The following is a 72089-nucleotide window of genomic DNA, read 5'->3' as shown; positions in this document are numbered from 1 at the left end:
CAAAAAAGGTTTAAATGTTGATTTCATGTTAACCCGTGACGGGAAGGTTGTTCATTTCACTTAGAAAACAGCAAAATGTTGATTTCACGCAGCGTATAAGCTCAAAAATGTTGATTTCAGGTCTAAATAGGTAAAAATGTTGATTTCACGTTAACGCGTGACGGCAAGGATGTTGATTTCACTTAGAAAACAGCAAAATGTTAATTTCACGCAGCGTATAAGCTCAAAAATGTTGATTTCAGGTCTAAATAGGTCAAAATGCTGATTTCACGTTAGCGCTTGACGGCAAGGATGTTGATTTCACTTAGAAAACAGAAAAATGTTGATTTCACGCAGCGTATAAGCTCAAAAATGTTGATTTCAGGTCTAAATAGGTAAAAATGTTGATTTCACGTAACGCGTGACGGCAAGGATGTTGATTTCACTTAGAAAACAGCAAAATGTTAATTTCACGCAACGTATAAGCTCAAAAATGTTGATTTCAGGTTTAAATAGGTAAAATATGGCGGCCGGAAAATAGTGTTAACATCTGGAACTTACTTTGGTTATCTGGGACAATGACTATCTGCACTGAACAAATAAACATCAAATAAGCACTTTTCCAAATACAGCAACGTCTTAAATGGCTAAAAATCACGAGATAAATACATATTTTTCGACCAACGCGATCGTAGCTTTATGTCACGCACCGCCTAACAGTTTAACAAATTAACCCTTCTGCGCAACGTACGGGTCTCCATACATCTGCATGTCCGCTGATCCCAGAAGTTCAAAACACTACAAATCATGCCGATATGAAATAAAATCAAAGCAACCTGGATCACAGATCTATGTTACAATCGATCGCTACTTGTTGGCCATTATTATCTTTAAATGAAAAAAGCCGAAACAATCTAGTTACCAGTTCGAGAAACGCGAGCAGAACGTGATCGCAATGCATGCCGGGAAGGGTCTTTACACCTCGTGCGCGGGAAAACATGGCGGTCGATACAAGACAAATTTTATAAGTCAAAAACCAGTTCTCGCTTTCCAAACTTTGACACTAGCAACGCTTGGCAAATGGGCCACAACTCACGAGAGGGTATTTTTCTTGGGCAAGAACTGCTCTTGGACTTTGCTGCCTGGCTCGATCTGACTTCGAACGCCGATAACACGATTACGGTATATCAGCTACCTTCGAAGTTTCAGAACACATTTTGATTCTTTAAAACGTGCTGATGACTTACGGGTTTATCGAGGCTTAATGATGCCTCTCAACCACCAGGCAGGCACACAAGGTACTTTAACACAATGCTTAAGATATTAGTTGACAGAGCTCTAATGCGGCACATCTCTTTTTAGTTCGATGGTATTTCGTTTGCCGCTCGATCGATTCACGTGTTGTGCTCACGTCACAATAGCCGATGTAAACAATCTGTTCCCAGATTTCCGCTCTATATATGCTGTGAGATTTGATTTTGACTTCATACACTATAAACAGTCTGCCTGTTTGCTGTTCAACAAATAAACTCCTAAAGACATGGCTAGGAAAAGCCAAGTATTTTTGCATACGTTATAACTCGAAAACGAAGCAAAAACCAGCGACAAAAATACAGGGCCGCCTTTTTCTATTACATTGAAGACCACATGCAAAAATTCAAGCCCTTTCGCGAAAATTTTTTTTTTCACCCAAATCGTCACTTAGCATGGTTTTGCACTCACCCCTTCAATAAAGCTCTCTGCACGCATTGCAGGCCTATGATGAGGGAGCATTGAAGGGGTGAGTGCAAAACCATGCTAAGTGACGATTTGGGTGAAAAAAAAATTTTCGCGAAAGGGCTTGAATTTTTGCATGCGGTCTTCAATGTAATAGAAAAACGTGGTCCTGTATTTTTGTCGCTGGTTTTTGCTTCGTTCATAAAGACGCCGCTAGGAAAACCGAGTGGTTTTTCTGCATACGCAATATCTCGAAAACGAAGCGAAGCTTAGCGGAAAAACTACGGGACATTGTTAAACATACCTAAACAAAACTGTATGGGAAATTTGGAGCGTTTTCGACAAAGTTCACTTTTGATTAAAATACCTAGCGCCCTTTTCCCGCCGAGGTCTTCAAATAAACGAAGCCGGGCCTTTGTTATGATAAACAGAGCCGACCCTTTGTTATAATAGCCAAGCCAAGCCTTTGTTATAAGTCGAAGTCTCGCCTCGGTTTATTATAACAAAGGATCGGCCCGCCGCGACCGCAAGGACTTTGATTTTACTTAGAAACCAGCAAAATGTCAATTTCACGCAACTTATATAAGCTCAAATTTATTGATTTCAGGTCAAAAGTGGTTAAAACGTTGACTCATGTTAACGCGCGACGGCAAGGATGTTGATTTCTCTTAGAGAGCAGCAAAATGTCAATTTCACGCAACGTAAAAGCTCAAAAATGTTGATTTCAGGTCAAAAAAGGTTTAAATGTTGATTTCATGTTAACCCGTGACGGGAAGGTTGTTCATTTCACTTAGAAAACAGCAAAATGTTGATTTCACGCAGCGTATAAGCTCAAAAATGTTGATTTCAGGTCTAAATAGGTAAAAATGTTGATTTCACGTTAACGCGTGACGGCAAGGATGTTGATTTCACTTAGAAAACAGCAAAATGTTAATTTCACGCAGCGTATAAGCTCAAAAATGTTGATTTCAGGTCTAAATAGGTCAAAATGCTGATTTCACGTTAGCGCTTGACGGCAAGGATGTTGATTTCACTTAGAAAACAGAAAAATGTTGATTTCACGCAGCGTATAAGCTCAAAAATGTTGATTTCAGGTCTAAATAGGTAAAAATGTTGATTTCACGTAACGCGTGACGGCAAGGATGTTGATTTCACTTAGAAAACAGCAAAATGTTAATTTCACGCAACGTATAAGCTCAAAAATGTTGATTTCAGGTTTAAATAGGTAAAATATGGCGGCCGGAAAATAGTGTTAACATCTGGAACTTACTTTGGTTATCTGGGACAATGACTATCTGCACTGAACAAATAAACATCAAATAAGCACTTTTCCAAATACAGCAACGTCTTAAATGGCTAAAAATCACGAGATAAATACATATTTTTCGACCAACGCGATCGTAGCTTTATGTCACGCACCGCCTAACAGTTTAACAAATTAACCCTTCTGCGCAACGTACGGGTCTCCATACATCTGCATGTCCGCTGATCCCAGAAGTTCAAAACACTACAAATCATGCCGATATGAAATAAAATCAAAGCAACCTGGATCACAGATCTATGTTACAATCGATCGCTACTTGTTGGCCATTATTATCTTTAAATGAAAAAAGCCGAAACAATCTAGTTACCAGTTCGAGAAACGCGAGCAGAACGTGATCGCAATGCATGCCGGGAAGGGTCTTTACACCTCGTGCGCGGGAAAACATGGCGGTCGATACAAGACAAATTTTATAAGTCAAAAACCAGTTCTCGCTTTCCAAACTTTGACACTAGCAACGCTTGGCAAATGGGCCACAACTCACGAGAGGGTATTTTTCTTGGGCAAGAACTGCTCTTGGACTTTGCTGCCTGGCTCGATCTGACTTCGAACGCCGATAACACGATTACGGTATATCAGCTACCTTCGAAGTTTCAGAACACATTTTGATTCTTTAAAACGTGCTGATGACTTACGGGTTTATCGAGGCTTAATGATGCCTCTCAACCACCAGGCAGGCACACAAGGTACTTTAACACAATGCTTAAGATATTAGTTGACAGAGCTCTAATGCGGCACATCTCTTTTTAGTTCGATGGTATTTCGTTTGCCGCTCGATCGATTCACGTGTTGTGCTCACGTCACAATAGCCGATGTAAACAATCTGTTCCCAGATTTCCGCTCTATATATGCTGTGAGATTTGATTTTGACTTCATACACTATAAACAGTCTGCCTGTTTGCTGTTCAACAAATAAACTCCTAAAGACATGGCTAGGAAAAGCCAAGTATTTTTGCATACGTTATAACTCGAAAACGAAGCAAAAACCAGCGACAAAAATACAGGGCCGCCTTTTTCTATTACATTGAAGACCACATGCAAAAATTCAAGCCCTTTCGCGAAAATTTTTTTTTTCACCCAAATCGTCACTTAGCATGGTTTTGCACTCACCCCTTCAATAAAGCTCTCTGCACGCATTGCAGGCCTATGATGAGGGAGCATTGAAGGGGTGAGTGCAAAACCATGCTAAGTGACGATTTGGGTGAAAAAAAAATTTTCGCGAAAGGGCTTGAATTTTTGCATGCGGTCTTCAATGTAATAGAAAAACGTGGTCCTGTATTTTTGTCGCTGGTTTTTGCTTCGTTCATAAAGACGCCGCTAGGAAAACCGAGTGGTTTTTCTGCATACGCAATATCTCGAAAACGAAGCGAAGCTTAGCGGAAAAACTACGGGACATTGTTAAACATACCTAAACAAAACTGTATGGGAAATTTGGAGCGTTTTCGACAAAGTTCACTTTTGATTAAAATACCTAGCGCCCTTTTCCCGCCGAGGTCTTCAAATAAACGAAGCCGGGCCTTTGTTATGATAAACAGAGCCGACCCTTTGTTATAATAGCCAAGCCAAGCCTTTGTTATAAGTCGAAGTCTCGCCTCGGTTTATTATAACAAAGGATCGGCCCGCCGCGACCGCAAGGACTTTGATTTTACTTAGAAACCAGCAAAATGTCAATTTCACGCAACTTATATAAGCTCAAATTTATTGATTTCAGGTCAAAAGTGGTTAAAACGTTGACTCATGTTAACGCGCGACGGCAAGGATGTTGATTTCTCTTAGAGAGCAGCAAAATGTCAATTTCACGCAACGTAAAAGCTCAAAAATGTTGATTTCAGGTCAAAAAAGGTTTAAATGTTGATTTCATGTTAACCCGTGACGGGAAGGTTGTTCATTTCACTTAGAAAACAGCAAAATGTTGATTTCACGCAGCGTATAAGCTCAAAAATGTTGATTTCAGGTCTAAATAGGTAAAAATGTTGATTTCACGTTAACGCGTGACGGCAAGGATGTTGATTTCACTTAGAAAACAGCAAAATGTTAATTTCACGCAGCGTATAAGCTCAAAAATGTTGATTTCAGGTCTAAATAGGTCAAAATGCTGATTTCACGTTAGCGCTTGACGGCAAGGATGTTGATTTCACTTAGAAAACAGAAAAATGTTGATTTCACGCAGCGTATAAGCTCAAAAATGTTGATTTCAGGTCTAAATAGGTAAAAATGTTGATTTCACGTAACGCGTGACGGCAAGGATGTTGATTTCACTTAGAAAACAGCAAAATGTTAATTTCACGCAACGTATAAGCTCAAAAATGTTGATTTCAGGTTTAAATAGGTAAAATATGGCGGCCGGAAAATAGTGTTAACATCTGGAACTTACTTTGGTTATCTGGGACAATGACTATCTGCACTGAACAAATAAACATCAAATAAGCACTTTTCCAAATACAGCAACGTCTTAAATGGCTAAAAATCACGAGATAAATACATATTTTTCGACCAACGCGATCGTAGCTTTATGTCACGCACCGCCTAACAGTTTAACAAATTAACCCTTCTGCGCAACGTACGGGTCTCCATACATCTGCATGTCCGCTGATCCCAGAAGTTCAAAACACTACAAATCATGCCGATATGAAATAAAATCAAAGCAACCTGGATCACAGATCTATGTTACAATCGATCGCTACTTGTTGGCCATTATTATCTTTAAATGAAAAAAGCCGAAACAATCTAGTTACCAGTTCGAGAAACGCGAGCAGAACGTGATCGCAATGCATGCCGGGAAGGGTCTTTACACCTCGTGCGCGGGAAAACATGGCGGTCGATACAAGACAAATTTTATAAGTCAAAAACCAGTTCTCGCTTTCCAAACTTTGACACTAGCAACGCTTGGCAAATGGGCCACAACTCACGAGAGGGTATTTTTCTTGGGCAAGAACTGCTCTTGGACTTTGCTGCCTGGCTCGATCTGACTTCGAACGCCGATAACACGATTACGGTATATCAGCTACCTTCGAAGTTTCAGAACACATTTTGATTCTTTAAAACGTGCTGATGACTTACGGGTTTATCGAGGCTTAATGATGCCTCTCAACCACCAGGCAGGCACACAAGGTACTTTAACACAATGCTTAAGATATTAGTTGACAGAGCTCTAATGCGGCACATCTCTTTTTAGTTCGATGGTATTTCGTTTGCCGCTCGATCGATTCACGTGTTGTGCTCACGTCACAATAGCCGATGTAAACAATCTGTTCCCAGATTTCCGCTCTATATATGCTGTGAGATTTGATTTTGACTTCATACACTATAAACAGTCTGCCTGTTTGCTGTTCAACAAATAAACTCCTAAAGACATGGCTAGGAAAAGCCAAGTATTTTTGCATACGTTATAACTCGAAAACGAAGCAAAAACCAGCGACAAAAATACAGGGCCGCCTTTTTCTATTACATTGAAGACCACATGCAAAAATTCAAGCCCTTTCGCGAAAATTTTTTTTTTCACCCAAATCGTCACTTAGCATGGTTTTGCACTCACCCCTTCAATAAAGCTCTCTGCACGCATTGCAGGCCTATGATGAGGGAGCATTGAAGGGGTGAGTGCAAAACCATGCTAAGTGACGATTTGGGTGAAAAAAAAATTTTCGCGAAAGGGCTTGAATTTTTGCATGCGGTCTTCAATGTAATAGAAAAACGTGGTCCTGTATTTTTGTCGCTGGTTTTTGCTTCGTTCATAAAGACGCCGCTAGGAAAACCGAGTGGTTTTTCTGCATACGCAATATCTCGAAAACGAAGCGAAGCTTAGCGGAAAAACTACGGGACATTGTTAAACATACCTAAACAAAACTGTATGGGAAATTTGGAGCGTTTTCGACAAAGTTCACTTTTGATTAAAATACCTAGCGCCCTTTTCCCGCCGAGGTCTTCAAATAAACGAAGCCGGGCCTTTGTTATGATAAACAGAGCCGACCCTTTGTTATAATAGCCAAGCCAAGCCTTTGTTATAAGTCGAAGTCTCGCCTCGGTTTATTATAACAAAGGATCGGCCCGCCGCGACCGCAAGGACTTTGATTTTACTTAGAAACCAGCAAAATGTCAATTTCACGCAACTTATATAAGCTCAAATTTATTGATTTCAGGTCAAAAGTGGTTAAAACGTTGACTCATGTTAACGCGCGACGGCAAGGATGTTGATTTCTCTTAGAGAGCAGCAAAATGTCAATTTCACGCAACGTAAAAGCTCAAAAATGTTGATTTCAGGTCAAAAAAGGTTTAAATGTTGATTTCATGTTAACCCGTGACGGGAAGGTTGTTCATTTCACTTAGAAAACAGCAAAATGTTGATTTCACGCAGCGTATAAGCTCAAAAATGTTGATTTCAGGTCTAAATAGGTAAAAATGTTGATTTCACGTTAACGCGTGACGGCAAGGATGTTGATTTCACTTAGAAAACAGCAAAATGTTAATTTCACGCAGCGTATAAGCTCAAAAATGTTGATTTCAGGTCTAAATAGGTCAAAATGCTGATTTCACGTTAGCGCTTGACGGCAAGGATGTTGATTTCACTTAGAAAACAGAAAAATGTTGATTTCACGCAGCGTATAAGCTCAAAAATGTTGATTTCAGGTCTAAATAGGTAAAAATGTTGATTTCACGTAACGCGTGACGGCAAGGATGTTGATTTCACTTAGAAAACAGCAAAATGTTAATTTCACGCAACGTATAAGCTCAAAAATGTTGATTTCAGGTTTAAATAGGTAAAATATGGCGGCCGGAAAATAGTGTTAACATCTGGAACTTACTTTGGTTATCTGGGACAATGACTATCTGCACTGAACAAATAAACATCAAATAAGCACTTTTCCAAATACAGCAACGTCTTAAATGGCTAAAAATCACGAGATAAATACATATTTTTCGACCAACGCGATCGTAGCTTTATGTCACGCACCGCCTAACAGTTTAACAAATTAACCCTTCTGCGCAACGTACGGGTCTCCATACATCTGCATGTCCGCTGATCCCAGAAGTTCAAAACACTACAAATCATGCCGATATGAAATAAAATCAAAGCAACCTGGATCACAGATCTATGTTACAATCGATCGCTACTTGTTGGCCATTATTATCTTTAAATGAAAAAAGCCGAAACAATCTAGTTACCAGTTCGAGAAACGCGAGCAGAACGTGATCGCAATGCATGCCGGGAAGGGTCTTTACACCTCGTGCGCGGGAAAACATGGCGGTCGATACAAGACAAATTTTATAAGTCAAAAACCAGTTCTCGCTTTCCAAACTTTGACACTAGCAACGCTTGGCAAATGGGCCACAACTCACGAGAGGGTATTTTTCTTGGGCAAGAACTGCTCTTGGACTTTGCTGCCTGGCTCGATCTGACTTCGAACGCCGATAACACGATTACGGTATATCAGCTACCTTCGAAGTTTCAGAACACATTTTGATTCTTTAAAACGTGCTGATGACTTACGGGTTTATCGAGGCTTAATGATGCCTCTCAACCACCAGGCAGGCACACAAGGTACTTTAACACAATGCTTAAGATATTAGTTGACAGAGCTCTAATGCGGCACATCTCTTTTTAGTTCGATGGTATTTCGTTTGCCGCTCGATCGATTCACGTGTTGTGCTCACGTCACAATAGCCGATGTAAACAATCTGTTCCCAGATTTCCGCTCTATATATGCTGTGAGATTTGATTTTGACTTCATACACTATAAACAGTCTGCCTGTTTGCTGTTCAACAAATAAACTCCTAAAGACATGGCTAGGAAAAGCCAAGTATTTTTGCATACGTTATAACTCGAAAACGAAGCAAAAACCAGCGACAAAAATACAGGGCCGCCTTTTTCTATTACATTGAAGACCACATGCAAAAATTCAAGCCCTTTCGCGAAAATTTTTTTTTTCACCCAAATCGTCACTTAGCATGGTTTTGCACTCACCCCTTCAATAAAGCTCTCTGCACGCATTGCAGGCCTATGATGAGGGAGCATTGAAGGGGTGAGTGCAAAACCATGCTAAGTGACGATTTGGGTGAAAAAAAAATTTTCGCGAAAGGGCTTGAATTTTTGCATGCGGTCTTCAATGTAATAGAAAAACGTGGTCCTGTATTTTTGTCGCTGGTTTTTGCTTCGTTCATAAAGACGCCGCTAGGAAAACCGAGTGGTTTTTCTGCATACGCAATATCTCGAAAACGAAGCGAAGCTTAGCGGAAAAACTACGGGACATTGTTAAACATACCTAAACAAAACTGTATGGGAAATTTGGAGCGTTTTCGACAAAGTTCACTTTTGATTAAAATACCTAGCGCCCTTTTCCCGCCGAGGTCTTCAAATAAACGAAGCCGGGCCTTTGTTATGATAAACAGAGCCGACCCTTTGTTATAATAGCCAAGCCAAGCCTTTGTTATAAGTCGAAGTCTCGCCTCGGTTTATTATAACAAAGGATCGGCCCGCCGCGACCGCAAGGACTTTGATTTTACTTAGAAACCAGCAAAATGTCAATTTCACGCAACTTATATAAGCTCAAATTTATTGATTTCAGGTCAAAAGTGGTTAAAACGTTGACTCATGTTAACGCGCGACGGCAAGGATGTTGATTTCTCTTAGAGAGCAGCAAAATGTCAATTTCACGCAACGTAAAAGCTCAAAAATGTTGATTTCAGGTCAAAAAAGGTTTAAATGTTGATTTCATGTTAACCCGTGACGGGAAGGTTGTTCATTTCACTTAGAAAACAGCAAAATGTTGATTTCACGCAGCGTATAAGCTCAAAAATGTTGATTTCAGGTCTAAATAGGTAAAAATGTTGATTTCACGTTAACGCGTGACGGCAAGGATGTTGATTTCACTTAGAAAACAGCAAAATGTTAATTTCACGCAGCGTATAAGCTCAAAAATGTTGATTTCAGGTCTAAATAGGTCAAAATGCTGATTTCACGTTAGCGCTTGACGGCAAGGATGTTGATTTCACTTAGAAAACAGAAAAATGTTGATTTCACGCAGCGTATAAGCTCAAAAATGTTGATTTCAGGTCTAAATAGGTAAAAATGTTGATTTCACGTAACGCGTGACGGCAAGGATGTTGATTTCACTTAGAAAACAGCAAAATGTTAATTTCACGCAACGTATAAGCTCAAAAATGTTGATTTCAGGTTTAAATAGGTAAAATATGGCGGCCGGAAAATAGTGTTAACATCTGGAACTTACTTTGGTTATCTGGGACAATGACTATCTGCACTGAACAAATAAACATCAAATAAGCACTTTTCCAAATACAGCAACGTCTTAAATGGCTAAAAATCACGAGATAAATACATATTTTTCGACCAACGCGATCGTAGCTTTATGTCACGCACCGCCTAACAGTTTAACAAATTAACCCTTCTGCGCAACGTACGGGTCTCCATACATCTGCATGTCCGCTGATCCCAGAAGTTCAAAACACTACAAATCATGCCGATATGAAATAAAATCAAAGCAACCTGGATCACAGATCTATGTTACAATCGATCGCTACTTGTTGGCCATTATTATCTTTAAATGAAAAAAGCCGAAACAATCTAGTTACCAGTTCGAGAAACGCGAGCAGAACGTGATCGCAATGCATGCCGGGAAGGGTCTTTACACCTCGTGCGCGGGAAAACATGGCGGTCGATACAAGACAAATTTTATAAGTCAAAAACCAGTTCTCGCTTTCCAAACTTTGACACTAGCAACGCTTGGCAAATGGGCCACAACTCACGAGAGGGTATTTTTCTTGGGCAAGAACTGCTCTTGGACTTTGCTGCCTGGCTCGATCTGACTTCGAACGCCGATAACACGATTACGGTATATCAGCTACCTTCGAAGTTTCAGAACACATTTTGATTCTTTAAAACGTGCTGATGACTTACGGGTTTATCGAGGCTTAATGATGCCTCTCAACCACCAGGCAGGCACACAAGGTACTTTAACACAATGCTTAAGATATTAGTTGACAGAGCTCTAATGCGGCACATCTCTTTTTAGTTCGATGGTATTTCGTTTGCCGCTCGATCGATTCACGTGTTGTGCTCACGTCACAATAGCCGATGTAAACAATCTGTTCCCAGATTTCCGCTCTATATATGCTGTGAGATTTGATTTTGACTTCATACACTATAAACAGTCTGCCTGTTTGCTGTTCAACAAATAAACTCCTAAAGACATGGCTAGGAAAAGCCAAGTATTTTTGCATACGTTATAACTCGAAAACGAAGCAAAAACCAGCGACAAAAATACAGGGCCGCCTTTTTCTATTACATTGAAGACCACATGCAAAAATTCAAGCCCTTTCGCGAAAATTTTTTTTTTCACCCAAATCGTCACTTAGCATGGTTTTGCACTCACCCCTTCAATATGTTAAAATAAACCAACCGAGCCACAACTATGCAGGACTTTTTAATCTAAACTGAACACACTACTTGTGTACATCGTCATGTAGGATCAAAAACCTAGTCAAACAACAACAACATGGCGGGAACTTGAAGCGTGCATTAAAGAGAATCAACCAATCAGCTTCTATTGTAACGCATACATTATCATAAATATTTCAACACTCCCACTTGATAATATGCTGTTACAATAACAAAATAAAAATAAAAAACTTGATGCTAGATAATCACATTCACAAGTCACGCACGCCTAACAAGTTTCTGAGTTTTTCAAAGGTACATTTCGGGAGTCCCTTCGTCATGATGTCCGCAGTCATGTCCTCCGAAGGACAATAAATCACTCTGATCTCATTAGAAAGAACTCTTTCACGAACAAAATGATGACAAATGTCAATGTGCTTTGTTCTGTTATGGAATTTGGCATTCTTTGCCAGTTCAATGGCACCCTGATTGTCTTCATAGATGGTAGTTGGGGCATCCATCTGTCTCCCAAGATCTTTCATTAGACGGCGTAGCCATACAGCTTCTTGTGTAGCTGAACTTAAAGCAACATATTCAGCTTCAGTTGAGGACTTGGCAACTGTCTGTTGTTTCCTGCTTGACCAGCTGACAGTTCCACTTCCTATCTGAAACACATAGCCTGATGCTGACCTGCGAGTGTCAACATCTCCTGCCCAATCTGCATCACTGTAACCAAATAATTCTGGTTTCTCTTCTTGAGCAGTAAATTTTAGACCATACTTCAAAGTTCCTTTGAGGTATCTTAGAACACGTTTCACGCCCATCCAGTGATCCTTACTTGGCTTTGACATATACTGGGATAGGACACTAACTGCAGCAGCAATATCTGGTCTTGTCGCTGTTGATATGTAAGTCAGACATCCAATTGCTTGTTGGTAGGTCTGAACATCAAAAGGCTCATCACTTGGTGATAACTGCTGAAACTTTCTACCAGGCTCAAGTGGAGTAGAAACAGGTTTGCAGTTTTCCATTCCAAATTTCTTGAGGACTTTGTCCAGGTAGTTGGGTTGACTTACTGTCAATGTTCTGGTCTCTCTATCACGGTTGATTGACATACCAAGGAGATAGTGGATCTCACCAAGATCAGTCATCTCAAACCTTTCACACAGTGCAGCTTTCTCCGCTTTCAGCAATGCAGGGTTATTTGAGATTGGAATGATGTCATCAACATACACACCCATGATCACAAAACTGATGTGACCATCAGCCTCTTTCACTGATTTCACATAAATGCATCCATCAGCATTGCTCTTGCGATAGCCAACAGATTTCATATACTCATCAAGAGTAGTGTTCCAACAACGAGCTGACTGTTTAAGTCCATAAATGCTCTTTTTCAGCTTGCAAACATGGTTTGGTCTGTCAGGATCAACAAATCCTTCCGGTTGAGACATGTAAATGTCACAGTCCAATGAGCCATTCAGAAAGGCAGTTTTTACATCCATTTGATGTATTTCCAAATCATGTGCATTAGCTAACGCAAGCAACGATCTCACTGAAGTGTATCTGGCCACTGGTGAGAACACTTCGTCATAGTCAACGCCTTTCACTTGAGAATATCCTTGTGCAACAAGTCTAGCTTTGAAACGGTCTACACCACCATCTTCGTCACGCTTGACTTTCAGGATCCAGCGAGATCCCACAATGTTCTTTCCTTCAGGTGGAGGTACTAGATCCCATGTATCATTCTTTAATAAAGAAGAGTACTCTGATTCCATAGCTTCTCTCCATTGGACACATTGTTCACCATTCAATGCTTCTTGAACTGTCTTCGGCTCATCAATCTCTGAATCAACTAGTAGGCAATCTTCATCACAGAATTTGCTTGGCATTCTTCGCTCTCTTACTGGTGGGAGGTTTCGAACTTCTTCCATGAAAACATCTTCATATGTTCTTCGCACTGGTGCTTCTTCATTTGGTACTCCCACTGGTTTAACTATCTGTGGAACTGCAGGCTCAACATTTTCTGGAACTGCAGGTTCTTCAGGTACGGAATGCTGGGTAACTCTTTCACTTTCTTGGTCTGCGTCCGGGAATATGCTTCTCATGTCTGCTTGGACTGCATCCTTCGGTTTGATCTCATCAAAATGATCAAAGTTCTGTTCAAAGAATTGAACATCTCGGCTCACAACAAACTTCTTCTTCTCTAAATCATAAAGTTTGTACCCTTTGACACCAGGAGGATATCCAACGAAAATTGATTTACGAGCTTTAGCATCTAGCTTTCTCCGCTGACCATCTGGAACATGCACGTAACTCACACAGCCAAAGACTCTCAGATGAGAAATGTCTGGTCTCCTACCAAACAAACGCTCAAATGGGGTTTCATTCTTCAATGCTGTTGTGGGGCTTCGGTTGTGAAGGTAAACTGCTGTACTGCAGGCTTCAGCCCAGAAGTCCAATGGTAACTTAGCTTGGTAGAGCATCGATCTTGCTCTCTCCATAATTGTGCGATTCATACGCTCAGCAACTCCATTTTGCTGCGGACAGTATGGAACAGTGAACTCGCGTGAAATTCCTTTCTTACCACAGAATTTCGCAAAATTGTTCGAGGTGTACTCTCCTCCATTGTCACTTCTCAGGACCTTAACATCATCCTCTGCCAAAATGTTCAGTTTCATAATCTGCTGACCAGTATGTTTCTCAACGGAATTGACATATTCCTTGAACTTTGAAAGTACTTCACTCTTGGATTTGATGAAGTAAGCAGTCGTGTACCGTGAATAATCATCTGTGAATGTTAGCATGTACCTACTGCCACCCTTTGATTCCACTTGCATTGGGCCACATACATCACTATGTACAATCTCATATGGTCTGGTTGCCCTGTGTTGGCTCTGTTTAGGAAAGGGCTTCTTCTGCATTTTGCCAAGTACACATGCTTCACATTCTTTCTGGGGCTGGGTTTCTATCTCACATTTCAGGCCATCAACCATTTCTTTCTTCACTAACTGATTCACATAGGTGTAGTTTAGATGACCCAATCTACAGTGCCAAACTTCAAGTGATTGTGCACTGTCAGTTTTTGAAACTTGAGCGTACTCGATGGTATTGACTGTGTACAGCTTGTCAGACAATAAATGACCAATGACAAATTCCTTACTGTCTTTCAATATCAAACATTTGTCCTTATCAAAGCGAATTTCTGCTCCCATCAATGCCATTGCGGGTACTGAAAGTAGGTTCTTGGTCAATTTTGGTACAAACAACACTTTGTGCAAGTCTAGAACAACATCATGAGAACTGTTTACTGTTGGAAGTCTTACCTTCCCTTCACCGAGAGCATGAATCATTGTGCTGTCTCCAAGATAAATATTCTTTGGTTGTTGGTACTCAACAAAGTTCTCCAAAATGCTTCTGTCGTTTGTCATATGCTTTGTCGCTGCCGAGTCAATGAACCATTCATCTGACCGATTCATCGTACTTGAAATCAGTGCAACTCCTTCGAGTTCGGCCATATTTGAACTTTCTCTTCTGCTGTCATACTGTTTGTTATCGTACGGACAGTTCTTCACAATATGTCCATCCTGGTTACATTTAAAGCATGTGATTCCTTTGTGTTTTTCTCGTTCATCGCGGTGAGGCTGAGAACCTTTAATGGGATTGGAAATCGGAAAACGTGCACCACGACCGCCACTGGCACCACGGCTTCCACCACGTGCTTGATGTCTTCCTCGGTTGAAATTTCTTCCTCTATTGACAAAAAGCGCATTGTCGGCCGCTTCTTTGTTCTCATTCTTTTCCGCCCTCTTCATATATTCTTCGATCAGTAATCCTTTGACGTTCTCCCAGTCGAGATCATCTGCATTTCTTGCGTTTAAACTCGTCAGGAAATTATCGTACGACTCGGGTAAACTTCCTAACACCACGGTGGCGAATTTCTTCGAAGAGATTTCCTCATTCATTTCGCGCAACTGCTCAGCGAGGGAAGTCATGTGGGTTAAATGTTGCATCAAATCTGCATCTTCTTTCATGCTAGCCGCGTAAAATTTACGATTTATACGGACAATCTGTGTGACCGATACAAACTCGAACTGCTTCTGCAATATTTTCCATGCTTCGAGTGGGTTAGTCACCGAAGAAATGTGAATTTGCAGACCTTTTTCCACGTTTAATGCAATCAGAGAATAGGCTTTGTCGGATCGTAACCGAAAGGCATTCTTCACAGCCGCTGTTGCAGTTTCTGCTGGGGGAGTTTCTTGACCTTCTTGTGTAAATCCCCATAGACCACGCTCCATTAAAACGAGCTTTATGTTGTACTTCCATGATTGGTAATTCTTCCCGTTCAGCTTTTCAATCTTTATAGTTTCCGACATCGATGTCATGTTCTACGGCAAGACAGCGTTAAATAACAACAACTCCACGTCCTGGGCCCATAACCTGTTAAAATAAACCAACCGAGCCACAACTATCCAGGACTTTTTAATCTAAACTGAACACACTACTTGTGTACATCGTCATGTAGGATCAAAAACCTAGTCAAACAACAACAACATGGCGGGAACTTGAAGCGTGCATTAAAGAGAATCAACCAATCAGCTTCTATTGTAACGCATACATTATCATAAATATTTCAACACAATAAAGCTCTCTGCACGCATTGCAGGCCTATGATGAGGGAGCATTGAAGGGGTGAGTGCAAAACCATGCTAAGTGACGATTTGGGTGAAAAAAAAATTTTCGCGAAAGGGCTTGAATTTTTGCATGCGGTCTTCAATGTAATAGAAAAACGTGGTCCTGTATTTTTGTCGCTGGTTTTTGCTTCGTTCATAAAGACGCCGCTAGGAAAACCGAGTGGTTTTTCTGCATACGCAATATCTCGAAAACGAAGCGAAGCTTAGCGGAAAAACTACGGGACATTGTTAAACATACCTAAACAAAACTGTATGGGAAATTTGGAGCGTTTTCGACAAAGTTCACTTTTGATTAAAATACCTAGCGCCCTTTTCCCGCCGAGGTCTTCAAATAAACGAAGCCGGGCCTTTGTTATGATAAACAGAGCCGACCCTTTGTTATAATAGCCAAGCCAAGCCTTTGTTATAAGTCGAAGTCTCGCCTCGGTTTATTATAACAAAGGATCGGCCCGCCGCGACCGCAAGGACTTTGATTTTACTTAGAAACCAGCAAAATGTCAATTTCACGCAACTTATATAAGCTCAAATTTATTGATTTCAGGTCAAAAGTGGTTAAAACGTTGACTCATGTTAACGCGCGACGGCAAGGATGTTGATTTCTCTTAGAGAGCAGCAAAATGTCAATTTCACGCAACGTAAAAGCTCAAAAATGTTGATTTCAGGTCAAAAAAGGTTTAAATGTTGATTTCATGTTAACCCGTGACGGGAAGGTTGTTCATTTCACTTAGAAAACAGCAAAATGTTGATTTCACGCAGCGTATAAGCTCAAAAATGTTGATTTCAGGTCTAAATAGGTAAAAATGTTGATTTCACGTTAACGCGTGACGGCAAGGATGTTGATTTCACTTAGAAAACAGCAAAATGTTAATTTCACGCAGCGTATAAGCTCAAAAATGTTGATTTCAGGTCTAAATAGGTCAAAATGCTGATTTCACGTTAGCGCTTGACGGCAAGGATGTTGATTTCACTTAGAAAACAGAAAAATGTTGATTTCACGCAGCGTATAAGCTCAAAAATGTTGATTTCAGGTCTAAATAGGTAAAAATGTTGATTTCACGTAACGCGTGACGGCAAGGATGTTGATTTCACTTAGAAAACAGCAAAATGTTAATTTCACGCAACGTATAAGCTCAAAAATGTTGATTTCAGGTTTAAATAGGTAAAATATGGCGGCCGGAAAATAGTGTTAACATCTGGAACTTACTTTGGTTATCTGGGACAATGACTATCTGCACTGAACAAATAAACATCAAATAAGCACTTTTCCAAATACAGCAACGTCTTAAATGGCTAAAAATCACGAGATAAATACATATTTTTCGACCAACGCGATCGTAGCTTTATGTCACGCACCGCCTAACAGTTTAACAAATTAACCCTTCTGCGCAACGTACGGGTCTCCATACATCTGCATGTCCGCTGATCCCAGAAGTTCAAAACACTACAAATCATGCCGATATGAAATAAAATCAAAGCAACCTGGATCACAGATCTATGTTACAATCGATCGCTACTTGTTGGCCATTATTATCTTTAAATGAAAAAAGCCGAAACAATCTAGTTACCAGTTCGAGAAACGCGAGCAGAACGTGATCGCAATGCATGCCGGGAAGGGTCTTTACACCTCGTGCGCGGGAAAACATGGCGGTCGATACAAGACAAATTTTATAAGTCAAAAACCAGTTCTCGCTTTCCAAACTTTGACACTAGCAACGCTTGGCAAATGGGCCACAACTCACGAGAGGGTATTTTTCTTGGGCAAGAACTGCTCTTGGACTTTGCTGCCTGGCTCGATCTGACTTCGAACGCCGATAACACGATTACGGTATATCAGCTACCTTCGAAGTTTCAGAACACATTTTGATTCTTTAAAACGTGCTGATGACTTACGGGTTTATCGAGGCTTAATGATGCCTCTCAACCACCAGGCAGGCACACAAGGTACTTTAACACAATGCTTAAGATATTAGTTGACAGAGCTCTAATGCGGCACATCTCTTTTTAGTTCGATGGTATTTCGTTTGCCGCTCGATCGATTCACGTGTTGTGCTCACGTCACAATAGCCGATGTAAACAATCTGTTCCCAGATTTCCGCTCTATATATGCTGTGAGATTTGATTTTGACTTCATACACTATAAACAGTCTGCCTGTTTGCTGTTCAACAAATAAACTCCTAAAGACATGGCTAGGAAAAGCCAAGTATTTTTGCATACGTTATAACTCGAAAACGAAGCAAAAACCAGCGACAAAAATACAGGGCCGCCTTTTTCTATTACATTGAAGACCACATGCAAAAATTCAAGCCCTTTCGCGAAAATTTTTTTTTTCACCCAAATCGTCACTTAGCATGGTTTTGCACTCACCCCTTCAATAAAGCTCTCTGCACGCATTGCAGGCCTATGATGAGGGAGCATTGAAGGGGTGAGTGCAAAACCATGCTAAGTGACGATTTGGGTGAAAAAAAAATTTTCGCGAAAGGGCTTGAATTTTTGCATGCGGTCTTCAATGTAATAGAAAAACGTGGTCCTGTATTTTTGTCGCTGGTTTTTGCTTCGTTCATAAAGACGCCGCTAGGAAAACCGAGTGGTTTTTCTGCATACGCAATATCTCGAAAACGAAGCGAAGCTTAGCGGAAAAACTACGGGACATTGTTAAACATACCTAAACAAAACTGTATGGGAAATTTGGAGCGTTTTCGACAAAGTTCACTTTTGATTAAAATACCTAGCGCCCTTTTCCCGCCGAGGTCTTCAAATAAACGAAGCCGGGCCTTTGTTATGATAAACAGAGCCGACCCTTTGTTATAATAGCCAAGCCAAGCCTTTGTTATAAGTCGAAGTCTCGCCTCGGTTTATTATAACAAAGGATCGGCCCGCCGCGACCGCAAGGACTTTGATTTTACTTAGAAACCAGCAAAATGTCAATTTCACGCAACTTATATAAGCTCAAATTTATTGATTTCAGGTCAAAAGTGGTTAAAACGTTGACTCATGTTAACGCGCGACGGCAAGGATGTTGATTTCTCTTAGAGAGCAGCAAAATGTCAATTTCACGCAACGTAAAAGCTCAAAAATGTTGATTTCAGGTCAAAAAAGGTTTAAATGTTGATTTCATGTTAACCCGTGACGGGAAGGTTGTTCATTTCACTTAGAAAACAGCAAAATGTTGATTTCACGCAGCGTATAAGCTCAAAAATGTTGATTTCAGGTCTAAATAGGTAAAAATGTTGATTTCACGTTAACGCGTGACGGCAAGGATGTTGATTTCACTTAGAAAACAGCAAAATGTTAATTTCACGCAGCGTATAAGCTCAAAAATGTTGATTTCAGGTCTAAATAGGTCAAAATGCTGATTTCACGTTAGCGCTTGACGGCAAGGATGTTGATTTCACTTAGAAAACAGAAAAATGTTGATTTCACGCAGCGTATAAGCTCAAAAATGTTGATTTCAGGTCTAAATAGGTAAAAATGTTGATTTCACGTAACGCGTGACGGCAAGGATGTTGATTTCACTTAGAAAACAGCAAAATGTTAATTTCACGCAACGTATAAGCTCAAAAATGTTGATTTCAGGTTTAAATAGGTAAAATATGGCGGCCGGAAAATAGTGTTAACATCTGGAACTTACTTTGGTTATCTGGGACAATGACTATCTGCACTGAACAAATAAACATCAAATAAGCACTTTTCCAAATACAGCAACGTCTTAAATGGCTAAAAATCACGAGATAAATACATATTTTTCGACCAACGCGATCGTAGCTTTATGTCACGCACCGCCTAACAGTTTAACAAATTAACCCTTCTGCGCAACGTACGGGTCTCCATACATCTGCATGTCCGCTGATCCCAGAAGTTCAAAACACTACAAATCATGCCGATATGAAATAAAATCAAAGCAACCTGGATCACAGATCTATGTTACAATCGATCGCTACTTGTTGGCCATTATTATCTTTAAATGAAAAAAGCCGAAACAATCTAGTTACCAGTTCGAGAAACGCGAGCAGAACGTGATCGCAATGCATGCCGGGAAGGGTCTTTACACCTCGTGCGCGGGAAAACATGGCGGTCGATACAAGACAAATTTTATAAGTCAAAAACCAGTTCTCGCTTTCCAAACTTTGACACTAGCAACGCTTGGCAAATGGGCCACAACTCACGAGAGGGTATTTTTCTTGGGCAAGAACTGCTCTTGGACTTTGCTGCCTGGCTCGATCTGACTTCGAACGCCGATAACACGATTACGGTATATCAGCTACCTTCGAAGTTTCAGAACACATTTTGATTCTTTAAAACGTGCTGATGACTTACGGGTTTATCGAGGCTTAATGATGCCTCTCAACCACCAGGCAGGCACACAAGGTACTTTAACACAATGCTTAAGATATTAGTTGACAGAGCTCTAATGCGGCACATCTCTTTTTAGTTCGATGGTATTTCGTTTGCCGCTCGATCGATTCACGTGTTGTGCTCACGTCACAATAGCCGATGTAAACAATCTGTTCCCAGATTTCCGCTCTATATATGCTGTGAGATTTGATTTTGACTTCATACACTATAAACAGTCTGCCTGTTTGCTGTTCAACAAATAAACTCCTAAAGACATGGCTAGGAAAAGCCAAGTATTTTTGCATACGTTATAACTCGAAAACGAAGCAAAAACCAGCGACAAAAATACAGGGCCGCCTTTTTCTATTACATTGAAGACCACATGCAAAAATTCAAGCCCTTTCGCGAAAATTTTTTTTTTCACCCAAATCGTCACTTAGCATGGTTTTGCACTCACCCCTTCAATAAAGCTCTCTGCACGCATTGCAGGCCTATGATGAGGGAGCATTGAAGGGGTGAGTGCAAAACCATGCTAAGTGACGATTTGGGTGAAAAAAAAATTTTCGCGAAAGGGCTTGAATTTTTGCATGCGGTCTTCAATGTAATAGAAAAACGTGGTCCTGTATTTTTGTCGCTGGTTTTTGCTTCGTTCATAAAGACGCCGCTAGGAAAACCGAGTGGTTTTTCTGCATACGCAATATCTCGAAAACGAAGCGAAGCTTAGCGGAAAAACTACGGGACATTGTTAAACATACCTAAACAAAACTGTATGGGAAATTTGGAGCGTTTTCGACAAAGTTCACTTTTGATTAAAATACCTAGCGCCCTTTTCCCGCCGAGGTCTTCAAATAAACGAAGCCGGGCCTTTGTTATGATAAACAGAGCCGACCCTTTGTTATAATAGCCAAGCCAAGCCTTTGTTATAAGTCGAAGTCTCGCCTCGGTTTATTATAACAAAGGATCGGCCCGCCGCGACCGCAAGGACTTTGATTTTACTTAGAAACCAGCAAAATGTCAATTTCACGCAACTTATATAAGCTCAAATTTATTGATTTCAGGTCAAAAGTGGTTAAAACGTTGACTCATGTTAACGCGCGACGGCAAGGATGTTGATTTCTCTTAGAGAGCAGCAAAATGTCAATTTCACGCAACGTAAAAGCTCAAAAATGTTGATTTCAGGTCAAAAAAGGTTTAAATGTTGATTTCATGTTAACCCGTGACGGGAAGGTTGTTCATTTCACTTAGAAAACAGCAAAATGTTGATTTCACGCAGCGTATAAGCTCAAAAATGTTGATTTCAGGTCTAAATAGGTAAAAATGTTGATTTCACGTTAACGCGTGACGGCAAGGATGTTGATTTCACTTAGAAAACAGCAAAATGTTAATTTCACGCAGCGTATAAGCTCAAAAATGTTGATTTCAGGTCTAAATAGGTCAAAATGCTGATTTCACGTTAGCGCTTGACGGCAAGGATGTTGATTTCACTTAGAAAACAGAAAAATGTTGATTTCACGCAGCGTATAAGCTCAAAAATGTTGATTTCAGGTCTAAATAGGTAAAAATGTTGATTTCACGTAACGCGTGACGGCAAGGATGTTGATTTCACTTAGAAAACAGCAAAATGTTAATTTCACGCAACGTATAAGCTCAAAAATGTTGATTTCAGGTTTAAATAGGTAAAATATGGCGGCCGGAAAATAGTGTTAACATCTGGAACTTACTTTGGTTATCTGGGACAATGACTATCTGCACTGAACAAATAAACATCAAATAAGCACTTTTCCAAATACAGCAACGTCTTAAATGGCTAAAAATCACGAGATAAATACATATTTTTCGACCAACGCGATCGTAGCTTTATGTCACGCACCGCCTAACAGTTTAACAAATTAACCCTTCTGCGCAACGTACGGGTCTCCATACATCTGCATGTCCGCTGATCCCAGAAGTTCAAAACACTACAAATCATGCCGATATGAAATAAAATCAAAGCAACCTGGATCACAGATCTATGTTACAATCGATCGCTACTTGTTGGCCATTATTATCTTTAAATGAAAAAAGCCGAAACAATCTAGTTACCAGTTCGAGAAACGCGAGCAGAACGTGATCGCAATGCATGCCGGGAAGGGTCTTTACACCTCGTGCGCGGGAAAACATGGCGGTCGATACAAGACAAATTTTATAAGTCAAAAACCAGTTCTCGCTTTCCAAACTTTGACACTAGCAACGCTTGGCAAATGGGCCACAACTCACGAGAGGGTATTTTTCTTGGGCAAGAACTGCTCTTGGACTTTGCTGCCTGGCTCGATCTGACTTCGAACGCCGATAACACGATTACGGTATATCAGCTACCTTCGAAGTTTCAGAACACATTTTGATTCTTTAAAACGTGCTGATGACTTACGGGTTTATCGAGGCTTAATGATGCCTCTCAACCACCAGGCAGGCACACAAGGTACTTTAACACAATGCTTAAGATATTAGTTGACAGAGCTCTAATGCGGCACATCTCTTTTTAGTTCGATGGTATTTCGTTTGCCGCTCGATCGATTCACGTGTTGTGCTCACGTCACAATAGCCGATGTAAACAATCTGTTCCCAGATTTCCGCTCTATATATGCTGTGAGATTTGATTTTGACTTCATACACTATAAACAGTCTGCCTGTTTGCTGTTCAACAAATAAACTCCTAAAGACATGGCTAGGAAAAGCCAAGTATTTTTGCATACGTTATAACTCGAAAACGAAGCAAAAACCAGCGACAAAAATACAGGGCCGCCTTTTTCTATTACATTGAAGACCACATGCAAAAATTCAAGCCCTTTCGCGAAAATTTTTTTTTTCACCCAAATCGTCACTTAGCATGGTTTTGCACTCACCCCTTCAATAAAGCTCTCTGCACGCATTGCAGGCCTATGATGAGGGAGCATTGAAGGGGTGAGTGCAAAACCATGCTAAGTGACGATTTGGGTGAAAAAAAAATTTTCGCGAAAGGGCTTGAATTTTTGCATGCGGTCTTCAATGTAATAGAAAAACGTGGTCCTGTATTTTTGTCGCTGGTTTTTGCTTCGTTCATAAAGACGCCGCTAGGAAAACCGAGTGGTTTTTCTGCATACGCAATATCTCGAAAACGAAGCGAAGCTTAGCGGAAAAACTACGGGACATTGTTAAACATACCTAAACAAAACTGTATGGGAAATTTGGAGCGTTTTCGACAAAGTTCACTTTTGATTAAAATACCTAGCGCCCTTTTCCCGCCGAGGTCTTCAAATAAACGAAGCCGGGCCTTTGTTATGATAAACAGAGCCGACCCTTTGTTATAATAGCCAAGCCAAGCCTTTGTTATAAGTCGAAGTCTCGCCTCGGTTTATTATAACAAAGGATCGGCCCGCCGCGACCGCAAGGACTTTGATTTTACTTAGAAACCAGCAAAATGTCAATTTCACGCAACTTATATAAGCTCAAATTTATTGATTTCAGGTCAAAAGTGGTTAAAACGTTGACTCATGTTAACGCGCGACGGCAAGGATGTTGATTTCTCTTAGAGAGCAGCAAAATGTCAATTTCACGCAACGTAAAAGCTCAAAAATGTTGATTTCAGGTCAAAAAAGGTTTAAATGTTGATTTCATGTTAACCCGTGACGGGAAGGTTGTTCATTTCACTTAGAAAACAGCAAAATGTTGATTTCACGCAGCGTATAAGCTCAAAAATGTTGATTTCAGGTCTAAATAGGTAAAAATGTTGATTTCACGTTAACGCGTGACGGCAAGGATGTTGATTTCACTTAGAAAACAGCAAAATGTTAATTTCACGCAGCGTATAAGCTCAAAAATGTTGATTTCAGGTCTAAATAGGTCAAAATGCTGATTTCACGTTAGCGCTTGACGGCAAGGATGTTGATTTCACTTAGAAAACAGAAAAATGTTGATTTCACGCAGCGTATAAGCTCAAAAATGTTGATTTCAGGTCTAAATAGGTAAAAATGTTGATTTCACGTAACGCGTGACGGCAAGGATGTTGATTTCACTTAGAAAACAGCAAAATGTTAATTTCACGCAACGTATAAGCTCAAAAATGTTGATTTCAGGTTTAAATAGGTAAAATATGGCGGCCGGAAAATAGTGTTAACATCTGGAACTTACTTTGGTTATCTGGGACAATGACTATCTGCACTGAACAAATAAACATCAAATAAGCACTTTTCCAAATACAGCAACGTCTTAAATGGCTAAAAATCACGAGATAAATACATATTTTTCGACCAACGCGATCGTAGCTTTATGTCACGCACCGCCTAACAGTTTAACAAATTAACCCTTCTGCGCAACGTACGGGTCTCCATACATCTGCATGTCCGCTGATCCCAGAAGTTCAAAACACTACAAATCATGCCGATATGAAATAAAATCAAAGCAACCTGGATCACAGATCTATGTTACAATCGATCGCTACTTGTTGGCCATTATTATCTTTAAATGAAAAAAGCCGAAACAATCTAGTTACCAGTTCGAGAAACGCGAGCAGAACGTGATCGCAATGCATGCCGGGAAGGGTCTTTACACCTCGTGCGCGGGAAAACATGGCGGTCGATACAAGACAAATTTTATAAGTCAAAAACCAGTTCTCGCTTTCCAAACTTTGACACTAGCAACGCTTGGCAAATGGGCCACAACTCACGAGAGGGTATTTTTCTTGGGCAAGAACTGCTCTTGGACTTTGCTGCCTGGCTCGATCTGACTTCGAACGCCGATAACACGATTACGGTATATCAGCTACCTTCGAAGTTTCAGAACACATTTTGATTCTTTAAAACGTGCTGATGACTTACGGGTTTATCGAGGCTTAATGATGCCTCTCAACCACCAGGCAGGCACACAAGGTACTTTAACACAATGCTTAAGATATTAGTTGACAGAGCTCTAATGCGGCACATCTCTTTTTAGTTCGATGGTATTTCGTTTGCCGCTCGATCGATTCACGTGTTGTGCTCACGTCACAATAGCCGATGTAAACAATCTGTTCCCAGATTTCCGCTCTATATATGCTGTGAGATTTGATTTTGACTTCATACACTATAAACAGTCTGCCTGTTTGCTGTTCAACAAATAAACTCCTAAAGACATGGCTAGGAAAAGCCAAGTATTTTTGCATACGTTATAACTCGAAAACGAAGCAAAAACCAGCGACAAAAATACAGGGCCGCCTTTTTCTATTACATTGAAGACCACATGCAAAAATTCAAGCCCTTTCGCGAAAATTTTTTTTTTCACCCAAATCGTCACTTAGCATGGTTTTGCACTCACCCCTTCAATAAAGCTCTCTGCACGCATTGCAGGCCTATGATGAGGGAGCATTGAAGGGGTGAGTGCAAAACCATGCTAAGTGACGATTTGGGTGAAAAAAAAATTTTCGCGAAAGGGCTTGAATTTTTGCATGCGGTCTTCAATGTAATAGAAAAACGTGGTCCTGTATTTTTGTCGCTGGTTTTTGCTTCGTTCATAAAGACGCCGCTAGGAAAACCGAGTGGTTTTTCTGCATACGCAATATCTCGAAAACGAAGCGAAGCTTAGCGGAAAAACTACGGGACATTGTTAAACATACCTAAACAAAACTGTATGGGAAATTTGGAGCGTTTTCGACAAAGTTCACTTTTGATTAAAATACCTAGCGCCCTTTTCCCGCCGAGGTCTTCAAATAAACGAAGCCGGGCCTTTGTTATGATAAACAGAGCCGACCCTTTGTTATAATAGCCAAGCCAAGCCTTTGTTATAAGTCGAAGTCTCGCCTCGGTTTATTATAACAAAGGATCGGCCCGCCGCGACCGCAAGGACTTTGATTTTACTTAGAAACCAGCAAAATGTCAATTTCACGCAACTTATATAAGCTCAAATTTATTGATTTCAGGTCAAAAGTGGTTAAAACGTTGACTCATGTTAACGCGCGACGGCAAGGATGTTGATTTCTCTTAGAGAGCAGCAAAATGTCAATTTCACGCAACGTAAAAGCTCAAAAATGTTGATTTCAGGTCAAAAAAGGTTTAAATGTTGATTTCATGTTAACCCGTGACGGGAAGGTTGTTCATTTCACTTAGAAAACAGCAAAATGTTGATTTCACGCAGCGTATAAGCTCAAAAATGTTGATTTCAGGTCTAAATAGGTAAAAATGTTGATTTCACGTTAACGCGTGACGGCAAGGATGTTGATTTCACTTAGAAAACAGCAAAATGTTAATTTCACGCAGCGTATAAGCTCAAAAATGTTGATTTCAGGTCTAAATAGGTCAAAATGCTGATTTCACGTTAGCGCTTGACGGCAAGGATGTTGATTTCACTTAGAAAACAGAAAAATGTTGATTTCACGCAGCGTATAAGCTCAAAAATGTTGATTTCAGGTCTAAATAGGTAAAAATGTTGATTTCACGTAACGCGTGACGGCAAGGATGTTGATTTCACTTAGAAAACAGCAAAATGTTAATTTCACGCAACGTATAAGCTCAAAAATGTTGATTTCAGGTTTAAATAGGTAAAATATGGCGGCCGGAAAATAGTGTTAACATCTGGAACTTACTTTGGTTATCTGGGACAATGACTATCTGCACTGAACAAATAAACATCAAATAAGCACTTTTCCAAATACAGCAACGTCTTAAATGGCTAAAAATCACGAGATAAATACATATTTTTCGACCAACGCGATCGTAGCTTTATGTCACGCACCGCCTAACAGTTTAACAAATTAACCCTTCTGCGCAACGTACGGGTCTCCATACATCTGCATGTCCGCTGATCCCAGAAGTTCAAAACACTACAAATCATGCCGATATGAAATAAAATCAAAGCAACCTGGATCACAGATCTATGTTACAATCGATCGCTACTTGTTGGCCATTATTATCTTTAAATGAAAAAAGCCGAAACAATCTAGTTACCAGTTCGAGAAACGCGAGCAGAACGTGATCGCAATGCATGCCGGGAAGGGTCTTTACACCTCGTGCGCGGGAAAACATGGCGGTCGATACAAGACAAATTTTATAAGTCAAAAACCAGTTCTCGCTTTCCAAACTTTGACACTAGCAACGCTTGGCAAATGGGCCACAACTCACGAGAGGGTATTTTTCTTGGGCAAGAACTGCTCTTGGACTTTGCTGCCTGGCTCGATCTGACTTCGAACGCCGATAACACGATTACGGTATATCAGCTACCTTCGAAGTTTCAGAACACATTTTGATTCTTTAAAACGTGCTGATGACTTACGGGTTTATCGAGGCTTAATGATGCCTCTCAACCACCAGGCAGGCACACAAGGTACTTTAACACAATGCTTAAGATATTAGTTGACAGAGCTCTAATGCGGCACATCTCTTTTTAGTTCGATGGTATTTCGTTTGCCGCTCGATCGATTCACGTGTTGTGCTCACGTCACAATAGCCGATGTAAACAATCTGTTCCCAGATTTCCGCTCTATATATGCTGTGAGATTTGATTTTGACTTCATACACTATAAACAGTCTGCCTGTTTGCTGTTCAACAAATAAACTCCTAAAGACATGGCTAGGAAAAGCCAAGTATTTTTGCATACGTTATAACTCGAAAACGAAGCAAAAACCAGCGACAAAAATACAGGGCCGCCTTTTTCTATTACATTGAAGACCACATGCAAAAATTCAAGCCCTTTCGCGAAAATTTTTTTTTTCACCCAAATCGTCACTTAGCATGGTTTTGCACTCACCCCTTCAATAAAGCTCTCTGCACGCATTGCAGGCCTATGATGAGGGAGCATTGAAGGGGTGAGTGCAAAACCATGCTAAGTGACGATTTGGGTGAAAAAAAAATTTTCGCGAAAGGGCTTGAATTTTTGCATGCGGTCTTCAATGTAATAGAAAAACGTGGTCCTGTATTTTTGTCGCTGGTTTTTGCTTCGTTCATAAAGACGCCGCTAGGAAAACCGAGTGGTTTTTCTGCATACGCAATATCTCGAAAACGAAGCGAAGCTTAGCGGAAAAACTACGGGACATTGTTAAACATACCTAAACAAAACTGTATGGGAAATTTGGAGCGTTTTCGACAAAGTTCACTTTTGATTAAAATACCTAGCGCCCTTTTCCCGCCGAGGTCTTCAAATAAACGAAGCCGGGCCTTTGTTATGATAAACAGAGCCGACCCTTTGTTATAATAGCCAAGCCAAGCCTTTGTTATAAGTCGAAGTCTCGCCTCGGTTTATTATAACAAAGGATCGGCCCGCCGCGACCGCAAGGACTTTGATTTTACTTAGAAACCAGCAAAATGTCAATTTCACGCAACTTATATAAGCTCAAATTTATTGATTTCAGGTCAAAAGTGGTTAAAACGTTGACTCATGTTAACGCGCGACGGCAAGGATGTTGATTTCTCTTAGAGAGCAGCAAAATGTCAATTTCACGCAACGTAAAAGCTCAAAAATGTTGATTTCAGGTCAAAAAAGGTTTAAATGTTGATTTCATGTTAACCCGTGACGGGAAGGTTGTTCATTTCACTTAGAAAACAGCAAAATGTTGATTTCACGCAGCGTATAAGCTCAAAAATGTTGATTTCAGGTCTAAATAGGTAAAAATGTTGATTTCACGTTAACGCGTGACGGCAAGGATGTTGATTTCACTTAGAAAACAGCAAAATGTTAATTTCACGCAGCGTATAAGCTCAAAAATGTTGATTTCAGGTCTAAATAGGTCAAAATGCTGATTTCACGTTAGCGCTTGACGGCAAGGATGTTGATTTCACTTAGAAAACAGAAAAATGTTGATTTCACGCAGCGTATAAGCTCAAAAATGTTGATTTCAGGTCTAAATAGGTAAAAATGTTGATTTCACGTAACGCGTGACGGCAAGGATGTTGATTTCACTTAGAAAACAGCAAAATGTTAATTTCACGCAACGTATAAGCTCAAAAATGTTGATTTCAGGTTTAAATAGGTAAAATATGGCGGCCGGAAAATAGTGTTAACATCTGGAACTTACTTTGGTTATCTGGGACAATGACTATCTGCACTGAACAAATAAACATCAAATAAGCACTTTTCCAAATACAGCAACGTCTTAAATGGCTAAAAATCACGAGATAAATACATATTTTTCGACCAACGCGATCGTAGCTTTATGTCACGCACCGCCTAACAGTTTAACAAATTAACCCTTCTGCGCAACGTACGGGTCTCCATACATCTGCATGTCCGCTGATCCCAGAAGTTCAAAACACTACAAATCATGCCGATATGAAATAAAATCAAAGCAACCTGGATCACAGATCTATGTTACAATCGATCGCTACTTGTTGGCCATTATTATCTTTAAATGAAAAAAGCCGAAACAATCTAGTTACCAGTTCGAGAAACGCGAGCAGAACGTGATCGCAATGCATGCCGGGAAGGGTCTTTACACCTCGTGCGCGGGAAAACATGGCGGTCGATACAAGACAAATTTTATAAGTCAAAAACCAGTTCTCGCTTTCCAAACTTTGACACTAGCAACGCTTGGCAAATGGGCCACAACTCACGAGAGGGTATTTTTCTTGGGCAAGAACTGCTCTTGGACTTTGCTGCCTGGCTCGATCTGACTTCGAACGCCGATAACACGATTACGGTATATCAGCTACCTTCGAAGTTTCAGAACACATTTTGATTCTTTAAAACGTGCTGATGACTTACGGGTTTATCGAGGCTTAATGATGCCTCTCAACCACCAGGCAGGCACACAAGGTACTTTAACACAATGCTTAAGATATTAGTTGACAGAGCTCTAATGCGGCACATCTCTTTTTAGTTCGATGGTATTTCGTTTGCCGCTCGATCGATTCACGTGTTGTGCTCACGTCACAATAGCCGATGTAAACAATCTGTTCCCAGATTTCCGCTCTATATATGCTGTGAGATTTGATTTTGACTTCATACACTATAAACAGTCTGCCTGTTTGCTGTTCAACAAATAAACTCCTAAAGACATGGCTAGGAAAAGCCAAGTATTTTTGCATACGTTATAACTCGAAAACGAAGCAAAAACCAGCGACAAAAATACAGGGCCGCCTTTTTCTATTACATTGAAGACCACATGCAAAAATTCAAGCCCTTTCGCGAAAATTTTTTTTTTCACCCAAATCGTCACTTAGCATGGTTTTGCACTCACCCCTTCAATAAAGCTCTCTGCACGCATTGCAGGCCTATGATGAGGGAGCATTGAAGGGGTGAGTGCAAAACCATGCTAAGTGACGATTTGGGTGAAAAAAAAATTTTCGCGAAAGGGCTTGAATTTTTGCATGCGGTCTTCAATGTAATAGAAAAACGTGGTCCTGTATTTTTGTCGCTGGTTTTTGCTTCGTTCATAAAGACGCCGCTAGGAAAACCGAGTGGTTTTTCTGCATACGCAATATCTCGAAAACGAAGCGAAGCTTAGCGGAAAAACTACGGGACATTGTTAAACATACCTAAACAAAACTGTATGGGAAATTTGGAGCGTTTTCGACAAAGTTCACTTTTGATTAAAATACCTAGCGCCCTTTTCCCGCCGAGGTCTTCAAATAAACGAAGCCGGGCCTTTGTTATGATAAACAGAGCCGACCCTTTGTTATAATAGCCAAGCCAAGCCTTTGTTATAAGTCGAAGTCTCGCCTCGGTTTATTATAACAAAGGATCGGCCCGCCGCGACCGCAAGGACTTTGATTTTACTTAGAAACCAGCAAAATGTCAATTTCACGCAACTTATATAAGCTCAAATTTATTGATTTCAGGTCAAAAGTGGTTAAAACGTTGACTCATGTTAACGCGCGACGGCAAGGATGTTGATTTCTCTTAGAGAGCAGCAAAATGTCAATTTCACGCAACGTAAAAGCTCAAAAATGTTGATTTCAGGTCAAAAAAGGTTTAAATGTTGATTTCATGTTAACCCGTGACGGGAAGGTTGTTCATTTCACTTAGAAAACAGCAAAATGTTGATTTCACGCAGCGTATAAGCTCAAAAATGTTGATTTCAGGTCTAAATAGGTAAAAATGTTGATTTCACGTTAACGCGTGACGGCAAGGATGTTGATTTCACTTAGAAAACAGCAAAATGTTAATTTCACGCAGCGTATAAGCTCAAAAATGTTGATTTCAGGTCTAAATAGGTCAAAATGCTGATTTCACGTTAGCGCTTGACGGCAAGGATGTTGATTTCACTTAGAAAACAGAAAAATGTTGATTTCACGCAGCGTATAAGCTCAAAAATGTTGATTTCAGGTCTAAATAGGTAAAAATGTTGATTTCACGTAACGCGTGACGGCAAGGATGTTGATTTCACTTAGAAAACAGCAAAATGTTAATTTCACGCAACGTATAAGCTCAAAAATGTTGATTTCAGGTTTAAATAGGTAAAATATGGCGGCCGGAAAATAGTGTTAACATCTGGAACTTACTTTGGTTATCTGGGACAATGACTATCTGCACTGAACAAATAAACATCAAATAAGCACTTTTCCAAATACAGCAACGTCTTAAATGGCTAAAAATCACGAGATAAATACATATTTTTCGACCAACGCGATCGTAGCTTTATGTCACGCACCGCCTAACAGTTTAACAAATTAACCCTTCTGCGCAACGTACGGGTCTCCATACATCTGCATGTCCGCTGATCCCAGAAGTTCAAAACACTACAAATCATGCCGATATGAAATAAAATCAAAGCAACCTGGATCACAGATCTATGTTACAATCGATCGCTACTTGTTGGCCATTATTATCTTTAAATGAAAAAAGCCGAAACAATCTAGTTACCAGTTCGAGAAACGCGAGCAGAACGTGATCGCAATGCATGCCGGGAAGGGTCTTTACACCTCGTGCGCGGGAAAACATGGCGGTCGATACAAGACAAATTTTATAAGTCAAAAACCAGTTCTCGCTTTCCAAACTTTGACACTAGCAACGCTTGGCAAATGGGCCACAACTCACGAGAGGGTATTTTTCTTGGGCAAGAACTGCTCTTGGACTTTGCTGCCTGGCTCGATCTGACTTCGAACGCCGATAACACGATTACGGTATATCAGCTACCTTCGAAGTTTCAGAACACATTTTGATTCTTTAAAACGTGCTGATGACTTACGGGTTTATCGAGGCTTAATGATGCCTCTCAACCACCAGGCAGGCACACAAGGTACTTTAACACAATGCTTAAGATATTAGTTGACAGAGCTCTAATGCGGCACATCTCTTTTTAGTTCGATGGTATTTCGTTTGCCGCTCGATCGATTCACGTGTTGTGCTCACGTCACAATAGCCGATGTAAACAATCTGTTCCCAGATTTCCGCTCTATATATGCTGTGAGATTTGATTTTGACTTCATACACTATAAACAGTCTGCCTGTTTGCTGTTCAACAAATAAACTCCTAAAGACATGGCTAGGAAAAGCCAAGTATTTTTGCATACGTTATAACTCGAAAACGAAGCAAAAACCAGCGACAAAAATACAGGGCCGCCTTTTTCTATTACATTGAAGACCACATGCAAAAATTCAAGCCCTTTCGCGAAAATTTTTTTTTTCACCCAAATCGTCACTTAGCATGGTTTTGCACTCACCCCTTCAATAAAGCTCTCTGCACGCATTGCAGGCCTATGATGAGGGAGCATTGAAGGGGTGAGTGCAAAACCATGCTAAGTGACGATTTGGGTGAAAAAAAAATTTTCGCGAAAGGGCTTGAATTTTTGCATGCGGTCTTCAATGTAATAGAAAAACGTGGTCCTGTATTTTTGTCGCTGGTTTTTGCTTCGTTCATAAAGACGCCGCTAGGAAAACCGAGTGGTTTTTCTGCATACGCAATATCTCGAAAACGAAGCGAAGCTTAGCGGAAAAACTACGGGACATTGTTAAACATACCTAAACAAAACTGTATGGGAAATTTGGAGCGTTTTCGACAAAGTTCACTTTTGATTAAAATACCTAGCGCCCTTTTCCCGCCGAGGTCTTCAAATAAACGAAGCCGGGCCTTTGTTATGATAAACAGAGCCGACCCTTTGTTATAATAGCCAAGCCAAGCCTTTGTTATAAGTCGAAGTCTCGCCTCGGTTTATTATAACAAAGGATCGGCCCGCCGCGACCGCAAGGACTTTGATTTTACTTAGAAACCAGCAAAATGTCAATTTCACGCAACTTATATAAGCTCAAATTTATTGATTTCAGGTCAAAAGTGGTTAAAACGTTGACTCATGTTAACGCGCGACGGCAAGGATGTTGATTTCTCTTAGAGAGCAGCAAAATGTCAATTTCACGCAACGTAAAAGCTCAAAAATGTTGATTTCAGGTCAAAAAAGGTTTAAATGTTGATTTCATGTTAACCCGTGACGGGAAGGTTGTTCATTTCACTTAGAAAACAGCAAAATGTTGATTTCACGCAGCGTATAAGCTCAAAAATGTTGATTTCAGGTCTAAATAGGTAAAAATGTTGATTTCACGTTAACGCGTGACGGCAAGGATGTTGATTTCACTTAGAAAACAGCAAAATGTTAATTTCACGCAGCGTATAAGCTCAAAAATGTTGATTTCAGGTCTAAATAGGTCAAAATGCTGATTTCACGTTAGCGCTTGACGGCAAGGATGTTGATTTCACTTAGAAAACAGAAAAATGTTGATTTCACGCAGCGTATAAGCTCAAAAATGTTGATTTCAGGTCTAAATAGGTAAAAATGTTGATTTCACGTAACGCGTGACGGCAAGGATGTTGATTTCACTTAGAAAACAGCAAAATGTTAATTTCACGCAACGTATAAGCTCAAAAATGTTGATTTCAGGTTTAAATAGGTAAAATATGGCGGCCGGAAAATAGTGTTAACATCTGGAACTTACTTTGGTTATCTGGGACAATGACTATCTGCACTGAACAAATAAACATCAAATAAGCACTTTTCCAAATACAGCAACGTCTTAAATGGCTAAAAATCACGAGATAAATACATATTTTTCGACCAACGCGATCGTAGCTTTATGTCACGCACCGCCTAACAGTTTAACAAATTAACCCTTCTGCGCAACGTACGGGTCTCCATACATCTGCATGTCCGCTGATCCCAGAAGTTCAAAACACTACAAATCATGCCGATATGAAATAAAATCAAAGCAACCTGGATCACAGATCTATGTTACAATCGATCGCTACTTGTTGGCCATTATTATCTTTAAATGAAAAAAGCCGAAACAATCTAGTTACCAGTTCGAGAAACGCGAGCAGAACGTGATCGCAATGCATGCCGGGAAGGGTCTTTACACCTCGTGCGCGGGAAAACATGGCGGTCGATACAAGACAAATTTTATAAGTCAAAAACCAGTTCTCGCTTTCCAAACTTTGACACTAGCAACGCTTGGCAAATGGGCCACAACTCACGAGAGGGTATTTTTCTTGGGCAAGAACTGCTCTTGGACTTTGCTGCCTGGCTCGATCTGACTTCGAACGCCGATAACACGATTACGGTATATCAGCTACCTTCGAAGTTTCAGAACACATTTTGATTCTTTAAAACGTGCTGATGACTTACGGGTTTATCGAGGCTTAATGATGCCTCTCAACCACCAGGCAGGCACACAAGGTACTTTAACACAATGCTTAAGATATTAGTTGACAGAGCTCTAATGCGGCACATCTCTTTTTAGTTCGATGGTATTTCGTTTGCCGCTCGATCGATTCACGTGTTGTGCTCACGTCACAATAGCCGATGTAAACAATCTGTTCCCAGATTTCCGCTCTATATATGCTGTGAGATTTGATTTTGACTTCATACACTATAAACAGTCTGCCTGTTTGCTGTTCAACAAATAAACTCCTAAAGACATGGCTAGGAAAAGCCAAGTATTTTTGCATACGTTATAACTCGAAAACGAAGCAAAAACCAGCGACAAAAATACAGGGCCGCCTTTTTCTATTACATTGAAGACCACATGCAAAAATTCAAGCCCTTTCGCGAAAATTTTTTTTTTCACCCAAATCGTCACTTAGCATGGTTTTGCACTCACCCCTTCAATAAAGCTCTCTGCACGCATTGCAGGCCTATGATGAGGGAGCATTGAAGGGGTGAGTGCAAAACCATGCTAAGTGACGATTTGGGTGAAAAAAAAATTTTCGCGAAAGGGCTTGAATTTTTGCATGCGGTCTTCAATGTAATAGAAAAACGTGGTCCTGTATTTTTGTCGCTGGTTTTTGCTTCGTTCATAAAGACGCCGCTAGGAAAACCGAGTGGTTTTTCTGCATACGCAATATCTCGAAAACGAAGCGAAGCTTAGCGGAAAAACTACGGGACATTGTTAAACATACCTAAACAAAACTGTATGGGAAATTTGGAGCGTTTTCGACAAAGTTCACTTTTGATTAAAATACCTAGCGCCCTTTTCCCGCCGAGGTCTTCAAATAAACGAAGCCGGGCCTTTGTTATGATAAACAGAGCCGACCCTTTGTTATAATAGCCAAGCCAAGCCTTTGTTATAAGTCGAAGTCTCGCCTCGGTTTATTATAACAAAGGATCGGCCCGCCGCGACCGCAAGGACTTTGATTTTACTTAGAAACCAGCAAAATGTCAATTTCACGCAACTTATATAAGCTCAAATTTATTGATTTCAGGTCAAAAGTGGTTAAAACGTTGACTCATGTTAACGCGCGACGGCAAGGATGTTGATTTCTCTTAGAGAGCAGCAAAATGTCAATTTCACGCAACGTAAAAGCTCAAAAATGTTGATTTCAGGTCAAAAAAGGTTTAAATGTTGATTTCATGTTAACCCGTGACGGGAAGGTTGTTCATTTCACTTAGAAAACAGCAAAATGTTGATTTCACGCAGCGTATAAGCTCAAAAATGTTGATTTCAGGTCTAAATAGGTAAAAATGTTGATTTCACGTTAACGCGTGACGGCAAGGATGTTGATTTCACTTAGAAAACAGCAAAATGTTAATTTCACGCAGCGTATAAGCTCAAAAATGTTGATTTCAGGTCTAAATAGGTCAAAATGCTGATTTCACGTTAGCGCTTGACGGCAAGGATGTTGATTTCACTTAGAAAACAGAAAAATGTTGATTTCACGCAGCGTATAAGCTCAAAAATGTTGATTTCAGGTCTAAATAGGTAAAAATGTTGATTTCACGTAACGCGTGACGGCAAGGATGTTGATTTCACTTAGAAAACAGCAAAATGTTAATTTCACGCAACGTATAAGCTCAAAAATGTTGATTTCAGGTTTAAATAGGTAAAATATGGCGGCCGGAAAATAGTGTTAACATCTGGAACTTACTTTGGTTATCTGGGACAATGACTATCTGCACTGAACAAATAAACATCAAATAAGCACTTTTCCAAATACAGCAACGTCTTAAATGGCTAAAAATCACGAGATAAATACATATTTTTCGACCAACGCGATCGTAGCTTTATGTCACGCACCGCCTAACAGTTTAACAAATTAACCCTTCTGCGCAACGTACGGGTCTCCATACATCTGCATGTCCGCTGATCCCAGAAGTTCAAAACACTACAAATCATGCCGATATGAAATAAAATCAAAGCAACCTGGATCACAGATCTATGTTACAATCGATCGCTACTTGTTGGCCATTATTATCTTTAAATGAAAAAAGCCGAAACAATCTAGTTACCAGTTCGAGAAACGCGAGCAGAACGTGATCGCAATGCATGCCGGGAAGGGTCTTTACACCTCGTGCGCGGGAAAACATGGCGGTCGATACAAGACAAATTTTATAAGTCAAAAACCAGTTCTCGCTTTCCAAACTTTGACACTAGCAACGCTTGGCAAATGGGCCACAACTCACGAGAGGGTATTTTTCTTGGGCAAGAACTGCTCTTGGACTTTGCTGCCTGGCTCGATCTGACTTCGAACGCCGATAACACGATTACGGTATATCAGCTACCTTCGAAGTTTCAGAACACATTTTGATTCTTTAAAACGTGCTGATGACTTACGGGTTTATCGAGGCTTAATGATGCCTCTCAACCACCAGGCAGGCACACAAGGTACTTTAACACAATGCTTAAGATATTAGTTGACAGAGCTCTAATGCGGCACATCTCTTTTTAGTTCGATGGTATTTCGTTTGCCGCTCGATCGATTCACGTGTTGTGCTCACGTCACAATAGCCGATGTAAACAATCTGTTCCCAGATTTCCGCTCTATATATGCTGTGAGATTTGATTTTGACTTCATACACTATAAACAGTCTGCCTGTTTGCTGTTCAACAAATAAACTCCTAAAGACATGGCTAGGAAAAGCCAAGTATTTTTGCATACGTTATAACTCGAAAACGAAGCAAAAACCAGCGACAAAAATACAGGGCCGCCTTTTTCTATTACATTGAAGACCGCATGCAAAAATTCAAGCCCTTTCGCGAAAATTTTTTTTTCACCCAAATCGTCACTTAGCATGGTTTTGCACTCACCCCTTCAATTATCTAAGATCGCTAATTTCCTTTTGGTGCAAACAGGACAACTTGGATTAATATTAATTGAATTAATATTAATCCTGATGATTATTATAATCCAGTAATAAATTATTATAATTCAGTAATAGATTATTGTAATCCTTTACTGAGGTTTGAGCCATGCCTTAATCAATTATATTATTCTGATAAATATTAATCCACCGTGATATATGCTGGCTCCGAACCTCGAAACAGTTAGTGTCTTTGGGATATTCACTATTCTCATGCAGCTGCTAGTTATTCCCTTTCTCAAGCTCCCCTTTTTTGTAAAAGCACATGCCCATGGCACGGATTCGCTGGCGCAGAGGCACTTGTTCCTATTCATTTACTCCTAGGGTCAACATAGTGGTATCTACCAGCTCTAGCATACGCACGGAATCATCATAGCATGTGACTGATGTGATCAGTGTTATGTCTCATCAGTCCCGTGTTACGTCTGCAGTGTGTCTGTCATATAGATCTGTTATATCCAAACATTCACGGGAATTCTATCTGGATTATAATAGAGATGATGATATCGGATGATATTATTGATAATAATCTAATCCTTCCAATTGAATTATAGTAATCTCTTACTGAATTATAATAATCTATTACTGGATTATAATAATCTATTACCAGATTATAATAACCCTATTATAATCTATTATTATTATTATTATTATTATTATTATTATTATTATTATTATCATCATAATCCACGGATTAATACTAATCCGAGTTGCTCTGTCCAGGAATCCAATGGATTCTTGCCAATGTGCAAAATGTGGCTCTTATCAGCTCTTCCCATTTTCTTTTTCCCTGTCCACTTTATACTTATGCTTATCCTTATAAAAAAAATGCAACTTAAATTGCACAATAGAGGATGAAAAACCCCATGCATACATGCCTTTTTATAACCCTATGAGGTAATCTCTGAGCTAGCTGCTTTCAAAATGGTACCCAGCCTCTCGCAGACGGTTTCCACGCGCGTTTAGAGCCATCAGCCACCGCGTCCTCGAGAGAATACTCGTTGTTTCCATCAAGAAATGGCCTCTTTCACATTGACCTGTTTTGGCTTGTTGATGGAATGCAAGTGCGTCTCGCAAATTGAAAATAAAAATATCCAGCTCTTCCAAGCGGCTTGACCTCACACACTCGTTGTCGGGAAATGGCTGTCAACTTAAGTGCCACTATGGGGTAGGGTAGGGAAGAAAGAGATATAGAGTCCGTGACATGCTGAAATTTAGCATTTCACTTGAATTTGAAACATAGTTCTATCATTAGGCGTATACCAAATTTTCCAGGATGAAGCAATTTTTTTTGTTGTTGTTTCTTGACATAATAATTTTGTTTTAGAGATTATTTCCCGTCTAGGTATTGGTAGGGAGAGTATTTGTCGTCTTGTGACTGTCTGAAATGCGATCCTCGCAAAACAAAAATGGACTCCTGCGTGATGTAAACAGTGCATCGTTATTTTTCTGGACTACGTGTAACATCGTTAAGTTCAGCTCTCAAATTTCCCTTTCCTCCTGCGACGATAGACGTTTATGCGACTTCTTGAACATTTCGGTACTTGTGAAATGGCTGGATTATCGTCGTCGACTGCCAAAAGAGGCGGTAAAAATCTGGGTCAGCAAGCAAGCTCAAACGAAATGGCGGAAATTCTTCGCGCTTGGGACGATGAAGATGACGAAATGGTCGACTTTATACGGACTTCAAAGGCCAAACGTGAAAATCTTTCTTCGGCTTGTTCACGAAATACTAATGGTTCGGCAACTGTGGCGAAATATTCGCCATCATCTGTACGAGTGGCGAAAACTGTGTGCCTCTTTGTCAGTTTCTTCGGCTTGGTGAGCAGAATTTCTTACTCATGTTTGCAGTGAACCTAAAATGTTTATAGGAATGTTCTGTTACAGCTTGCGTGACTTTTAGTGTAGATGCTCGCCTCATTGAGCACAAACAATATGCTGCTATTATAATGACAATAAGCCTCGAGATCGACTGGTAAATAAATCGAAGAAAGGCAATCGAACCAGTTTTTCATGCGTCTGCTAGCACTGTCAAAGTAGCTGTGGATAGGTGATAGCCTGCACACTATTTTTTCAATGGTATGATGAAATTCACTGTCAATAATAGGACAGACACATGAAAAACTGGTGTAATTTTTTTTTTTTTCACGAGAACTGCAGAAATCCTCGTGCACTCATTGGCTAATTTTCATTGTCGCGTTTTAGACAGACACATGAATTTATAGTTTATGTGATGACCACGCAACGAGTGAGAGCGGACAGTTTGACATCCACAGCTACTTTGACCTTTTGACAATGTTACATGCATGATGAAATTCATTGTCAATAACAGGACAAACACATGAAAAACTGAGGTAATTTGTTTTTTTCTTTACAATAAATTATTGCATAAATTATAAATTCATGTGTCTGCAGGCTTATGGACATTTATAACATAGCCTTAGACGAGCACGCATTCTGACTGGCTGATATGCTCGATCCATTTGCCCGTGGGTTGCATGCTGATGTCAGTTTGTTTATTTGTACTTTTTCTCAGCAATTTTTTTTTTTAATGATGCCACTTTTTTAAGGCATAATTCCTATTTTTTTGCCTAAAATATGGAAAAATCTAATAATTCTTTTGGAGATGAGGAAGATAATTCCTGTGAGCTACCAAATTTCTAGCGCAAGGTTTTTGTCGGACCTCCACCTTGCTAATTTAAGCGAGCAGGAGTTGAATGAGCTGGTTGAACAAGCACTCGGAGACGGACCAAGAAAACAACAAAATGGTCTGTATCAGCCGAAAGCCATTGAAATGCCTTTGGCGAGAAAAACTTGAACATGAGAGTTTTAGCAAATATCTGTTTTAAGTGAAGTCTTACAAACAAAATCCGTTTGTTCCAAAAACATTAATTAAATATAATAGTTTTTCAAATATTGGTAGCCTCTGATGAATTATTTCAGATCCTGGGTTTCAGTTTTGCTAGATCACTCGTCGTTCGATCGTGAATTGAACTCTTGAAGAAACAGCTGCTCGCAGGAATGCCTGCATCTTGCGCAAATATAAGCTTGCATTTCTGACATCTTCCTTTAAGCCTCAGTTTTCTGCTCATTTAAGCTTATTTTACCAAATAACGAAAGTAACAAAGCATCCTTTAAAGCTGTTCATGTGTTTAAGTTCAGCCTTAGATGTGCAATTCATCAAATTTAAAACAAAGTGGAAAGGACATCATAACCCACAAACCTGCTATTGAATAAGAGCATCTCTAACAGCTCAAAGCCAGGGGTTTTTGTTCACTTTCTTCTCCACTCTTGCTTTTGAGAAATGTTTCTTTCCATATTGTTCTTTTGTCGAAGAGGCCATGAAGGACAGAGAGCTCAGCCACCAAAAGCTTCAACCATATGCAGTTTGTTTTCAATTCTCCGGAAAACTGATCCAATTTACCGTAAGCTTAGTCAACTTTTGGGAAACGCTTTTACCGATTACAATAATTATTTTTGTTTGTTGTCAGCTTGATATTTAGGTTAACGGAGCAGTTTGAAGTTGTTTCTTTGTTTGTTTGATTGAGGAAATATATTAAAACTATAACTCGCCGCAATCCAGGAAAAATTGTTGGTGTGTTGCTTTGTCAGATTTTTGAATGAACATTTTCGCGCAAATTGATGTAAGCAGGATGAGATTTAATAAATTAATATTATCTCAAAAGTCTCAATATGTTTATGCAAGAAATGGTAAATATGCAGTGTGCAACTATCGAGTTATGGATGCTCTTGGGAGGTTTGCTAAGCACTCAAGAAGCTTCTTTCTTTCTTCTATGCTTCTTTCATGCTTAGCAACCTCCCGCATGTGTCCATAACCGGATAATTGCACGCTGCACGCTTACCATTTCTTAATTGTCAATTATTCCACGAGCGGGCATTGGATATGAGTTGGCTTATCATTATAATCATCCGATATCCAGCAAGCGTGAGTGGAATATTGGAATATTGAAAACACCCCTAAAATATAGAAAACTAAACTAAAATAAAAAACTCTTAAAACATAAGGTATAATGGCTGACAACCCATGATGGCTAAGCCAATGAAAATGCTCGAATTGCATTATCCAATGATCCAATTCGTAATAATGAAAATTAGCCATTGAGCACACAAGGATTTCTGCAATTATTGTGAAAACTGCAAATTGTTACTAATTCATTACTTGCAAAAAATTTCAGACACTAGAATTTCGGGTGTTTTATTTCAGAGATTTAATTGGAATTTCCTTAGGGAGGGGGAGGGGGTGGGTTCTTTAAGACTAAAGAAAAAATATAGAAATGTTTGAAGCTTAAGGTAATTCCCCTGAAATAAAATTGGATTTAGATTTTTGTTCAAACTTTGTCCAATGAATATTTATCATATGAGAACTTAAATTATAAATAAAAAGGGGGGTGCCCGTGCTCGTTAAGGAGCAGTGAGGCATTGAAAGTGTCCCATTTTAGCATTATTTAATGCTTATTACAAGAACGCATTCTAAGTTATTGTAAACTCTTTGTGAGCCCAGACTCATGAAAACACACCTCAAACTACAGTCAATATTTGTGTCAGACACAAATAAACTTTTTAAGTTTGATTTTGACAGACAGCTGAATCTTTGTTAAAATATTGGAACCAAATTGCTTGCTACGGCTATCAAACTGCAAAATAGAAAAGACTACAATGCAGCTGCTCTTTTTCTTATTTATTCAATTTTCAAACATAGAAATCAGATCAGTCTTTTCTCACGCAAAGCTAATGATTAGTTGATTAAAATGACTGGAAAAACATTTGGGGTGCCCGAGCTCATTAGCCAGCTATAGCCATTTTTCAACTGACAGAACTCAATATTAAGGCAAATCCGCCTTGTTTTCAATGTGCGCGTGCACGAACGCGCGCTTTATGACGCCATAAATTATGCGCAGTAAGGATGCGCAATGCAATACAGGGGAATGACCTTAATATTGGAATTTTCAGTGGAGTTGGGGGAGAGAGAATATTTTGTGGAACTACACAATTTTTGTACACTAATCTTATCTCACCTCAGACGGATTTCAGACGAAAATTTGGGACACTAAGCTGCTGAAACATAGCTAATGAAAATTTACCCCAGCAGCCTGCAAAACACATTGTAGACTGAATTACTTCTGTGAAAATGTTAGATTTACTGCATCCTCAGAGTTTTGCAGATACACTGACAGGAAAATAAGAAAAAAATTATATCATTCAAGCCATTATGTTTCTGACCTCAAACAGACTGTCTTTTGCATGTCTGTTCACTGTTCCTATGGTCTGTTCAACTAATCTCTCTGGTGCTGCAGTGGACATGGGCATAGTTAGAAGAATGGTGAGCACATGGTGTGTATCCTCTAGGTTCTTTCAAACATTTAAATTTGTTTTTGATTCAGAGACAATCCAGCCAAACCCAGACAGCCTGTTATAAGTTTTTTTTTTAAGTTTTAGACCATCTTTTTGCTTGGTTTAGAGCACAATGTCTGAGCATTTTTCACACATGTTTTATTCTTTATAAAGTGAATTCAAAATGAAGACATTGTTATTACTGTTAGCTAACACTAGGCTAGACTTCCAGTAGTTCCTCTTTTGCTTAGTCTGTCATGCATGATGTGAAAGCAAGCCACAATAAAAAATGGCCACACAACGTGCTTGAATGACTAAGCGAAAGAGGGACTACTTGTAGTCTACGCTAATTACACAGAAATTCTTGGAAAGCCAGTTTAATGGCTAAGTGATTCTGACACTAATATTGCATCATTTTTATTAATACTAACAATTTTCTTCCCTTTCTACACAGGGTACTTCTGTGGCCATCCTAGGACCCACATTGATAGAGTTGTCCTGTCAAATTGAAACAAGCCTGGCACACATGTCATATGCATTCACATCTCGCTCTATTGGTTACCTCACTGGGAGCATTGTTGGCGGCTGGTTATTTGACAAGTACAATGGGCACGTGGTGTTATCGCTGTCATGTTTGTGGGCCACTCTGATGATGTGGGTTTTGCCGTACGTTAGTAGTATTTATGGGTTGGTGGTTGTCATAGCATTGTTAGGAGTGGCGCTTGGATCACTTGACACAGGTTTGAGAGATCAAATAATATTAATAATGTTGTCAACATCAGTCAGAGCAGAATTCTTGCCATAAAATGTAAAATGTAACAGTGTCACTGTTTCAAATTTGATATATCGTACTCTTTACTAGATAATTGGCAAATTTAATGTGTGGTTCCAGAAACTAACCATTTTTCCCGCACACAAGGGATTGGAATTTCCTGGATATATTTTCTGGAAAGTTCTACCCAATGCTGCTTAGTGAGATAATGAAATATGGTACACGTAAAGATAATTTTCTTGGAGTTTTGTTTTGAAGTGGCTACTGAGGCATTGATAATGAGAGAATTTTGATCCAGCCAGTTAATTTAAAACACCCTAATAGGGAAACTATTTTGCCTGAGACCATATATGTGACATAAACTTTAAAATTCTCCCTAAGTCTCTCTCATGTTTGTGTCAGGCCACCTGGCTTGGCTCTTTTGTGAATCAGTTCAATGATGTGGATGGTTATTTACAAAATTTCCATTTCTTTAAAACTGGCTGCTTGAGATACATGTAGTAATAATAATATAATAATAAGTAAATAAATAAATAAATAAGTAAACTATAAAAATAAGAATTAAAATTTTGTTGTCACTGACTAAAAAACTTTTTGTGTGGACGTTTTGGTTAAAATACTATAACCTTCTTCAGCATAAATGGCTACAAATGCAAATGAGTGCTTTAAAAGAGCGGCAGAAACGTCACTTGGGATTGCCAAGGGCCTTGTAAATGTCAGGAATGTAAATGTGTTCATTAGTGGTATTCGGTTCGCAAATTGAGTGCCACGCTTCTAAAAATAATCTTTTTGACTATTAGGAACAGGGGTCAATGATCTTGACGCCATCAAGGTCAAAATCATGATTGTTTTGTATGCAATGTTGGGCTAATAAAGAATTCCTGTCTCCCTTGAAAATCGCTCTCTTGTGCTCTCTAGTCCTGGATCTTAGGGCTCTCGATGTTTGACCGATATAGACTTTGTCACAGTCTTTACAGTGATTTTATAGATCACTCCTGTTGATAGGTCTTTACTGAATTTGTCTTTAGGTTTTTTAAAATAGAGGCAACGGTCTCATGGGTTTGTGGGCAACATGGATATTGAAGTGATCTAAAGTTTTTGCGATTTTCTCTGAAGTTCCTTGAATGTACGGCAAAGTAACAACACCTCTTTTAGTTTGAGACTGGTTTGTAGAAACAATGGTACTTTGACAGCTTCTAATAAATTGGTCGGTATAACCATTGATCTTTAGAGTGTCGACCACGTGTTGTACTTGGGATAATTTGTCTTTTATCATGCCTGACTACAAGTATGGTATTTTTAAAGTAAACTATGTTTAATGTATTAATAGCACTGTCGTGCTAATTGGGGGACACTGTAAATACATGAAAATAATCAAACAAATACTGCAAATAGAACATAAACTATAATAATTAAGAATCCCAACTGGTGGGAGTCTAACCAGTTGGCTATTTGCACAATGTAGTCGAAGATAGCGGTAGGGTGGAGGACTTGAACCAGGGAACTCCAGATTTCAAATCCAGTGCCCTAAACCACTCGGCTACGCTGCCTCCAATCTGGTGAAAGGGTCACTTTGATGGGTAGGTAGGAGGGTAGACAGGTGCTAAAAACTGAAAGCATTTTAGGGGAGATTTGTTGTCGCAGAAAACAGTTTGTGCTTGAATGGTAACTGAAAAGAAACACTTAAAGGAGACTTCAAAATAGTTTCACATTCTGCAATTGCTCCTGGCTCTGTCTATTTGCTTCCAACTGCCCTACCACCAGCTCCCCCTCCCCCCCCCCCCCCCACCACGCCCTGCTACTTGTTGCAAAAGTTCATCTTGATACAGACTCAGCATGTGCATGTAATTCAATGCAGTTGCTAACAAATACTTCAACATTTTCAGCGATAATAATCCTATGGGCATACACTGTATTCTCAAACAACCCTGTTGTGGGTCGAGGTATCATAAGAGGGAGGGAAATTTACACCTGATATCTGCACTGTAGTGAGCTTATTTTTGGGAGAGGTTATTTTCTGAACGGGTTACCTTTTTTTGCCCAGTATATCAAGATGGTTGCTTTTTGATTGCAACCACTTTGGCTAAATAGCAATAAATTAAATGTATCTACAGTGAGTAACTATTGTGTAATCAGGGCTGCAAATAACAGTCAGTCATCGGACATTGGCTAACCAAAATTTGCTCGTCCGACGAATCCCAACTGTGGTCGGACATGGTGTGCGAACATTTACCTTACGGTAAATCACTTTACTGTAAGGATGAATAAAAATCTACCGTGAGTAATCTTACTTTTTTTGGTGATGTCCGACCACAATCTGTTTTGTCTGACCAAGATGGTGTCTTAGTAGGACATTTGTCCTTTCAAGAGAAAAAAAAAATATTTGCAACCCTGTATGATGGCAAGACACTTAACTCTCACAGTGCCTCTCTCCACCCAGCTTGTATAAATGGGCACCAGTGAATTTAAGTACAGTTGAACCTCCCGTAAGCTACCACCCAAAATGTCAAGCCTAAGTGGTCGCTACAGGAGGTGGTCGCTTACGAGAGCTTAGACCATATTGGGTGAAAATTTTGCCTCATTAGCATATTGTAACTGCAGAGACTTACCCCATGTTTGAAATGCGTTAATCTTGTGAAAAGTCAATTTCGAGAAAAAATCTGGTACTTCCCATTGAGAAATTTCCATCTCGTGTACTACTCAGGAATGCGACAATGCTACAACACTTTATTACCCAATTTACGCTCCATTATCTGTCAAATGGTTGCTTACAGGAGGCTAAAAACAAAAGAAAATGTCAAACTTTTAGCTCTAAAAGTGGTCGCGGTGACTTGCGAGAGGTGGTTGCTTACAAGAGGTTCCAAATATAGTGATTTGACTTGGAAACTTTTGGTACTTCGGAAAACTGGTCGCTGAGGAGAGGTGGTCGCTTACTCCCGTTTGTTGCACTAGTGCCTGAGTGAGCAGCTATTGACAAATCACAAAATGCGTATACTGGGGAAGATACAGGATTTTGGAGAAGGGGGCTCGAGATACAGACCGCCGAAGGTGGTACCCTGTAGGGGGATCCGTGGGCATTCTTCCCCATAAAATTTAAGAAATTGAGGTTCTCGGAAATGGGATTCTCGGCATTCTGAGGCCAAGTCAAGAGTGTCAGAAAACGTTATAGTTTCATTCCATTAAGGATTAAGGAGGCTCCCTATAGTTTTACGATCGCGCGAGCGCTGAGGAAGTAATCTGCGCGCGCTCAAAGGAAACGTCAGTGTTTTTCGATATTTTATTACGTCAACACGAGCACAAAAAGCAAAACTGACAGGGAATTTTCTCGCGTTTCCTTCGGTGAAATTCCGTAAAATTTGGCACATTGGTAGAAAATATTTTACTTTAGTCGGAGCTCGTTTTTCAGGGAAATCTAGAAGACCAGATTTTTTGCAGCGGTAAAAGTCATAAATTTGGAAATATCGAAAAAACTGCCTTTACAACCCCTACTTTTTTCGTGTTTAAGATTCGTATCCCGCTGGAAGCGATGTGATGTAAAAATTTTGGAAGATTTCACCGAAGGAAATTCATGAAAATCACAAATAAAGCCATAAAAAATAGTAAAAAACACTTTTGTTTGGGCATTTATTATTTAAGACTAAATCCCAAAATTTTAACAGAGATGATAGCAAAACACTATTTAATCATTGCTTATTACATGTAATAAGTTTGAGAGGACTAGGTGTGAAAGCGAATGCAAAAACAGCGTTCAAACATAGCACTTGCGCGCGCAACGCCATAAATGATTACCCTATAAAGCCACCTTAAGAGCATTGATTAATATTTTTACAAGTTCTACGAGGTTCGTCTGAGACCCCTGAACCCCCCTAGATCCGCCCCAGGTATATGCATATATATGATGTTGTGGTTCAATTTTACCTTTGGTACAATGTGGTATTTTCCTTTGTTTCACGTCCATTATTTCAGAAATAGAACACATGTACCGTGTTTGTATCGAGCTATAGAAACACGAGTGGACGTTTGGGAGAATGAGAAATGCTGTGGGAACACGAGCCGCAGGCGAGTGTTTCCATGGCTTTTTTGAGTTCTCCCAAACTTTCACGAGTGTTTCTATTAAACAATTAGATTATGAGGTCGATAGAAATCGAGAGCGAATAATCTAATTGTCTTAGTATAAATCTGCTAGTCGTTCAAAACTTTATCTAAATAATCTTCAGGCACCTCGAAAACGCAAAGAAGCGGCCGTCATTCTGTTAACAAGCGCACATTGCCACGCTACTCACTGTATCATAGAATAGATAGTGAGTAGTGTAGCCAATCAGAGAACGGAATTCGTAATGGAACGGTAGTAGATCTGTACTAAAACTCGATAGAAACACGGGGAACATGTTTTCTATTTCCTTTAGAAAACACCGAGACGGAAAAAAGGAAAACAACTTGTTTACTTTGATCATCAAAATGTAAATTCTCTTTGCACGCGCCATCATTACGTCAACAGCGCGTGTTTTCTTAGGGCTGTTTTCTTAAGTACATTACCATGTACCAGAATAGAGGGAAACACAAGTACCAAATTGTACTAAGGGTAAATTTGAACCATAGCATGTTGAAAGCTTTGTTAGAACACTTGGAAATTTATTGTCATTTACTCGCTGTATTTTTAATTTTGGCTAATGAACAATATTCATCTTGTGTTTCAGGTGGGAATGTCCTTCTGCTGAACACCTGGGGTAAGAAATCAAGACCTTACATGCAGGCTCTTCACTTTGTGTTCGCCTTCGGCGCGTTTGTGGCCCCTCTTATAGTACAGCCCTTTCTTCAAGATATGGGCCCACTCAGGATAAATGTCTCAGACGCAACCACAAACGAAACAGAGTTCATAAACACAACAACTTACCACGTAGTGAATATTACTAATTGCAGTATTTATAATGCCAGTGAGAGTACGATGCCTGTCACGTGGGCGTATTGGATCAGCTCTCTCCCCCTGGCCATTACTGCTGTTGGATTCATTGCGTTCGTGTTAATAAAAGCTTGCAGTCTACAGGACGCTCAGAGTCAGCAGGAAGATGCTGCTAAAAGCAACCAAGGCAGCCTGGTATACAGGCTGGTGATTCTTTCGCTGTTTTCTATATTCCTTTTGCTCTATGTGGGTCTAGAGATTGCATATGGAGGATACATCTTTACATTCGGTGTGAAGAGCATTCCATCGATGAGCGAGGATGATGCAGCATTTCTCACTTCTGCCTTCTGGGGCAGCTTCGCCTTGGCGCGACTGGCATCTGTACCGTTGTCAAGGTATCTGAGACCTTCCAAGATGCTCTGGCTTGACATGGCTGGGTGCATGTTGGGATCAGCCATACTAGTGTCGCAAATTTCTAACTTAGAATGCAACAAATCCGACCATACCAAACTGTGGGCGGGCACCGTCATTTTGGGGATTTCAATGGCGTCCGTGTTCCCATCTGCCATCAACTTTGCGGAGTATTTTGTAACAGTGTCAGGAAAGACGGCATCTGTTCTTTTAGTGGCGGCAAGTTTTGGCGAGATGCTCATTCCCCTTGCTGTGGGAAACACGATTGTTGATACATCGGTGGGGCCGTGCTCGCTGATGGCTTGTGCGTTTGTCATCAGCATCTTAACGCTTCTGACTTACTTGTTGATCGTGGGAGTTAGTCGCTACTTTAAGCGGAGCACCGGCTTTGCTGGGATGTTGTACCAGCGGAATCAAGAAAAACATGAAGACGGGAGAAGTAAACGCCAGCCTGATGAGGTTCTACAGCTCTTGGAGCAGAATAACGAGGAATTCTTCAATGGCGATCAAGACCGGGCAGTGTATAGTCAAGTGGCTTAGATTTTTTTTTTTGGTAGTCTAGAAGAATGAAGTGTATTTAAAAAGAGAGTCAATCCCCAATGAGAGCCTGTAATATTTCCAAGGTCATATCTCAATTTAATTTGAGACATGGTAACCATTTCTTCACCGAGTCATTTTATTACGAGCGTTGCGTGGAAGTTTTCGTCGAAGATGCAAATGCGCGTTAATCCGCTTGGGCTGTTCACGTGACCAAAATCCGCGTCACTGGATTGGCTATTTCTGGGATTCCGGGATTTCTGACCCCAGGGAAGGATTACTACGGAATAAAGTCTATATGGGAAGTTAACCCTATCACCCTTCACCTTCTCTTGTTTTTGGCAATGCAAACCATGCATGAAAAAGTACAGAACGACAATGAAGATTCGTGGGACTGTCACTTGACCATGCATACAAAGTATCAAATGCTTCTGTTTGCCAAATTTCAGTCTTTTTTTTTTTTAAGAAAACGCGACCCTTTGATTGCACTGCGTGAACTACCCTTCCCTTCCCCCCTCACGTGGCATTCCGTCTAAATTTGTGTGTGTTTAAAAACAAACAAACGAGATAGTCAATTTTAAATTAGGTATTGAAATAAGAAAAAGGTGAAGTTCTTAGACCGACCGACACGGAGATACGAACTCTTGAACCCCTAGACAACGGTGAGCGAGCGTTTTGTCCACTGAGCTGGGGAGAGACTTTAAAAAAAAAAACAATTTTTGCAACAAATTTGGTGAAAATATAACTTCCTTTACGGACCTGGGGTCCGTTTCTGGATTAGGAAGGTCCCGAAAAGTTTTCGCACCCGGAAAGCCGTAGCAAAATCTCAAACCTTATGATTACAGAGCTGTTTTATTCACATATTCTTAATATAAACAGAGGTTCCATTCCGTACAAGAGGTTTCAGGCGTATACACCTCTCTGTCTTTAAATACCGATTAACTGAAAATGGCTTTTCGGGTCCCGAGATGTTTCCGGGGCTTTCGAGAAACGGACCCCTGGCCACTGGAGTTAATCCAAAACATGGCTGATTTTTGGTGAGTTCGCGATAGAAGACCGGTGATTAAAAGGTTTAGGTTCAGTTTTTTTTTTTTTTTTTTTTTTGCCACAGTATCTCTGATACACATATTTCACAGTAACAATTTTCTCAGTATATTTTATAATAACTAGTTAGAACATTTCATTACTGGTATTTGCAATACAATATTTTAAGTAATGATCCAGCTTAAAGAATTAAATTTACTTAAATTCAATGACAAATGCAGGGCTTTCACAGTTTGGTTCACTGACTGTTCAGTGTAGAAAAGCCGACGCTTTTCGGCAATCCTCCAATTTTTTTGTCCAATCAGGAAACAGTCTGAGCTCGTCCCGAGCAGTAAGAATATTCCCTCGTAAAACTGTCGCCACAAGCGCTACAGTGACGAAATTTGAGGGTTAGACTACTTCATGCAGACGGGAAAACACGTAATGAATTGCTTCCCACATGACTAACAGTGAAACATTTTACATACCCTTTATATAAATTTAACGGAGCTATGAGACAGAAGAAGCAAGGAAATGACAGTCACCATTTCATGAACTGTGTCTACGGCTCGTTTACACCAGAGGAAAGAAAAAAAACAACAAATTTTGGGAAGGGCACTGAAAGACGTTGCCTGTGAACTTCAGTCCGAGGTGTTTGCATTACATTTTGTGGACAACAAATCCAGAAAATAATCAGCCTGACTAAGATCGAGTCCGTACTGCTTTTTAAGAAGTTCTTTCTGTGGTATAAACTCGCCACTGTCCAACCCCCCCGGCCCCCCGGGGGGACTCCCATATAAAAAGGACGGGGGTTGCTCGTCGGAAATTTTGAAAAGAACCGCTAAGAGATACCAAGATCCTGTTTTGTGGACGTGGCTTGAAATTGTTTCCAGCCCTGAGAGACACTAATTCTAAAACAAAACATCTGTCATATTTACTGGGCTCAATACCCTAAAAGGTACCACAAAAGCTCCCGCTGAGGACCTTCTCAGACTGAACACCCTAACAGCTACCAAATCTGCTTTTTTAACCCGTGAAAGGTACGACGAACACCCCGTCCTTTGTATATGGAAGTCCCCCCCCCCCCCGGGTATCCAGCATCTATCATCGCCCAACAAAGTCAGTGAAAACGTCTTCAATAGTTTTTTTAGTCATAATCTCGTATTAACAAGGTTTTCTAGGGACTATCGGGACGATATCGGTCTTCCACTGCGCTACACTCGATCCGTATTGTGTTATGAAATGTGTGGCAATCCCAACCCAGCGAGACAGACATTTCCCTTTTCTGCACTGTCTCTGAAATATTTCACGGCATAACACGTAAACTGAAACATGAAGTAATGATCTCTAAACTAAAAACAAGTATATTATGATGATGTTAATGATATTCTTTTTACACCAAGAGAAGATTAAGATAAATACCTTGGTCTCCTCTTGTAGCACGTTAATGCGCCCGTCATTTTGCTACACAAAACGTTTCTCTCAAACAGACGGAAAATCTAAACAGAATAAGCTAGTAATCTAGAGGAAACAAAACAAAAAAAAATACTTGGAACTGAAAAGGACATAACAAACCAGCTAACTAGCCTCGTACACAGACCCTCGTGGCTAGTGACGTAATCTAGGACGTCTGCGTAGGAGGTTAGCTTGAAACTACAGTAGAGACGTTAAGTCCCGGCCAAACCATCGCAACATTGTTGGCCCAGTACTTGCAAGCCCCGGCCAAACCATCGCAACATTTGAACGCAAAATTGTTGGCCCAGTATTTGCAAGCCCCGGCCAAACCGTCGCAACATTTCAACGCAAAATTGTTGGCCCAGTATTTGCAAGCCCCGGCCAAACCATCGCAACATTGCAACGCAACATATCGCAACATCGTTGGCCCAGTATTTGCAAGCCCCGGCCAAACGATCGCAACATATCAACACAACATATCGCAACGTTGTTGGGCGCAACATGTTGGGTGCGTTTGGCCACCCTGTTGCGACGTGTTGCGACATGTTGGGTATTGAATATCGAACTAGTGCGCATGGCCGGGTGCAACATTGTTGCACGAACCTGGCCAAACGACCACAACATCAAAGAGCTATATTTAGCTCTTTGTTTTCTTTTCAGTGAAATATTTCTTGGTATCTTGCGAATTCAACTTGCACTCATTTTTGGAAAAAACCATACAAGCGCATTACCGTGCTACCCCCCCCCCGTCCCCCCTTAAATACAGCGTACATCGACTAAAGCAATAATTTAATATCCACTGTTGTTACTATGGTAACACTCTCTTCTGTTGAGCTAACAAGCCTCTTGCAGTTGGATATTGCGCAGACTCCGATGAACCCTGCTGCTGACCTGATGGCTGTGGGCCTCGACTCCTCCGTCTGAGGAAATAAGGTTACAGAATTACGACACGCGATTCGTGCATTTTTCGATGTTGTAGAGCAAACTAGTAAATTTCACGCAGTGAAAAGCGCTGTGTTTTATATGGTTTATTAAACTCATTGTGAAGCGGTCCGTGCAAACCACGTGGAAATCAACCAATCAGAGACCGCGTTGAAGGGATCGGTAAGGTTTCAAATTCAAATCAGTGCAACGGAAAAGTAATTTTGATTTTCAGCTTACCCTGTTTTCGGTCGTTCACTGCGATCAGGCTTGTCTCTTCTTTTTGATTTCACTTTAGTTTTACTGAGAAGAACACTAAAAAAGAAAGAAATATACAACAAAGGTCAATACATCACTACTAACATGCACACAAAAAGCACTAATACAGATCGTTGGCTACTAGCTATATATTATTTTATTAACCTACAGTTGAGGTAAACCATAGCTCGAATCAAAATGTTTTGGTGTCTCTGAGCATTGACATCCCTTGATAGTAAAACAACCAAGTGTTCCGTAGCTTACTCGGCATCAAGGGTGAGGTCCTCTTCATCTTGAAGAGCAGCATCAAGAGCCGCTTGAACCTTGGGTGCCACAGCAGGACCTTCATAATCCCTGGTAGTCCTGTTAGGCATGTCTAGTTCGATCATGATGATATTCTCAGCCTTGGAAGGAACAAACAACAGGCATCGTTACCAAAACAACCACGACAACAACAGAAAACAACAACAATAGTTTATTTCTACCTCATCTAAAATATAGTATCTTTTTATATAGTATATTTCACGAAAAAAAAAAAAGGTAACAAGGTACCTGACTAACTATAAGAAACCAAACTAGTTAGGTGCCCATGTATTGCTAATATTGCTAAATATAAATATGTAACATCATTCACTGCTAATATTGTTTGAACGTGACTAAAAGAACAACAACAAACACAAACAACAACAGGAGTGAAGGGTCTTAAGCTGTCTTCACACGGCAATCTTAAGTTGGCTAACTCGTGTTGGCGAACTTCCAAAATTTAGCAAACTCGTTCCTTCACACGTCAAACTCGCGTCAAATCACAACACACGGTAATTTTCAACATGGCCGACTTAGTGCAGTGGCACTCACGTAGAACAATGGAACAGAAGAAGAGAAGAGAAGACACAGAAAGCGAGAAAGGTTAGGACGAAACTCAGTTTGTCTGCTAGCTCCTCCATTTTCTTTCGTTTGTTTTTACTATCTTTGTAGACTACAGATAAAACGTCCCAAACAGCCGGACAATTGTGAACCTCTTCCATAAATTTTGAAGTGGCCCCAAGTTCATCTTGACTTGCGTCCGCCATTTTGTGAAGTGTCACGCAAATGAATCACGTGAATAGAGCGCGTGTTTTGATTGGTTGACAGTTGTTTGCCAATCGTTCACACGTCAAATACGAGTTTACCAACACGAAAAAGTTAGTGAAATAGTTGGCGAGAATAGAGACAAGTTCTATTTGCCGCCAACAGTTTACAAACGTGTTTGGAGACTGTTTTAGAGCCGTTCACACACACCAACTTGAGTTTGCCAACACGAGTTTGCCAACCTTTGTTTGCGTGTGAAGGCCGCTTAACGTCATTCCCCAGTGTTGCATTGCGCATCCCTACTGCGCATAATTTCACGCGTGATTAGCGCGCGCGAATTAAAAAATGGCGGCTTTTTCTTTACAGCTGGACCTCGCCATAGAGGTAAATCGTCATTTTCTCGCAAACGAGTATGGTGACCTATCATTTTTTTCTGTAGTTTTGAATTGAGTAATAAATTTCTCTGTGTAAAATAAATATGGAACAATTCTCAGTGTAGAACAAAAAGCAATTGTCAGAAACGTGAATTTAGCAAGCAATCTTGAATACAATCATGGTGCTACTATTAGGATTTATATGGGTATAAACAAGGTGCTGTTGCTCCTAAACGAACATGGGGACCCCTCATTTTTATTTCAAAATTTAAGTTCCTATAATATAAACAATCAATAGGCAAAGTTTCACAAAAATCTCATTGCAGGTTAATCATAAATTCCCATCAACAGGATTTGAACGTGCTTCATAAGCTCTAGCCACATTGACATATTCTATGTTGTTATACCTCCCCACTCAAATACGTTTTCCAATTGGATGAGAATGTGTGACGTACCGTGGTCAAAACTAACTAACTCCCTAGGGAAAGAACAACTTGAACTTTCGACTCGCATGTGATCAGGTCGTGCTCCTTGAAACTGCGGCAAATTTGTGTGCCAGCCGGCCTCAAACAAATGATTTTTCACAGTTTTTTTTTCCTCATTATTATTATTTTTGAGTTGGGAGGTATTACAAAACACTAAATGACTGGCTACCCGGGAAACAGTTAGTTTTGTTTCCCCAAGACCCTTAATGTTTCGCCTCTTTCGCCCCTCTATCGCTCGGTCAACACGGCAAGGTCTCGGTTGGAGATTTTCCCGTAAAGACCTCACTCTCGGTTAATAAGTAGTTATCAATCAGTTATGTTAAATATTGCCATCTTGTGATATTGAAGACTGAAGGCATTGAGCTGATGACTCACGTAACGTTTCTACGACTTTATTCACAGCGAAGACGTGCAAGATTAGAGAACAATCTTTTGCATTTCACAACGGTGTCCAATATGTGTTTGAGTTACTGAGTAACATTTCCTGGATATAACCTCGCAATGAAGTCACGTTAAAGGGAATTAAGTTACATCACGAGGGTAATTTTTAACAAGACGAAATGACGGGCTGTTTGGCTGATAGGTGTAGGTACCTTGTATCTCATGTGTCCGCCCATAGCCGCCGCCATTTTGGCGTACTCGGTGATGGGTCGCCTGTTCCCAACAGCTGATACTGGTCTTTTGGCCATAGCTTGCTGGCTGCTCAATACAACGTGCAACATTAGAACTAGTCAACATAACAAGCCACAACAAAAAGCAATCAGTAGAACGTGAATCAAAAGGATAATATTGAACCGGGTAAACTTTATGTGATTTTTTAAAAAGGGGAAAGTCACAGGGGCATTAGAGTGCGAGCAGTCTCTCTGTTGCTTGAAAATCCGTGGGGAAGACCGCAACGAAGAACGCAACGCAGTCACGCTCGCACGTTCACTCGATTTGCGTTCTTCCCCACGGATTTTCGAGCAAAAGAGAGACTACTTGCAGTGTACAGGGACATTGGCCAAAGCGGCTGTTAACAAGAAACGACAAGGAGTACCGCTATTCACTCTTAAAGGACCCTAGTCAGCCACACCTTTGTTTTTGTTAACAAGCGAGAGTTTGGCTATTATATTTTATTCGGAGCAAGTCGAAACATAACCACTAAAGATGATTAAACGTACTTTTAGGAACACAAGTTACAGGAAAGCAATACGATTTCGCTTCACCATGTAATATCAATAATTTCGATGGCATCGAGACTGACTAAGGTTCTTTAAATGAAAATACAAAGCAATCAAAACAAAACCTTTCCCAGTATCACTCTACAACGTACTTTATTAAAAAAAAAAAAAAAAAAAAAAAAAAAAGGAATAGGAATTTGTGTACGAGTCAACAAAGTGTCCATCACCTGCCATTCTGAGAAGAAGGTTTTAACTTCCACTCTTCGTTCTCTTCATCGTAACTCGCTCTGTTTGTTAATTTGACTTTCTCGTCTGGAGGAATGAAGTTCTCTATTATGAACGTTCTACAAAAGAAAGAAAGGAAATAATCACGTCAAATAGCTTGTGAAACAAGGATTCCATAAAAATTATCTTGGGAAGAATTGACAGGCTACTTTAACAAATATGTTTACCACAGACATCAGTTTTCAAAATTCCCTGATTTTCACCTGAATATAAATATCAAATTGTCCCTCATTAGGGAAAAACTTCAGTAACATCACAGTAACCCGAAATGTTTCTTCCAGCCTATAATGGAATTGAATCAGCCATGCTAAACTATTTCAGATTTTACTGACTTACCTTCAAAATGTAATTTTTTTCGTAACTCAAGATAAAACCCTTGACTTTTCCCCGACATTAAAGGTTTTTTTCCCCTGAACAATTCCTGACCTGTGGCAACTCTAAACAAAACCTCAGCTCATTTATTCTCAAGACCTGGAATCGGTTTCTTGAAAGCCCCGGAAATTTTTCGGGCCCGGAAAGCCATTTTAAAAATTAATCTGTATCTAAAAACTTCTTGTATGAACGGAATCTGTTCATATTAAGAATATGTGAATAAAACAGCTCTGTAATCATAAGGTTTAAGATTTTGCTATGGCTTTCCGAGTGCGAAGTCTTTTCGCGACCTTCAAGAAACGGGCCCCTGGACTAACTAGACGTGTTATAAAACTGAAGCTTTAGTTTGTAACTCACTTTAGTTTCAGTTCCCTTGTCAGATCTTCCAGTGCTTGCTCTAACTCTTGCCTTTCTTGAATATGCGCTTCTTGCTGGTCAGAGATCTCTGACCGAATGGTTTGTAACTTTACAAACAACTGCAAGACAGATTTCAGACTAACAAGTTAGCTTTCTACGCTACTTTACTAGATTTTCCTTTCCTACGTATTCAACGCTCTTGAAATGCTCCCCTGTGCTCTTGCGCTGTCGAAGTGACTGCTACACAGACATTTTTCTCAGTGTGGTTTGCGATTTTCTGCTTGTTTTATTATTTTCCTCTAGTCCGCTGAGTACAAAATGTAATTCAAAGTCTTGCATCACCAGTGGATTCTTCGATGATAGTCATTGCATTCACTGACCGTCCCTATAGCTAATATCAAATGTATTGTGTGATATCTGAATCTTTGAAGCGATGGCCACTCGAGAAAGAGAGACTGTATTTTATTAACCTTTTTTTTTTCACCTTTTTCAGCTTCTTAGTTTTGCTATCCACTTCTTGTTGAAGCGATGTGAACGTTTCTTTTATTTCCACGGTGTTTTCGTCCTTCTCCTCAAGCTTTTGTTGCATTTCTCTTTCACGGCGCTAAAAATGAAATAGAATTTAGAGACAAAGAGAGAATTTTGACAAATGTGAAAGGAATCTTAAGAGAATAGTTTGGTATCGTGGTAAACAAACGAGCAACATCGATACAACATTGAAACAATAAGAATCGTGGAAATATTAACCCTTTAACACCCAAATTTCACAAAAAATGCCGTTAACCCTTTGACTGCCAAGCACGCATATACACAGTCCTGAGTGGTCGTGCTCTTTGTATCACCTGAATTGAAATGTCACCAGATATTCTTGATAAGCAGATAGTGGAGCTAGGATAGATCTATCCGCACAACGGTCGACTTTGGATATCGACGGCATTTGACGTAGCAAATTGAAAAACAACGTTAACAGTTTTGGTGCAAAATGGTGGTAAAATGACCAAAAGTCCAAAACTCTGGCTTATGAGCATGCACCAAGTTACAATATTGTACACTTTTGTACCTAATCTTCGGGAAATCTACCTTTTTGGTTAAAAAAAAAAGCAGTTTTCAGCAAAACTAAGGCCCATTTAGCGTCATGGCAGCCACAATAACTGATTTCACGGTCAAAAACGGCATTTTTCGAGAAAATTTGGGCGTTGAAGGGTTAAAGAAAAGCACAACCTAATCCTCTGTATTTTTGGCAAAAATGCATAAGATCGTTTATCGGCCCAAAGTTTGCTCGTTATAGAGACTTAAATAGGTAAATTGGACAGAATTATAAAGAAAAAAGAAAGTTCTGGAAAAAATTGTACTTTTCTCTAAGGAAAACAGGGTTGGGTATTATTGGAGCGAAATAACTTAAAGCTCGAATTTGAGCCCCTTTTTGCTGGGGTTGATCGGGATTACAATTGATTCTTCTATTCAAAAGAAGGTTCTAATTTTAATAAAGCCATGCGTGATAATTATATAATTATGTAGAGGCATTTCAGTGTTATCCTGAAAGAGGAAAGCGAGATTAGCGAGCTCGGTAGCTAGTACATGTCATTACCTGTTGTTCAGCGATCTGTTTTCTTCGTTCCTCTAGCGCCCGTTCTTGTTCAGACGTTTTGTCGATAATGCTCTTCCCTCCAACCAGTAATTTGCTTTCCATCATCTTTTAAGAAAAAAAGACACAGAAACAAGTCTTTAACAAGATGCCTTAACCCTCGTGTACAGGCCTTATCTTGTAAGTTTAGTATATAATTAATATGACATTAACCAAAAGCTCAGAAGAAAACGATCCCATTCCACTTTTAGTTACCGTTGTTATAAATCAACTTACCTTGATTTTTGATTTTAAAGCAGATTGTGCTTCTTGTTGCTTTTTCAACAGCTGCGCCCTCTTCTGAATTTCACCCATGAGTTTCTCTTTTTCCTTAAAAAAAGAAAAGTAGAGAATAAGTAATGGTCAAAAGTGGTATCAACTGAAAAATTCTTGTGTTAAATAAACAATAGCCTCCATTTGGCGCGAAAATATGCTCCAAAATTTGTCCGCGGACATTATCTGTTTCGAGAAAGAAACAGTTTTCCGAGAACGTAGCTCGGGGAAAACTGAGCATATTTTCGCGCCAAATAGAGGCTATTGTGTTTATTATCCTTTGATTAATTTTTGCAAGACGCACAGTTTTAAAAAATGGGAAATATCACTCAGATATTCCTCAGTTTTAGCTGGGGATTATAGATAGAAATCGAGAGCGAAAATCTAATTGTTTTAGTATAAATCTACCCTTCGTTCAAAACTTTATCTCAATCCTCTTCACAGACACTTCGAAAACGCCAAGAAGCGGCCGTTATTTTGTTTACAAGGGCACACTGCTACGTTACTCACTATCTATTTAAACAATAGAGTGTTTCTGTTGAGGAACTATCGGCTGATAGTTGCCCCGCGGAAATTTGATGTTCTTAAAATAAATATACTAGTTTTAAGAACATCAAATTTCCAAGGGGCAACTCTCAGACCGATAGTTCCGAGACATAAACACTCTATTGTCTTTATTGTTTACCACTAAATTTTCTTCCGCGCGCCAGTTCAAAAATCATATTGAATCATTTTCAACTTTTTTAGATGCCAGCCGTGAAAGCCAAATATAAATTTGAAAAAGAAAGCAGTCAGAAATCCACTGAATACAATTTGAATTGTTTATTTTCTATTAGCGCGCTTATTTACAGAAACATTTTCACGGACGAGCACTATCCATCCGGGTATTTTCCTCGGACGGGCACTATGGGCTGATGGTGTCTCTCCGCGGATGAGCACTATCGCGTCACGTGATTAATTAAACCAATAAGAATCGGAGAAAATTTAGTGGTGAACTATAACACAGAATAGATAGAGAGTAGCGTAGCCAATCAGAGAACGGCATTGGTGATAGAACCGGCGAGAGTAGATTTATACTAAAACTCGATAGAAACACAGTGCATGTTCACAGGTGAACGAGAAATAAATCAGCGCGTGGTGGATGCACACCTCGGCCATCATTGTGTGGTTATCCTGCAGAGATTTCTTGTCTTCTTCAAGCTTGGCTTGTTCAAGCTTGATTTTATCTTCTGTACTCTTCGATTCTCCTTCCTCGCCTTCTTCGTCTTCTTCTTCGACGATAGAGCCTTAAAAGGCAAACAAAACAAAACAAGACAAGAATATAGAACCAAACAATAAAACACCTTCAATACAACACCCTTTTCAGGTTTTCAGATTCTCAGATACTGTAGTTGGTAAAAACGGTACAAAGCTTCCAGCAGCAGCAGCAGTAACAATAACAATAACAGAAACAAACGAACAAACACACAAACTACAAACGCGTTTCTGCTGCAGTTTTTTTTTTTTTTTTTTTAAATGTGCGTTGAAAAAGCGCACGCTGTTATCGTTTCTCTGTACTGCACCGCGTGTACTGTAGTGAATGAATCTCGTATTTCTCATCACCTTTTGCATAACAATATATTACCATGGACAGCAAAATTAGATGCTGATCACATTTGGATTAAAAGACCAATGAGGGGATATTTTCAATCATTTCTCTGCCGCACAAAATTACTTCCTAATGGCAAATATCAATATTCCCTGTATTTGACTGGGACTAGCTTGCAACTAAGGCTGTAACATAGCGCGGGCTAGTCCCACCTAATTTCTATTGAGCCATCATGAACGAAATCTCTTTATAACATAGCGCGCGGGCTAGTCCTACCTAATTCCTATTGAGCCATCATGAACGAAATCTCTATGTACGCACGGCCGTGCGTATATAACATGACGTGTGCATTTTCAATATAGCTGCAAAATTTCCGTCCAGTTTAGTGCAAGTTCCTTTCGTTTAAGTTTCGGCAATGTGAAAATAATATTATTTTGAACAATCCAAACTCTACTTCGTGCCTTTGACTTTTGCCAAGCTAAGAGGTTTACTTAAACTTGAGTATTTTGACTTTGTTTGTCTACATTTTCAACAAGTATTTTTGACTTTGTTTGCATACATTTTCATTATAATTAAATCGAAGCGAATTTTTCATTGACAATTTTAGAAACCAGGTTAAGCGTTTTCATTCCACTGACTGTGGCGTGTTAGGATCCTAATGACCATTGTTTTCCTTCACCGTGCATTGTGAGAACTTTGTAGTCAATCACAAATAAAACATGTTTTAGCGCCCAATATGTTGTCGCCATGTTTTAAAAGAATTGATTCATGCTTTTAGCTGTGCGTATATCGAGTTATGGATGCACTAATTGGGAAGTTGGGAGCGCACTCAAGAAGCTAGAGTTGATCTCGGTTATCGCCTCGAGCAACTCTTACGCTTCTTTCGTGCTCTCATAACTTCCCACGTGCATCCATAACTCGATATACGCACACTAAGCATGAACCAATTCTTTACTAATGCGGGGAGTCTTTTGAAGAAAGATATTCTCCCGCATGAGCCTCAATTGCAAGCTAGTTCCAGTCCAATACCGAAAATATGCTCCATTACAGGTAGGATCAAGATAATAGTTTTCTAAGGACCGATTTACACGGTACGACTTTGACGCATGCGACAAGCTTACGACAGGCCTACGACATGACTTAGGACCATTTACACGCGCACAACATTTTCACTTACAAAATTATATATGTGAAAATTTGCACCGGGATTCACGGAGCGAAAGTTCTAACAAATGGTAAACAAATATTTTAGCTGTCCTGCGCTTTGAAAAAACTCTCTAACGAGATGTTTTTCGCTTTAATCCGTTCAATACTTTTCGAGAAACGAATTCATGTGAATCAGTCAACAACAACTTCGTCCGCCATTTTGACGCAAAAAAAACGTCTCCTTCCTCCCCTACTCAGTAGCAATTTGTCACAAAATACGTCATTTTCTATCCATTTCGGCTACGATTCTCGCAGCGTTTTAAAACATGTATTAAAATCCTACGACAATTTTTTTGACGTGCACAACAGTCGTAAGCGAGTTGTAGGTTTGATTTACACGAAACAATTCATGTCGTGGCCTGTCGTAAACTTGCCACATGCGACAAAGTCGTATCGTGTAAATCGGCCCTAAGGAGCAACGACACAAGAGGAGAAATAATTAAATCGAAACTGATAGACAAGGGCGTGAAGGACTGAGCAAGATGATTATGACCAATAACAAAATAGAAATTTTTTAAAATTTTGTCGCCGTGACGTTACTCCTTAAGTAGTACATCTTTCTCAAGATGCTCCTGCAATCCTCACCATTTTCCCTTTGTCTTCTTTTCTTTGCCTTCTTTGATCCTTCTCCTCCTCCACCGCCACCGCGCCTTTCCAGCTCTCTCTTTAACCTGTAAATAAAGTAATTGAGTCAGACCAGTTCAGTATCATATAGCAGTCAACCAATTAAAACTTGAAGCTAAGTGTGCGGGAGGCGCACCCCGGTCAAACGACGCTTGGGACAACGTCAAACTGTGGCTTCCAACCATTTTGCATGGATTTCTTAAGCCCCGTGCACACTGCACCGGAGAAATTTAAAAACGCAGCTTTATTGCCACGGTCAGGCCTACCGTCCACACTAATCCGTCACGAAAACGAAGTTTTTATTAAACCGGTGGAATTTGAAAACACCAGCTTTATGGAAGACACTTTGAAATGAGGCACCTTTTAAACATAATAGGGCACTTAATATTTGAGTACGAGAACAACTTTTCAATTCTAGTTTGCAGGCTTCACATCATAGCGTCACATAGGCATGTCATCCCATGAGCTGCCTTTGTATTAGGAACTTGTTTTGAGTTTAGGAACATTGTTTCTGTTGCAGTTTTCGCCGCGAAGAGCCCGCGCTGCGTGCGGTTTTCATATTGTTACCCATTAATCCCCGCGGGGGGAGTTTTGCCATGTGCTATCAAAAACGGCGCCGCCATGTTGTTGTTTCGGTGGTTAGCCGTAAACTGAGTCAAGTTTTAGCGTTCAGGACGGTATTAAGGTCGTTCGCGGGAAAATTTTCCAACGTTGATTTTTTTCTGAGACTTTTACCATTATAAGACGATGAGTTAGCTATGCCAGAAATGTGAAAAAAAAAAAAAAAAAAAAAAATGGGGCGTCACCGACTTCGTTTTGGAGAGAACATGCCCGGAAGAACACGCTAAATCGCAAAAAATCGGGCTTCGTTAGCGAATAAGGCCACAATGTCTGTAAGCCCCAAAATATTCCAATTAGATCTTTGAAGTGAAATGTTCTCCGCCAAATAGTGTTTAAGTGGACCTATTAAGTGAACTTAGTCAACTGGTGAGGTTCCTTAAAGAACAAATTCGCATTTAGCGTCCACAGTTTCACGAGCCTTGCAGCCGCAAGATGGCAGGATTCGATGTCCCGTGGACAGAAATCTTGAAATTTTTTTAACTTCCCACATTGATTTTTTGTTCATTTTTGGACAATGTAGAGATAAATGTAAATAAAACTGTTTCTGGAAAGTAAAGTAGGGGTCACCTAACGTCCAACATCGTTAAATCCAGGCAAAGCTATAGCAATGGCCATCTGAACTATCATAATTGTTCATTTTATTACTTAGCGAGCGCTCTCATGCATGACGTGGCGTGTGAATTTGCGTGCGCAGTAAGGATACGCAGAACATGACAATTAGCGCGTACGTCCTTAATTTGGCAGTACGCATCAACAACGTTTTACCTACTGATTTATCTATCAATTTACCGATTGTCGATAAATCTGAGTTGGAACGACGTGTATGTTTGGAATTGATCCCGTCATAGCCTTCTCTTCCTAAAACCAACATGAAGAGAGAGAACTCTGGAAACGTCACTGGTTTGAAATTTGAAAATCGTATTCGCAGTCAATCTTGTACTCGTAGTACAATCTAAAGGTCCCGAATGTTCATTCTAATCTCTCGATCCGTAAATTGTCTCTTCAAGTAAAGCACTTACTCACTGACTCAGTGATGTCACTTGAAAATGCTATCAGATTTTAATCCAGATTTTAGTTGTGTATTACTGGGAACTTTTCTCTTACTTTGCAATCTCCTCTTGAAACTCTCTCAACAAGGCATCCTTAGGATCTTCGTTAATCTTGGGCTTGTTTTTGATGTTCTTGGCGCGGTTTGCATATCTGTATCAACAAAGAAAAACGGCTTGATTAATTAAGTTCAATCAATATAAATGACAATCATGAAAACTGCAGAAAGTACACAGTATTGCTCGCGAGTAACGGGACACTACAGCGCATAACCGTATCTAAGACAAAATTCTTGATCGTAATTGGTTCTCTGCGTGCCTATTTCTAATGGTGATAGGACCGAGAGGAGTCCAATTCGGACTGTAATTATACGAGTGATTAACAAACTCGGACGACCGTGAAGCGAGAGTCTGATTTGCTAATCCAGATTGAATTGGATGACGTGATGTTGTGTTACCAATATTAATAGGGACTTTAAGCAGCGGGAACGCGGACGGCAACGGGGACGCCGAAACCTGTGAGAAGGCTGGGGAGAGAAGGCCGTTGTGGCAGGAATTCACAAACATTAAGCAGCACCGTCCGAAACCGCGGTTTCCGCACTGTCAAGCTTATTGACATTATTCGTCCTCTGTTTATCAGGATGAACTAGGATGACTTCATTGAAAGAAGTTCGCAATCAACTCTTGATAATCACGATGAAGGTGTGTTAAACGATGACGAACTTCTACTCTTGTACGATTTAAACCGGTCGAATGATCTCGACCAACCTTATGATTGCCGGTCCGAATTTCGCTTCCACAAACGCAACTTGCCCCTTCTCGCTGAGCTGTACAATGAAGTAAATGAACTTATTATCAGCAGATGTTTAATCAGACTGGCGCGACAGATCAGTGTGCCGACTGATAAAGATCTAGGTAAACCACTGATCTTACGACTGAAAATGGAAACAGCTACGCAAGTTTTAATGGTGTCTACCCTTTTAAATGTGTTAGAATTTCACCATAATGAGCCATTTGACATTTGAGTACTTCTGGAAAGGAAAAATTTCGATTGAAATTCGTGTAAGTTGTCTTTATTTACATAAGCTTTCAAAAAGATATTTCACGGTACTCACATGTTCGCCGACCGGCTTGAGTTGAATTCAGATTTCGCAACGTTTCTTTAAAATGAAATATGTCACATAACAAGAGAAGACAAGCATTAAAGTTCCTCGAAATTAGTAACACGGGTTATTTAGCGTTGACACAGCAGAGGAAACGAAAGCGAAAACTCACGTTTTCAGACAACGCGAAATGTGCTTCACTCACGTCGGGCCCGAACGCAGAACGTCAACTTGTTTCCCGCCAGTCATGCGCAGTGGACCTTTTGGCTTTTCCCTGATCTCATGGCGTTCCCGTCGCCGTCCGCGTTGTCTTTGCTTAAAGTCCCTACTGATGGTAATAGGACTGAGTGGAGTCCAATTCGGTCTGTAATCATGCGACTGAAAATTATTAAAAGTCCGATTGTTAATCACAAGTATGATTACAGACAGAATTGGACGACACGATGTCCTGTTACCAATCAATCAAAACTATTACAGTTTCCCACAAAAGTGAAAGTTTCATTTGAAAAAGAGCTTTTAATAGTCGTTTTAAATATTGTAATAAAAATATGGAGAATAGCTTTCAAAATGGCAGTTTAGTTCCTTTCAAAACAGTCACCACTGGAGACTTCACCTGCACAATTTTACAAAGTCAGTTTCTTGAAATGGTTACTATAATAGTTGTAATCAATGTTGTGATAGGCGAATTTAGTGGAGAGGACTCAAAATGATTGGCTCATGTAACTGTCTGATTTACAGGTGTCCGATTACAACTTTGCAGATTAATTAGAGCAAAATACAGCCGTTTATGCACCAATCACATTTGAGGAAATTGTAATTGTTAATCATAAAAATCCCAATTTTCTCGATTGTGATTGGTTTAAAAAACTCCTATTTTCCACTAATTCACTTGCCAAGTTGTTATTGGACAGTTTGTTATTGGACAGTTCTATAAGCCAATCACATTCAAAGTTGTAGTTTAAATCAACCAATCACATTCAAAGTTATAGCTAAATTTCAGAGTGACATTCAGCAATTTACGCCTAATTTGTCAGTCTTTCAATGCAAATTTTCCCTTTCTTTCATAACTTGGCTATTCTTCTTTTCTCGGAAATTGTAATTTTTATGATTAATTGGTAATAACACTTCGTGTCGTCCAATTCGGTCTGTAATCATATACTCGTGATAAACAATATCGGACTCCCGCTGCGCGGTCGTCCGATTTTGTGATTCCAGACCGAATTGGACTTCACTCAGTCCTATTACCACTACGAAATGTACTCCACTCGGTCCAGTTACTCATGATTACTGATCGAGCTCGAGCTCGTTCGATTTTAAAATTAAAAGGTTTGAATTGAACTCCAATTTTTGCGTCCTTTTTATAAAGTACATGTACCTTAATGTCGTTATTGTCTCCTCAAAATTATAACTTGCCGGACCCTGCAAGAACAACATAAAAATAAACTTATCGACTGTCACGGAAAACACAGTTTTGCCGAATTCAGGAAACTAACACAGAAGATACCGCTCTTAAAGCTCAACCTCAGTGCTGAGCTGAAGTCTCAACTATCTATTGCCGGTTGTCATTCGCCTTTATCGCACAGCAGCCATCTTGGATGGACGTCATGTACTTTTCACACCAATGCGAGGCCACGCGTGTAAAGTCAACTTCCGGCGATCGAGGAGACAAGGCGATCATCTGCAATCATGCCCAACGGAGATCACTGTTGCGTGCCGCAATGTAAAAATAATCGCGCTAAAAATATTCCAAATCATACCTTTCACCAATTTCCCAGTGATGAAGCCATTCGAAAGCAGTGGGTTGTCAAAATACGGCGAGACGTGGGCAAAAGTGTCCAGGTAAGTTGGTTAGGTTATCGCTGTCATTGTCGCGCACATGTATTTACATTAATTATTATGATCTGGTCCATCTACAGATAACAAACAGCACAAGAGTATGTTCTGTACACTTTAAGGAAGCGGATTTTCAGACAACTTTAACAGGGAAGCGTGTTCTGGAGAAGCATGCAGTTCCGAGTATTTTTTGCTGGTCAAGATCACCCAGGAAAAGAAAATCTCCGACAAAGCGAGAACCACCGCGTGCACGAGTACGATTGTTTGATGTGAGCGTGCCATCGTCCCCTGTCACTGTGACAGGTAAATATTGTTGTCGGTATCTCTTTAAACATTCCTTGGTTAAAATCGTAAAATAATCAGAAGTATTTTTATGTTTTTCATTTTAATCCATAGCATCAACTTTCGGCCAAGCCTCTGGTGAGGAAAGTTCTGTGGAGGTCCAACCGGAACTGTCATCCTCTCCTGCTGTTGTAGACTTCCCCGAGCCAATATACACTGTCACTGTCACAGGTAAATATTGTTGTCGGTATGTCCACCAAATTGCAGTACCAAAACTCTGAAGAAATCAAAGTACTCGCTGACTCAGCCATGATGTTTCGACACGCGTGGCCTCGCTTTCATGCGAAAAAAGGTGACGTTGAATCCAACATGGCGGACTGTGATTAAGACGAATGTGACGTCATCATTTTCCAAAATAAGAAATTACCAATCCTTGTGTAGTTTTCGTTTCATCAGATGTAGGACCCTCTAATAACTTGACGTTTTGCCACGTTTAAGTCCGACAGGGTTCCTCAGTATGTAATAGAGCACGTCTGAATTTCCAAGTTTATGCGTTACCTGACATTAAAATGGTGGCCCGAGAAGACTCTTGACTAGGTCAAAAGATGAGTTATTGCTCAAGTTTTCAGTAACTAAACAGTTCTTGCTCTATAAGAAGTGTTAATTTCAATGTGTCAGAGCTCTAGAGTAATAACATTTCATTTCATTGGCAAAACCCAAGGACCGATGTTTCTGTTACTTTACGGCCGCCATGTTTGTGTCTCTCCGAGGGGCACAAACATGGCGATTCCATATAAAGCTCCATAAACTTGAGTGAAACACTTTTCCGTATAACGCGCGAATGAAAAACTGCACGAACCTAAATCTTGGCGAGGTTGTTTATAAATCAGTCATCTATCATATCCCAGTTTCTTGACTTCATTTATTGAATGGTTACGATTTTTATCTTTGATGGAGTGACACTGCAAACCAGCCATTATGAGAAAAAGAACAGAACACTTACTATGTTGGCCACCATAACCGTCCTTGCGTTACCTCCCAGAGAATCTGCTCACAACAGAGAAAGACGAAATTTCGTCGGCAAAGAAAAAACAAACAAAACAATACGAAACAAAAACAAAACAAATATACATTATTGCCGCGACTGATAATACTTGTATATTTAGCAAACATCCCCGAATTTGGCAATTCTTGTTAATGACTTTTTTCATCGTTAAGAATGCATTTATCATTCAATTCACCTTGTAGCAATCTTGTTAGCTTGGAATCTCTGTAAGGAATATGAGTACTCTTGCCATCCACCTAAACAAGAAAGCAGTAAGTTAAGTGATCGCTTAAGATAGACCATTTACTTAAAGCGTACGGATAGACAATTTCAAAACAATATCTAACAGGCCTACTCAGACTAATCGTACAGAACCGAACATCCCTGACCATTCCCCAAAATATCTTCAAAATACTAATTCATAATTCTTTCTCTCTTGTGCGTTTAAAAGTGGTGTTCAAAACAGTAAGGACCGCTTATTTAAATTCTTTGCATAAAATTAACTTTTGACAGGATAAATAAAATTAACGGTTAACTATCGCTTTCTAATAGAGACAACGTTCATCTATTACACTGAAGTTCACTCCATATTGAAAGCAGGTCCATTTTGTTTTGCTTGTTTGTTGTTTGTTAGTTTGGTTTGTTTGTCTTGATGCTGTTGCTGCTGTTATTATTATTGGTTTAAGTTTCTTCATGTTTGTTTGTTTGTTTGTTTTCTTTGACATCTGGAACTGACTCATATCCTTTACTTCAATCTACAAACAGAATTCACTCGGCGGTTTACTTACCAACGCAGATATCACGTTACCGAGTGCAGAAAGTGATAGGTTGATTTTAGTAGCTTCCTTGAGTCTCTCTCCCTACCATGAAAAGACAAGAAAACGCCAGCTACACAATAACAGCACAGAAGGAACTTAACACACTAACAGCAGTTGGTAGTAGAAAGATTTCATGCCTATGCCGTTGTTTTCTTAGCGTCGGGGTACAGTGGGATTCAACCATAACAGCACTTTTCTATTCGTTAACGAAACGTCGCCCAAAATGAAAATAAAAATGTTATAGTTTTGATGAATTAATTTATCACACCGTTGTAAGTAAGAGCAGAACTTACCGTAGTACCAGTCTTGGCCTGCCTTTCACTCCCAGCTAAGTCCACCATGTTCAGTTTACCAACCCGAATGTGACTCTCACCATCTGCACCAGGCTGCAACAGAATTCCGTAATATTCAACAGTTAACAGTCTCTGTTTTCCCTTTTATCACCTGTTCGGACATATCAAGCCATTTACTCCTATTTTGTAATTATTGGTAGTGCGGTCGTCACTTGTGATGGAAAACACTTCTTACAGTTTACTTGGATCTCGTCCGTACTACTCTGGAAAAATCTGAAAATGGCATTTTCACTCTGAAAACCCATCAAACGTTTGCCGTCCACATTAGAAAACAGATAAAATGTTTTCTGTCCACACTTCGACGGAGAAATTTGAAAACACAACAATATCACCGGCGGCAGAAACGTTCAATTCAGTGCACCTTTCAGCACACGCTAATATGGGTCTAGCTGGACCCACGTGGCCACCCACTTGTTGTTCCCTCCATTTCAGCCACAATTTTGGATTTGTGTTTGAGGAAGACTCGGGCAGAAAAATCACATGTATTGATTACCGTGACATCGTCGTTTCGAAAAGTTCCGTTTTCAATTAATTTTGTTTCAAACTTTTAGCTCTTAAAGTGGTCGCAGTCACTTACGAAAGGTGATCGCTAACAAGAGGTTCCGAATATGGTGATTTGACTTGGAAACTATTGGTATTTTGGAAGACTGGTTGCCGGGGAGAGGTGGTCGCAACCAGAGGTTCGACTGTAGTTGTAATGTTACATTTACGAAATAGAAAACATGTACCGTGTTTCTATCGAGTTTTAGTATAAATCTACTAGAGTTCTATCACGAATTCCGTTCTCTGATTGGCTACGCCACTCACTATCTATTCTGTGATAGATAGTCAGTAGTCTAGCAGTGTGCCCTTGCTAACAAAATAACGGACGCTTCATGGCGTTTTCGAAGTGTCTGTCAAGAGGGTCCACAATAGGGTTCTCAGATCCCGCTTTCCCGCCCATTTTTTCCTGTTAATCCCACCATCCCGCCCTTTTTTGCTTGGAAATCCCGCTCCCGCCTACTTTTCCAGGACGTTTCTGGGTTAAGTATTCATTTTTTAAATTAATAATTAATTTAATTATTGACACAACCTTTTTAAAACAAGATATTGCATACAAGATCACAAAAGAATTCAATGGGTAGCAGATACGTAAGCACAAATGATTATAACGTTTCTTCCTGTAAACGGTTTACTGTTTTGTTTCCTTTTGTCCATGTATCAGTGAAAGAAAAAGATCGTTCATTCCCATATTCAAGAGATGGCCCGTAAACACACTTGACAGTTTCTTTCAAAGCTTTCAGCGTCTTCACTTTACTTGAAAACTGGGCTCAGAACTTTTCTTTCCGAATGAGGGCATTCCTGCTCGCACATCCTTTTCGTATTATGGTCTAATATATGGTGACGCAATTCGCAATGTCGCATACTTCGTTCGGTAAATCACTATCACCGCCATCCGGTGTGGCCATCCTGGCCAAAACAAGCCAAGCGCTTTGGAAAAGGTCGAAAGACTAGAAAAACTAGAAAGGATCGGGAGGTCAAGGTTACAGACGCAAACATCGAAAATGTCGAAAATGGACGACACGTTTGAAAGAACCTGACAGGGTACAGAGCGGTTGCTATTCGTTACTTGAAACCTGACACAGCTATACGGTTCGTTTCTGCCAGCTTGGGGTTTTTGCGCTGGTCAATAACAATTTATAAGGTCATGTAAGAATTGAAATCCCGTATCCCGCTCTGTTCCCCTTGCAAATCCCGCATCCCAACCCCATAAAAACACGAAATCCTGCTCCCGCTCCTAACTGCAATTCCCGCTTCCCGCCCCTGTTTTCAGCTTAAATCCCAAATATCACGGCGAAAAAAAGCCAAATCCCGCATCCCACCAAACCTATTGGGAACCCTCTGTCAAGAGGACTTGGATAAAGTTTTGAACGAGTAATAGATTTATACTAAAACAATTAGATTACTCGCTCTCGATTTCTATACGTGATAGTTGACTCGAATTCATTATCTAATCGATTAATAGAAACACGATTTTTAACCAATC

At 40.0% G+C, this 72089-nt stretch overlaps 2 protein-coding genes across 2 annotated transcripts; one reads left to right on the top strand and one right to left on the bottom strand.

Annotated features, from left to right (window-relative positions):
- The first annotated feature begins 39468 nt into the window (after positions 1–39468).
- LOC145476724 (sodium-dependent glucose transporter 1A-like) lies at positions 39469–50453 on the top strand. Its single transcript, XM_081455423.1, has 3 exons — positions 39469–39738; positions 43724–44009; positions 48739–50453. The coding sequence occupies exons 1-3, from the start codon at positions 39469–39471 to the stop codon at positions 49890–49892; spliced, it is 1710 nt and encodes a 569-aa protein (XP_081311549.1). The 3' UTR covers positions 49893–50453.
- Positions 50454–50598: 145 nt separating this feature from the next.
- LOC145476723 (kinesin-II 95 kDa subunit-like) lies at positions 50599–70144 on the bottom strand (the record flags this gene model as incomplete). The annotated part of the gene is made up of 17 exons (XM_081455422.1): positions 50599–53287; positions 53529–53603; positions 53811–53950; positions 56067–56172; positions 56861–56977; positions 57648–57766; positions 58132–58251; positions 59236–59340; positions 59509–59601; positions 60694–60830; positions 62924–63009; positions 64688–64783; positions 67108–67151; positions 68851–68894; positions 69089–69149; positions 69681–69752; positions 70004–70144. Coding segments are annotated over 17 exons (1668 nt in total), but the record flags the coding sequence as incomplete, so codon positions are not given.
- Between the last annotated feature and the right edge of the window lie 1945 nt (positions 70145–72089).

The sequence above is a fragment of the Orbicella franksi genome, unplaced genomic scaffold, assembly GCF_964199315.1.
Source record: "Orbicella franksi unplaced genomic scaffold, jaOrbFran1.1 SCAFFOLD_64, whole genome shotgun sequence".
NCBI lineage: Eukaryota > Metazoa > Cnidaria > Anthozoa > Scleractinia > Merulinidae > Orbicella > Orbicella franksi.
Note: the sequence above shows the minus strand (reverse complement) of the source record. Positions and strands in the feature narration are given on the sequence as shown.

Bases quoted from the DNA above. Each gene is read 5' to 3' on its own strand.
- LOC145476724 (XM_081455423.1), top strand. From the start codon at position 39,469: ATGGCTGGATTATCGTCGTCGACTGCCAAAAGAGGCGGTAAAAATCTG. The intron at 39,739-43,723 runs GTGAGCAGAATT...CTTTCTACACAG, and splicing joins TTGTCAGTTTCTTCGGCTTG to GGTACTTCTGTGGCCATCCT. The intron at 44,010-48,738 runs GTTTGAGAGATC...CTTGTGTTTCAG, and splicing joins GCTTGGATCACTTGACACAG to GTGGGAATGTCCTTCTGCTG.